The sequence below is a fragment of the Macrobrachium nipponense genome, chromosome 12 (genome assembly GCF_015104395.2).
Source record: "Macrobrachium nipponense isolate FS-2020 chromosome 12, ASM1510439v2, whole genome shotgun sequence".
Taxonomy (NCBI): Eukaryota; Metazoa; Arthropoda; class Malacostraca; order Decapoda; family Palaemonidae; genus Macrobrachium; species Macrobrachium nipponense.
In genome coordinates, this window is record NC_087205.1 from 86,550,961 (window position 1) to 86,608,460 (window position 57,500).

The 57,500-nt window shown below is 36.7% G+C and overlaps 6 non-coding genes across 6 annotated transcripts; all 6 read left to right on the plus strand.

The window, feature by feature from the left end:
- Positions 1 to 20,167: 20,167 nt before the first annotated feature.
- Positions 20,168 to 20,239, plus strand: Trnad-guc (transfer RNA aspartic acid (anticodon GUC)). The gene has a single exon. It is a non-coding gene; the product is annotated as a tRNA-Asp (tRNA).
- A 1,383-nt stretch (positions 20,240 to 21,622) lies between these two features.
- Trnad-guc (transfer RNA aspartic acid (anticodon GUC)) lies at positions 21,623 to 21,694 on the plus strand. Its single transcript has one exon. It is a non-coding gene; the product is annotated as a tRNA-Asp (tRNA).
- A 1,508-nt stretch (positions 21,695 to 23,202) lies between these two features.
- Trnad-guc (transfer RNA aspartic acid (anticodon GUC)) lies at positions 23,203 to 23,274 on the plus strand. Its single transcript has one exon. It is a non-coding gene; the product is annotated as a tRNA-Asp (tRNA).
- A 4,399-nt stretch (positions 23,275 to 27,673) lies between these two features.
- Positions 27,674 to 27,745, plus strand: Trnad-guc (transfer RNA aspartic acid (anticodon GUC)). Its single transcript has one exon. It is a non-coding gene; the product is annotated as a tRNA-Asp (tRNA).
- Positions 27,746 to 29,627: 1,882 nt separating this feature from the next.
- Positions 29,628 to 29,699, plus strand: Trnad-guc (transfer RNA aspartic acid (anticodon GUC)). Its single transcript has one exon. It is a non-coding gene; the product is annotated as a tRNA-Asp (tRNA).
- Positions 29,700 to 32,911: 3,212 nt separating this feature from the next.
- Positions 32,912 to 32,983, plus strand: Trnad-guc (transfer RNA aspartic acid (anticodon GUC)). The gene has a single exon. It is a non-coding gene; the product is annotated as a tRNA-Asp (tRNA).
- The last annotated feature ends 24,517 nt before the right edge of the window (positions 32,984 to 57,500 follow it).

Here is a 57,500-nt window from a genome sequence, read left to right on the forward strand (position 1 = left end):
ATTACTTAATGAAAATTCACTGGACTTCATCAACATTAATTTTACATCTAATTCGCTCATGGATAATTCCAATAAGCTGTACATATTTAACGTGAATGCCATAATGACGCAAGATTATATATATATATATATATATATATATATATATGTTATATATATATATATATATATATATATATATATATATATATATATATATATATATATATATATATACATATACGTATATGTGTATGTGCATACCTGAGAAATAGGTCACCGTATGTAAAACAATGCAGTAGCCATCTTTTTAGATCCTGTCGAACACGAGAAAGATGCTCGAGCAGATGGAAAATAATTTTTTATCTCTATACATATATAGAAACTATTAATTTTGGTATTGGGAAAAAATTACCTCGGCAATCAATTTCCAAAAATGAAAGAAAAGCAGAAATGTCGACTAATTACAAAAGAAACTAGGTTAAAATCGAAATACAAAATAATAATCTGGGTGTCAATCAGTGGCGCTAAAGAAAAATAGACAACTATAATTAATATAATATGCACACTTGCCGTGTTGCACGAATAAATTTAAATTCCATATGTTTTGCAAAGATATAAAAAAAAGGTTAACATTCACCGTTTCCAAAACGCACGGGACTTTAATTAACAGAGAACTAATTTCGTGCATAAAAACCCAACAGCCGATTGAAGGTTGAAGGAAAGCTGTGGCCTTGAATTTCTTATTGCATCTTTGCAGCTGTTTAAGAAAATTTTATGTGTACATGTGCGCTAATGTTGTAGCCTTGAATTTCTTATTGCGTCTTTGTAGCCCTTTAAGAAAATTTCATATGTGTATACGTGCCGCTAATGTTTTCCTGTAACACGGTACGGTAAGTATGCGAGTATTACTAAGCTAATCACAGGCTGTAGTCTGAGAGCACTTATTCGTGAGTATTTGCTCGTCCATGCGAGTCCATATTCGTGAGTACTTACCTGCAGGTACATATCAATTCATGCGTGTTACAAAGTTGAGTACCTTTAAGTGAATATTTACATGTTAATCTATAGCCTTAATTCGTGAGTGTTTTTACGAAAGTACGTTATTCCATGCCTGTTATCAGTAATGCCGGTATTTAAGCGCGTGTACATTAACTCATCCCTGTAATTGGTGACCACCAGTGTTTGAGTAACTGCCTGTAAAACAAATGTATCTACGTCTTGAGTGGCCGTGAAGCTGTTATAAGATGAGAAATGCATTTAATTATTGAGTACTGGCCCTATATGACTGCATGATAATATTTCGCGAAGGTCAGTTACGACATGATTTACATGAATGCACACCCGCAAATCCACGTGTTACAGCCCAAAACGTTTCTGTGAAAGACAGGGGGCCACCATCCTAATAACCAAGGACCCCCAACCACAGCAGAACTGGTAAAAGCAGCAAAGGAGCAGCAGAACCAGAAGCAGCAAAAGCAGAAGCAGCAGAAGCAGCGAAAGCAGCGGCGGTGGCCGTGGTATTTGCGGAAGGCATCTTCTGAAGAATATGAAGAGACCCATCCGAATGAAAGCTCATTGATCACGGACAGTAATTAGGGGAGCTATGATTAAAGGGTTAATGACATGGCGATAATGGGATTTGCAACAAAGGGTTAAAGGGATGACCATAATGTCCTTGGAGAGGCCGCCCTGATGGAACCAGATAGAATACGAGTAGAAAAGAGAGAGAGAGAGAGAGAGAGAGAGAGGCGAGGAGCGACAGAGCGAGGTAATATGAAGAAAGACGAAACTCAAGGCCTAGACGCGTTTGATATATCATTACCGGAGGATCTTTGTGTACATCGACACAAAGGGAGATACGCATCTTCGAGTAGCTTTTCCAACAGACCCGAGGAACACTCGCATTCGTCTTCACACAAGAGTACGAAGCGGAGACAAAGAGATAATCAGCAAAGAGAGGAGGGGAAGGACAAGAGTTATTATTCAGACTAACAAGACAAAGGTCATTAAACATAAAAATGGACACAGAAAGCATTTATGAACAGGATATATGAAACTAAAGGTTTTTATTTATTTATTTATTTTTATTTACGAGAGGGCAAATGGGCATGCAGCCCGAAATTTGGAATCAGTCCCTAATTAACTTAATATTTTAAAGTAAATTAAAAAGAAAATAAATTTCACTTGAATCACAGAAAACCATTATACTATATTTTAAGCGTGATTTTGGCTGCTGATGACGATGACGATGATGATGATGATGATGATTATTCAAGATGAGCACAATTCGGACCTAACAAGTCTAAGACAACATCTTTATGTAATGACAGATATATTATATTATATATATATATATATATATATATATATATATATATATATATATATATAATATACTATAATAAACACACATATACATACATACATATATATAATATATATATGTGTGTGTGTGCGCGTGTACGTATGTGTGTGTGTGTGTGTACGTATGTGTGTGTGTGTAATCTCTTCAGTATGCCGTACGGTAAGTAAAGTAATGGCCCAGTCATTTATAACGGTGCAATTTTATTCTCAAAACCGAAACCGCGTTATAGTCACCAAAGAATCAATTTTTTTTTTTTTTGTTTTTTTTTTTTTTTTTTTTTTTTTTGAGAATTGCGTTTAAACAAATTCAGAGTACAGGAATGCCAAACCAGGTTTTTCTTTGCCATATGAGGTTTCTCCTTACAGGGGCTGGCGCCAAAAGGCAATGCTACAATCAAACGCCTGCCCCATTGGATTTTCAGGGAACTTATGTGTCGACGAGGTGTCTATTTTTCTGGTGCTTACCATATGTAATGACCAGATACAACGTTGCTCTTCTTTGCAGTTTTAATGGAGTTATCACGGAGGAATACAAAATCTACTTCTCGAAAAGTAATATACAGGCCCTCAATTCTAAAAAAAAAAAAATGATTTAGGTTTGAAATTATGAAATTGCCATTACCTACAATTTCCTTAATTCATATTTTCACGATTTACAAATGTTGTCCTTGATAACATGAGGTATCACAGTTTTTGTAATGTTTTTCAATAACGTGTAAACTGCTATCAGGTTCTTCAAGAATGCTTGAAATTACTACGGGTTTACTTTAGATAACTGATCCAGTTAACTTGCAATAAATAAATAAATAAATAGGATAAATGCTAGTCATTTGATTGCCTGAAGAGAATTTCAGTTGAAACCATAAATGAAAGTTAGAGTATTTTTTCTAAAACATACTTAACATACTTTTGTGTAAAACTTAAACTGGTGTCCAAAGTAAAATTCTTTGTACATTCTGATGAAGTATGATCCATGTAAGCATGCATATATTAAATGTCGTGTCAACATCGTCACAGGTAAAAAACTGTAAAGTGAAAGCACCTATGCATAAATGTATATGTAACAATATACACTCGTCAATACGAAAGCAAGCAAGTACATATATGACTTCCGCCATGTGTACTAAAAAAAAAGAAAAAAAAAACGGAAGACACTTTCATCCAAACTTCCGATCACAGTCGGATAAAAAAATGCAGATACGAAAAGATGGAGAGGATAAAAATCAGACAGGACCCACCACACCCTTTCCGACAATAAAACTACGGCACGAACTTCCTGAAGACAAGAGAAAAAAATGAATATTCACACTGGGTGGTGGGAAAGATCAACTAAATCATCTCTGGCTGCAGTGGGACGATCCAGCGCAACAGTTTCTGAAGCAGCTGTTTTGCACAAGGCGCAATTTCATCGGACGCAGTTTATGAGGAAATAATGCCACAAGAAGCAGTGTACCCAGATGAAGTTATTATGAAGAAGTTGTCTCATAAAAAATGAATATTCATAAAAAAAAGAAAGTTATCGCAGACAGTTTCAGGGTTAGCAACTTCACAAAGAGCAATTCCATCACAAGCCATTTCCAGGAGCTGTAATTAACCAAGAGGCAATTTCAACAGAGGCAGCCTCCCGGGAGAAGCAATTAAAAACTATGCAATTCCCGGATCACCAGTTTCAGCAGCAGCGACCAACGAGAGAGAACAACCCCTAGAGAAGTTATTGGAATTGGAATATGCGGTTTAGGCCAGAGGCCAAGCACTGGGCCCTACGAGGACATTCAGCGCTGAAAGGAAAATTGTGTGCAAAGGAAGTTTTCGTAAGTTTTCGTGGTGTAACAGGATGAAAACCTCGTAGTTGCGCTATGAAACAACTGTTGGGAGAGGGTGGAGAGTAAGATTGAAGGAAGAGAATATGAACGGAGGTACAGTAAAAGGAATGAAAGAGGTTGCAGCTAGGGGACGATGGGACACTGCAAAGAACCTTAAGTAATGCACTGTATGCATTACAGTACACCGCGTGAGGTGCACTAACGGCATTACCCCCTTACGGGATTGAGAATTTATGTCATCATGAAAGCTCTAAATGACTAATTAATACTAACCTAGGACAGACTAGGTGGCAGAAGAAGCAACAACCGCAACATGACGGTCGGTGGACGGTCAAACCTGGCATTCGTCGGGTTGCACGAGATCACCACCGGAAGTGCGATCGGCGTTCCTCCTCCTTCCTTCCTTGCGCGCATCCCAGAACAATAGACACTATGAGAATTAACATAACCTTACTGTCAATCTCTGTTTCAGCGCTGAATGGCCCCAGTACTTGGGATAATGCCAAAAGTATATAAAATAAATAAATAAATTGATCATCATTATTAGAGTGCATTAAGAATATATTTTCATGGTGTTTGAGGTTGGTTAAATCTATTTTGTGAAATTATAATTACAACTCACACAATATCAAAACAGATAAGAGCTGAAATCTAACAAATTCTGAGCATATTTGTTGTAAAATATTTACGTGAATTTATTCATTAAAAAAAAGTTACTGCATCTTCGATTTCAATAAATTCACGATAATATTTTTCAACAAATGTGCTCAGAATTTGTTAGATTTTAGCTCTTATCTCTTTTAATATTTTTGAGTTGTAATTATAATTTCACATAATAAAATTTACCAACCTCAAACATTATGAAAATATATTCTTAATGTACTCTAATAATGATGATCAATTTATTTATTTTATAGATTTTTGGCATTATGCCAAGCACTGGGGCCATTCAGCGCTGAAACAGAAATTGACAGTAAAAGGTTTGAAAGGTGCAACAGGAGGAAAACCAAGCAGTTGCACTATGAAACAATTGTTAGGAGAGGGTGGACAGTAAAATGGAAGAAAGAGAATATGAACGGGGGTAAAGTAAAGGGAATGAAAGTAGTTGCAGCTAGGGGCCGAAGGATAATAATGATCAAGGTTAAAACAAAGTTGACGGTAATAAAGATATGCCTTTCTTCGCCTGCTCATCTATTTAGGTTACCATCATACAGTTATTTTTTTTTTTTAATTGTCAGTTCATCATACATAACCTTTATAAAGTATTGTGATCGAGTTTCTACATCTCACTTCACTTGGCAGAGGCGCAAGAATGCTTGCGTTTCCCAGAGGAGGAGCCAATGGCAAGCGCTCATGATCTTATAAGAAGTCATTTGCCCTCGTAAAGGTGTACAGACAACCCACAGGTGACAAAGAATGAGCCTTGTAAGACAGATGTCACGGAACGGCATCATTGCTTGATTTGCACTTTAGAAGGAGAAAGAAGGAGTGAGGAGGAGATAAAGGAAGACGAGACGAAGATGAAGTATGAGAAGCAAAGAAATGAGAACGCAGGCGAACTAGTATCCTAATGAGGTTAACGCTAATTAAACATTTTTAACACGACACCAAAACCGAAAACGTCTTTGATGGAGGAGAGGAAAATGTTGACGACGAGTGAGGACATATTGCATCCTAGCAGTGTAGAGGACACCACATCAAAGGAGAAGTCGCTTAATCTTCCTTGGTGATATAACAGCACCTGACCAGGTGAACTCGGAGCCTTTCTGGGTTCGAGGGAGAAGAGAGCTGACGGAAAGCCAGCTCCGCTAAACAACAAAGCAAGAAGAAACGCATCGTTGTAATTACACGAGACAAAGGACAAAAAGAACAGAATAAAGAAAAAAAAAAGGCTAGGGTGGAGTGAACGCTTGTGGAAAAGTAAAAACGAAAGATGATGAAGCCATAAATCTTGAAATTAATGACATTAAACAAGCCATCCCCATGACAAACGCACGCCTGTGTGATTTGAAGGCAGTTTTTACGGGGCACATCCTGAGCCGAAAGCTTCCCTTCCACACATCGATGGGATTGTTAGCGCGAAACAAGCTGACACCCATATGCGCCCTCTCTCTCTCTCTCTCTCTCTCTCTCTCTCTCTCTCTCTCTCTCGCTGTTTTTGACATACTGCCTGTCTGGTCTCTAGTGTGACTGTCACACTGAAGTGTCAGAATTATTTTCATTACTTGGCATTTCCTAATTGAATCGGTTTTTCAGTTTCCTAATATAATCATCCTGAGGGTTTTTTAAAATATATGCCCTAAAATCTGAGTAAAACAACCATTCGAACTAATACGAGCGATTTAAAAGGCCTCACTTATCCCAAGATTTTAGCACGATCCACTTATATATCTATTTCAAGCTCAAAGAGGTTCAAGATTCCTTAAAATAGAATAGAATAGATTATAGAATTTACGCCAAAGGCCTAGCGCTGGGATTTATGAGATTATTCAGCGCTGAAACGTAAATTGATAGTAAAAAGCTTTGAAAGAGATGTAACAGGAGGGAAACCTCGCAGCTGCACTATGAATCAATTGTTAATAGAGGGTGAAAAGTACGATGAAAGAAAGATAATATCAACGGAGGTACAGCAAAAGAATGAAAGGGGTTGCAGCTGGGGCTAAGGGACGCTGTGATGAACCTTTAAGTAATGCCTACGATACACCGCATGAGGTGCACTGACGGAACAAAGCCCCCTACGGGAATTCAAGATCCCACTATTCAATAATTTTCTTTAAATAGTTAGGTCCTGGCACCAGCCATTTCCTAAGACCGAAGATGACTAGTTGCAAAAAGTACCATAAGAAAATCGTCAGTATGACCCAAGACCTTTATTAAGGAACGGCACCCGTTGCTACTAAGCCTATTCGATCTGAAATATGGCAGTGATATACACGTTTTTACTCTCTCTCTCTCTCTCTCTCTCTCTCTCTCTCGCTTTTTTTCTTCAGAGATTCTGCTGCCTTCTTGCTTCACCTAGTTCGTGACATAATTCTTTTCTCACCACACCTTCTGCTGTCATGTGGATTCTCAAATACCTACATATGTCAAACAGTTCTATATTCCCATTGTCAAACAGTTCTATTTTCCATTACCCTTCCTGTCTTGCCACTGCTGATATTACTTGAAAATTTCTCCTTGAACATATACCATCTCAAATTCGATCATCACCTTGAATAGCTTCTGTCACATATCTTCCACTATCACTGGATCAGCTACACATACATCAACCCCTCTATACACCTTTCACGACGAAACTTTGTACCCTACAGTTTTGCTCCTACATCTAGCTGTCCCTCCAATGAGTTCTCTCATCACTCTTACGAATATATACATAAATGAAATAAATACGATGCTATAAACCCCGGCAACCACTCCCTTATCTAATACATTTTAATAAGTTTTATTTTCAGTTTAAAAATGGTTCTGAACAAATACCTTCACAAGAGAGTCATCATCTGGAATTTCTACCTATATAGCCAGAATTCCTCTTAGATTTCTCCAGTAAAATCTTTTCCTTAATCCACATTTCCGCTACTATTTTCTTTCTCCCTCGCAACCAATCTTTGCCATTGCCTTTATTTTATATATTTTTCACCAGAAGCATCTCTCTCTCTCTCTCTCTCTCTCTCTCTCTCTCTCTCCCTACCGTGCCAAACTGTCACAATGCGTCACGCCTTTTGATCTCTCTTCGTATATTCTTTTTTCTTTTCGTTTCACGTATTCTCATCATCCTTCCTCCTTGCTACTTCTCGTTTTATTTCCGGCGAAATGACACCCTTGCATGACTGCAAGAAAGGAAGAAGAGGATACAAATAAGCGAGAAAAAATATAATGACTCCAATGCAAAGACAAGGGAACAACTGCAGTGAGCTGAAGAACAGTATCGAGAGACACATAAATAGGTGCTTGCGAGCTGCCGTGAGGGGAGAGGAGGGAGATGGAAAAAATGCTTTAATAACGCCGCAAAAGGTAAAGGAAAAGACCGCGTCTATTTAGGGAAGATGGAGGAGGAGGAGGAGGAGGAGGAGGAGGAGGAAGCAAACACAGAAAGCTGGGCACGAGTAAAAGGGGGGAGATTTAAATAAAAAAAATAAAAAAATAAAAACAGAAAGAAAGAATGGAGGAGGACAGTTGCGGAAGAGAAAATGGAAAGAGAGCAAGAATAAAAAGGGGGCGCAGAAGAGGTTGAAGGGTTCAAATGAAGGGGATAAGAAATAACGCAAAAGGAGGAGAAAAGCAGAAGAGGGGAGACGGTATGGCATCAAAATTAGATATCTTATATTGAAAAATCTTTAATTTAAAAAAATTAATATCAGTACCTGAAGATTAAGGTGTTCTAAAGGTAAATAAAAAAAAGAAAAAATTAAAGAGTCGTCATCTGACCTTACTTCCATAATTCAAGAATGCAAACCAGAGAGAGAGAGAGAGAGAGAGAGAGAGAGAGAGAGATCCGTAGATTCGACTCGAGGTTACATAGCTCACGAATTCTCTTGCTCTAAAAGATATCTTGATGTCAATGCGTGACCCAGTTTCTGCTTATCGATAATTTACTTTGTTTCGAGGGTGTACTTGAGCACACGAGTTCGGAAATCATGTCTCGAACGGGCCGCCAGTAAGGTCTTGCTCCACGTGTTATTTTATTGAAAACTCTGAACGTTCTCCTCAAGGGCTGATCAGAGCGATGTGTGAATTAAAATATCGAGAGCAAGGAGGTATACTCCAGTTCTGGAACATCCGAGACGAAAGTAACAGGAAGAAATGGCCAAGTGGCACAGCTGTTACTGTAGTAGATTCACATCGGCCGCGCATTTGATGTCTAGGCCAGTCCCTTACGAAGCTCCTGATTGGCTGTTGATAAGCCAATCACAGGGCTGGAAACTCTCAGTCTCTCTCGAGAGTTCAAATGGGTAGGATCTATGTTCCACCTCTCCTGAGGGATACGTCTTTCAAAAGTATCCCTCAGTAGAGGTGGAACATGCATCCTGCCCATGTGAACTCTCGAGAGAGACAGAAAGTTTCCAGCCCTGTCATTGGCTTATCAACAGCCAATCAGGAGCGTCGTAAGGGACTGGCCTAGACATCAAATGCACGGTTGATGTGACTCTACTATAGTAAAAGTAGTGCTTCATTTTGTACATTAATTAGTCGAATAGTTTCTATTTTCTATGATTCTGTTGCCAGTATCACCACCAAGCTTTCTGACTGGCACCTCTATCACTCGAATCACAGTCATTCTTTACAGCTGTAAGTCACTGCAAAATTTCTATGAGACCAGGAATTGTACTAATACAATGCTGAGAAAAATGTCCTAAATAGGATTGAATCAATACAATTCTGAGAAAAATGTCCTAATACAATTCTGAGAAAAATTTCTTAATACAATTCTGAGAAAAATGTCATAAATAACCAGGATTGTATTAATACAATTCTGAGAAACATTTCCAAATACTCTTCTGAGAAAAATTTCTGAATACAATTAAATGAGAAAAATTTTTTCTTATATAACCAAGATTGTATTAATACAATTCTGGAACAATTTCCTAATACAATTCTGAGAAAAATTTCTTAATACAATTCTGAGAAAAATTTCTTAACACAGTTCTGAGAAAAATTTCCTATTTCTGAGAAAAATGTCCTAAATAACCAGGATTGTATTAATACAATTCTGAGAAAAATGTCCAAATACTCTTCTGAGAAAAATTTCTTAATACAATTCTGAGAAAATTTTCCTAAATAACCAGGATTGTATTAATATAATTCTAAGAACAATTTCATATTACAATTCTGAGAAAAATTATCATTGGAAATGACACCATATTACAGTTACAATGAGACCAGCATTATACCAAAACCATACTCTAACTAACAATTCTAGAGAAAAATTCCCTGGAAATGGCTGCAAATTAAATTCGGAATTTATCCCCACAAAACAGATTGTGACTCCTGAGCATTACTGAGGAGGAAATTAGAGTTGTGGCAATTTTACCAAATCTATAACGCTACTCCCACCCACATGCTGATTGTTTGTTTGTTTGTATGTATATATATATTTATATATATAAATATTGTTATATATACGTTGCATTTATATATATACATAGTTATATATACACTGCATGGAACCAGTGATTATTCAGCAACGGGACCACCGGCTTTACGTGACTTCCGAACCACGTCGAGAGTGAACTTCCGTCACCAGAAATACACATCTCTGACCCCTCAATGGAATGCCCGGAAATTGAACTCGCGGCCACCGAGGTGGCAGGACAAGTCCAAACCGACCACGCCACTGAGGTGCTCCCCACATGCTTTTGCATTTAAGAACAGAATATTAAGACTTTATGAAAATAATATATACAAAATTTTGAAGTTCATCAAGTAATTCTACTTCCTAGTGTATGTTAGTTTTCACAAACCAAGCAACTGACCACCAAGGCAAAGATGAATGGCTATGACTGCGCAGCAAACAAAGGAGAAGGTTTCCTCTTGAGAGAAACAGTTGACTTTAAATGAACAAAACACGACCGAATTCTCAAGTACCTGAAATGTTTGTTATGTTGCATTCTGAAGAAGCGTTTCTGTATCCTTTATATTTCACGGACCATAACTACAAAATCAATAGAATCTTATAATGACCCCTTAATTTACGGACACCATAACAGTAAGGATTATATATGTAAATAAATGTTATAAGAGAACTTTCCTGATTATACAAATACATCCATACACAAAAACACATATATATAACAATATGTATATTAAATGTATATATATAAATTATATATATATATAGATAGATATATATAAATTATATAGAATCTATATATATATATATAAATTATATATATAATATAGTATGACATATTATGGATATATTATATAATATATGTTATATATATATATATAATATAGTCTAGTATATATATATATAGATGATAGTATATACCTATATACATATATATATATATATATCATATATATATATATATATATATATATATATATATATATATATATATATATATATATATATATATATATATATATATATATATATATGTGTGTGGTGTGTGTGTGTGTGTGTGTGTATATATATATAGTGTCGTGTTATATATATATATTTATATGTATTTATAATCCATAATATTTATTCTTTTACTGCAGCCTTCAGAATGAGACTAGTTTCAGAATGAGACTAGTAGTCTTCAAACGTCGGTAAAAAATAAAGATGCTTCTATGTATCAGTCTGTTTCCACTGAATTCATATCTTCATATATCTGACTGATTAGCTGTCCTGCCTGTATCCTTTATATATATAACATACACACACAATATATATATATATGTATATATATATATATATATATATATATATATATATATATATATATATATATATATATACAGATATTTGTATATACAATGAGAGATAAATATTTTGACTTTAATTTTTCAATGAATCCAACGACGTTTTACATTACTCTCAACGATATTAATATATTACACAGCAATTCCCGACATTTTAAACCAACCTGCGTTTTTTTTTTTATTCAAATCTCGTAAGCTCCCTCGTTACGGCACGAGGCGACTTTTACATTTTCACATCCATGTTTCAAACGCGTTCCGTCCATCAATGTCACCTACTAACTTTTATATGACTGGATCTGCGCGCCTTTGATGCATTTTAGATTTTCATTTCGGGTCAAAAGTGCGAGAAAATGAAATAATATGAAACGGACCGCGACTGTTAATTATCAATCTTGCATTTTCATTTCATTCCCGTATTCTTTCGCGCAACTCGCTCTTCTTTTCGTTCGCTCTCGAATGAAAGTCGAATTTTATCTCGTCAGTAATTAGACAACACGTCGCCAGGAACTGCGACAAGCAGTACGAACAAGCTCTTCCCTATTCACGAAGCCTTCAGTCACACATTTCGCACAGACCTTTAATTATTTATTAATATATAAATGTCATCAATTCGCGTTCTCAAACTTCTTCCTTTCCGGGCACAGAACTCCCCTAAAGGAACAAGCCGCACAGACAAGAAAAGAATGTGAAATATTACTCAAAATAATTTTTCCTCTGAGAATTTGCGTTAAATTTAAGAACAATGACCTAAAATAGTGGTTGGTTCAGGTTCCTCGTCCAGAAAGAATAAAGAGACATCAGCAGTCGGCCAGACTTATAAACTAAATGTATAATGTTGTTCGAATATATATACTATATATATACATATATATATATATATATATACACACATGAAATGTGGAATAACTGATACTTGCAGATGCTACGGCACTCGTTAGGAACAGTGGAGAGGGACTGCAGGTACTAGTAAAAGAGTTATGAAAAGTTTGCAAAAAAAGAAATTCGAGAGTAAATTGGAGCAGGAGCATAGTAATGAGGATAAATGGGAACCAGGAAGATAGAGCAATGAATTAGCATGTTGGAAGAATAGAAGCGGTCGGTTCATGCAAGTATTCAGGAGTAAATATAATGAATTATGGTAGAATGAGAGAAATGCTGGGTATCAGCATGGGTGAGACTAGACCAGTAGCAGGTAGCTTGCAAGGAGTAAGTACAGACTTGAATCATGTAACAACGCCAATTTGAGAATAAACTGAGCGATTGTTGAGCCAACTCTCCCTTATGAAAGGGAAGTGCAAATGTTGAATGCAAATGAAAATAAAAGCTTATTGCTTTTGAGGAAGACTGTATTGATAATATATCATATATATATATACTATATATATATATATTGTATATATATATATATATGTATATATTATAGATATATATATATATATATATATATATATATATATATATATATGTATATATTATATATATATATTCATTATAGGGTAGAAATGTGGAGATATTTAGAAGTGACAACGACGAATCAGAGTAACTAGAGAAAGTCTGATCACGTGGAAGGTGTAGTCAATGATAGACTGGTGAATAAAGTATAACGCATAAGTCCCAGGTGGAGGGGGAAAAAAAAAAAGAGAGGAAGACCTACAGAGGATTAGATAGATTTCGTGAGATGCTGGAAAGGAAGGAAGCAATATCAAGGAGCGTGAGCGTTCGTACAAGATAAGGGTTACAGGCTGTGGAAAAAAAAGGAAATAGTACTATAGTAGATTCACATCAACCGTGCATTTGATGTCTAGGCCAGTCCCTTACAACGCTCCTGATTGGCTGTTGATAAGCCAATGACAAGGCTGGAAACTCTCAGTCTCTCTCGAGAGTTCACATAGGCAGGATGTATGTTCTACCTATCCTGAGGGAAACTAATGAAAGACGTATCCCTCAGGAGAGGTGGAACATAGATCCTACCCATGTGAACTCTCTCGAGAGAATGAGAGTTTCAAGCCCTGTCATTGGCTTATCAACAGCCAATTATGAGCGTCGTAAGGGGCTGGCCAAGACATCAAATGCACGGCTGATGTGAATCTACTATAGCAAAGTAGTTCTAAGGTAGCGAACTAATATCATATATATATATATATATATTATTTATCTTCAGCTTTCCCCATCCTTATATTGGGTCGCTATTTGTTGTTAGTCTTCTCCATCTTCTGCGACCATGCACCATTACCTCACTTGCGTTCGTCTCCCGCATGTCCCTGTTAGCCGTGCCATTGCAATCGTCTCTGTTGCAGCTTCTTTGATACTTCTGGAACTTTCACCGTCCCTCTTATGAAGTCATTCCTTCCCCTGTCCCTCCTTTTCACTCCGCACATCCAACGTCACATTCTCATTTCTGCCACTTCCATCCTTCTCTCCTGTGCTTTCTTTAAGGGCCATGCTTCACAACTGTAATCAATATATAATATCATATATATATATATATATATATATATATATATATATATATATAATTATATATATATATATAATATAGATCTATATATACAATATATATATATTATATACTTATATATATGTAAAAAAAATTATATTAAAAATAATATATATTTAACACCAACAAAAAGTTAGTCAAGGGAATGAAATGTCATACCCACATCGGTGGAGCTAAATCAAGACCGTGAAATGCCATGGTACTGAGACAATGCTACAACTCAGGGTTTGATATGAAAGGTTATATGGCCACCAACCACCTAATTTTAGCCTTTGAGGTGACTCATCGTTCAAATAATAACAATACAAATACCCTAATCAGTCATGGTATACTTTTTCAACAGGCTGGCCGATGAGTCTCCAAACTATACTTGGCATATGGTTACAAAAGTGATTTTGTTACCTTCCTTTCAGTTTTTCTTATATATGTAAATATACATACGTACAGGCATGCTAAAATTAGGTGCCTTGTGCCATGGGAGGGGGCCGGGGTGTTGGTGACCATATAACCAGTGATATCAAACGTTGCGTTGTACCATAGCATTTCAACGTCTGAATTTAGATCCACCAATGGAGGTATTACATTCAGTCCCCTTTGCTAATTTTGTTTTTTTGTTTTTATCTTGTTGTTATTATTACTTATTTATATGCATGTGCATATATAATAAATATATATATCATATATATATATATATATATATATATATATATAATATATATATATATATATATATATACACATATGAGTGAGTGTAATTAAAGAATATATATAGATATATATATATATATATACCAAACAAATATGTGAATGGTCTTAAAGGAATAAATATATATATATATATATATATATATATATATATATATATTAAATATATGGAAGTTCTTAAAGAATAAATATAGTACAATTATCAAGAAGGTGTGTAAGTACAGAAGAACGCGCTTACAAAATCGGATGTTGAAACACCAATCTCCGGGAGCCACATGGGTGGCAATAGATGTGTTTATTCCAAGGAAGTCAGGTATGTACATAATGACTGGGGCTTCGAGCAAAAGACCAAGCCTTTTTGGTATGCTGGGAACCCACGGGACGGATGGGGGAGTGACCCACTTCATGAATAGGAGGGGTGGGGGGGATGCGATGAAATTTCACTACTTATGCATTTGTATGTATAAGCGAATGTATACATAAATTCACAAACATAAAGAGTAAAAAACTGAAGAAAATGGTTTCTCGTGTGGTTGCTAAAACAATTCAATTCCGAATAAAGAATGTTAAAAGGGACAAAAATAGCTGCTCCGCAGTATAATACACGATTCATTTAACAAAAAATGTTCCAAAAGATTTTTATGTTCAATTTGCAATTGCATATATTCATCAGTGATCAATTACGCGCAGATTCGTTTTTCTTCCAAATAATCTGATGAGAAGTCGTTAGCTTTTTATCAACAGTCTTGGAAATATATTCGACTGATTGACCTATAGCATAAACAAAATGATTAACTAGGTGGCTGTGAAAACAATATCAACCCACACTGACGATTTAGAAGTTAAATTTTTCTTGACTTACAGAGGAAATCGCGCGTTAAATCACTGCTATGGAACGAAAAAGGACTTTTGAAAATCAAAATGGATTGCATATAAAAGAAAGGGAGATTTATTCAAGGGAGATTTATTCACAAATTGACTGAAAAAAATATAAAGGAAGCCGATAAGAGGAACTATATCAAGGGTAGGCAATGAGATTTAAGCGTAATATACACTTGCTGCGTACCTGCAACAAACTCCACACTCTTCACTGCGCATTTCTATCTATACAGAGACCACGGATTACGACCGGACCGCATAGCTTGCTTCTCAGTGTAGTCATACGTTCATTTCTGTCCAATTTTACTACGCTGTGGCTTCTTTCATTATGCACTGAATCAAGAGATATTCTATGAGGAATCCGTTTCGCATATAATAAGTCTATATATGTGCTTAACATATATGAAACCATAAAAAATTTTCTATCTAACTGCCAAGAGTATTGTCATACTTTGTTAACAAGTATAGTCTTCTTCTATCATTAGCAAAAAAATAAGTGAATTAAAAGTAAATTTTTTTTTCACTTCATCAGTTTGTAATTTTGCAAGGAATACTCCATCATCCTTTTAATGCTATAACGAAAGTTCACGAATGGGCAAGCGAACCTGCGCTACACAATTTTGCGCTCATATTTTGAAACACGACGGTGCAACCTTTATCTTTCCACGTTGATTTGCACCGATTATATACGAAGCGCAAATACGCAACAAGTGTATAACCACCTGAAAAGACCCAAGATACAAACAGCTGAACACGGTTATTCGTTCTTGTTGAATACTAGAGTTCTAGAATTTCAATTCTTCTTCTAAAGAAGAAAAGAGAGAGAGAGAGAGAGAGAGAGAGAGAGAGAGAGAGCAAGCTTTTAGGAGTGGTGAGAGGAATGTGAGGGAAACTAAGGAGAGAGAGAGAGAGAGAGAGAAGAAGAGAGAGAGAGAGAGACAGACAGACAGACAAACAGAATTTACAGGTGGTCTCTTAGGAAAGGAGAGAGAAATTTACAGGTGGTCTTTCAGGAGAGAGAGAGAGAGAGAGAGAGAGAAATTTACTGTGGTCTTTTAGGAGTGGGGAGAGGGAGACCTAAGGAAAGGGAGTCACTCCAGTCGTGACTTGGAGTGCAGCTCTTCTTCGCGAGTGTAATTAGCGAAAGATGATTGGGGGGTTGGGGGGGGAAGCGTATTTCCTAAGACCATTTGTTGTGTGTTAAATACCCCAGTTCTGCTTATAGGCCGTGTTTACCTCGACCCTTTAGGAAAAAATATATATACTAAATGAAAGTAGCCACCCTGAACACGATAAAAAAAAATGGTATTTCTTACCAAGAACTACCCAACTCACACTCAAAATGAAGCATTTAAGCATGTAAATGTGGCCTCAATTGAAGCATTTCGATGTATTGTATCATTTCCCTTTTAGAAAAATGTAAATTTCTTTTTTTTTAACGACCAATACTTCTTCCGATTTCGTAAGACTTTAGACTTTTCTCTTTAGTATCCCTATCACTGACTTTTATTTATTTTTTACTTTTCTCTTCAGTATCCCTATCACTGACTTTTATTTATTTTTTACTTTTCTCTTCAGTATCCCTATCACTGATTTTATTTTTTTATTTTTTATTTTTCTCTTCAGTATCCCTATCACTAATTTTTATTTATTGTTTTTTACCTTTTCTTTCTTCATTCAGTATCCCTATCACTGACTTTTATTTACTTTTGACTTTTCTCTTTAGTATCCCTATCACTGACTTCTTTACTTTTGACTTTTCTCTTTAGTATCCCTATCACTGACTTGTATTGCTTTTGACTTTTCTCCTTAGTATCCCCATAACTGACTTTTATTGCTTTCGACTTTTCGCTTTAGTATCCCCATTTCTGACTTGTATTACTTTTGAACTTTCTCTTTAATATCCCTATTACTCACAACGCACAGAATGAGCACAATTTTCTTTACGAATCTCTAATGTAAAATGAAATTAACTCAAAACCAAAATTTAATTCCACTTCGTTACGTCCTGGCATTTCCTCATATCGTAACAAATTTTCCCCCGATATATAGCGTTGCATCAATAAGAAACTTATCTACTCTACCAAAGCAAAACTGATGTAGAATGAAAATACCCACCTTCTGTAAAAAAAAAAAAAAAAAAATTGGAAAGTTAAATTTCTTATACATGTAAATTGACCGAATTCTTTAAATCTAGTAACAGCTTGAAATAACCGATACCATTCTTCTGGAAGTTCCCTTCCATCTTCCAAAGATGACATCCTTGGGCGAAAACAAACAGGTTAGCGAAATGTCATGATTAAATGAATCTGGCAAACAACAATAGCCCATAAAAGGTGGTTGCCATGACTGTATATGTATACATAATGAATATTATATATATATATATATATTTATATTAAGATATATACATATACATTGATATAATTATTATATATAATATATATTAGCCATATTAATCTATATATCACTATCTAAGATATATATATAATATATTATATATCTATTATAATATATATTATTAATTATATCTATATGATATCTATATCTATATATATTATATAAGAAAGAACTGTTAGAGAGGGAATGTGGAAGGTGTTTGTTGAGGATGAGGTTGAAACGCATTTCAAATGAGAGAAAGTAAAGTGGTTGTTTTTACATTATCGATGATTGACAGTGCATTTTGTTTTTGTTTAACATGTGACTGAACATCTTCATGGAATGGGTTACGCGAGGTGTTTGAAGAATAATGATAAATATGGAATAAAATAACGGGGTTATGGATAGAATGTCCAGAACTTAAAATAACGAAAGACAGTCCTCCAGATGTTCAAAATGACCGCAGTTGCGATAATGACTACCAAAGTAAAAAAAAATAACGAAGAGAATTTGTTCTTGGTTTCTAGACACTATACCTGAAATTATTAACTGTCCTGTAGTAAGGCATTCTAACCCAAATAAGCTGAAATGATAACGCATATACTATATATCAGCACATTCTCAGTTTCTAATGAACATAAAAAATTTGCTTGAACGAATCTTCTTTCAACTTAGTGTGAGGTGTGTGTACGAGAGAGAGAGAGAGAGAGAGAGAGAGAGAGAGAGAGAGAGAGAGAGAGAGAGAGAGAGAGAGAGAGAGAGAGATAATCTTTATCTCTGTTATGGCTACCAGGCCGTACGAGACACAAGAACCACCTGAACCCTAATGGCACTAAGGTTCGAACCCCAGTGCCCAACATTCTTTTCTTTTTTCTTATTTCATCTTTTGCAATAAAACAAAAATGTACCACACGTCCTGCCGCCATGACATAAGGCTATTATCAGAATGCTCAAGTATTATTTAGTACCAAAAAGTAAGGTCTCCTTTAGTGATGCCACAATGCTCTGACGTGGCACTATTCAGGCACACGTAGGTGGACCGAAATAGAAACGCGCTGAGCTTGCCAACACACTCTAAGATACCCGGGGCATGGGCATGGGCTGAAGATAACTTGGGGCAAAGCACTACGCTTAATATCGTTTGTTCGTTTGTCGTACATTTGTTGTCAAAGTAATAACCAAGTTCACGTTTCGTTTCACTCAAAATAAATTGCTTAAAAAATTCCATATATTTAAGTATACGAATCTTCCGTTTCTCAAAGGTTATGTGCTACGTCTACATTTATTTTTCATTTTCTCTTCTTTTTAAAATAAATATCGAGTTAATTTGTTTCACTCAAAATAAATTTCTTAGAAATTCCATATATTTAAGTATATGAATGATCGACTTCTTGAATGTTATGTGCTACGTCTACGTTTATTTTTTTATTTTCTCTCGTTTTATGATAATTATCGAGTTAACGTTTTGTTTCATTCGAAATAAATTTCTTAAAAATTCCATATATTTAAGTATATAAATTATCGACTTCTCAAATGTTATGTGCTACGTATACGTTTATTTTTCATTTTTCTCGTGTTTTTATAATAATTCGCTACTATTTGCTTCAATGACTTACCTTCGATACGCTCTTAAAGGTTCACAGGTTACTGCAACGAAGCCTTAATTAGGATACCACACTCCACTGCCTCCGTATCCTTCATCGCTCAGTAAAACGCTGCAATTAAGTGTACGTTAATGTATTGCGTTAATTCCACTCCTTAAAGCAATTATGGGCTTAGTCGCGTTACTTGTAGAGTTGATGGTCACTACCGGTGATAAAAACTTGACTGGAGAATAAAATAAAAAAGCAAAGAGGTATCTTTTCCCACATTTCTGAAAAGATAACGCTTCCTTGTTCCGAATTTCGGTTTGGCAATAAAGAAATGTTAAATATCTTACAGAAATTGGACACAATCCATATTAAAATAAATGATATACGCAAAGTGAATATACTTAATTTAATCGATAAAAAGAAGGTCTCAGGAGTACCTTGTTCAGACTCTTGAGTAATACTAACCTCTGTAAGAGTACACATATCAAAGTGGTATTACAAGCTTCAAAATATATATAATATTCTTAAGCATCTATTCCTCGGTAGTATAGTGGTTAGTATCCCCGCCTGTCACGCGGGAGGCCGGGGTTCGATTCCCCGCCGGGGAGGCAGTACTTTTCAAGACAAGGAGTCCAAAAAAGGTGCTTAAACCCTTAGAAGTAATATGGCAACATAAAGGCGGGATGAGATGGCAAATACCAACTCTATACACGTTAGATAACGTCCAGAAACTCTGATAAAGTCACCTTCAAGCTCTCTACCTATGTACGACCAGTGGTGAGAGAAGTTGGCCCCGGGATGGACGACGACAAAGTCCCGATCCATGGGACATTACGTGTTGCCGCTAGGGTCAGACGAGGGCACCCGCATTAAGCGCTTGCAAACAGAGGTCAACGGTTTGAACGATATTTTACACAATAAAATGGTATATAGATTCCTGTTAAGTTTTATAAGCACGATTATTATAATTTGATCAGTCTCAAATCAAGTTAAATTTTCATGCAATAAAATTCCTGCACGAAAGAAAAAGAATATAACCAAAAGAGGTTTAGATAACACTTTCTGAAAAGGAATCAGAGATATTATCAATGTCTCCCATAGAAAATCATTAGAATGACATCGGGCAATATTTTGAAAGTTACGACAATTTTCCTTCGACACATAATTGCTTCGCTCCAAAGCTGATGATAATCCTTTAGCTTCAATAATCGTTCACTAATGTTCGACAGACTCTTTACTATGTATCTTTCATTATGAGATGTATAATAAAAAATAATATAATTCACTCCTTTTACTTTGATCAGTGTTTTCAGGTATATACTGTCTCACATTTTTCCACCTTTCCAGTGGATTTCGCTTTACGTAAAACCAGCGTATCCAGAGGTACCTGAATATCGGTCTCTTCTCTCTGAGATATGAGCATTACTATTAACTAAAAAAAAAAAAACACTTATAGTACTATTATATATGTAAAGATATATGCAATTATGACCGATCTATAGACATGTTTTCTTATTCAGTCTTTGCATCGTAGGCATGCCATGGATTGGGGACTTCCGGAGTTCCTCAACGCTGATCTCTGAGTCTGGTGAACAGGCTTACACTTTTTTGAACATTTGTTCAAGTGTATTTTCCCTACCATATTTTCCACGATTTTCATCAAACGGCAACAAAAAATTTTAAAAGTCTGAGGCCATATACAACTGCTTATGTACTTCAACAGAATTAGGCACAGTATTTCAATTTTAACAGCTTTTGATATACGTAATTAGAACCTGTAAGGGCTCCCCAGTGTTCTAAAAGAGATCAATGTTGGTCCAGAAACTTAGCCGTATCTTTACTTTAGATAGTTTCAATAAGTTGGTCTTTATGAGTACTTTTAAGCATTCCAGGTTTGCAACTGGGCGTCCTACAAAAATTTTGAAACACGTTATAGCCCCTGACATTTAATCAGTGTAAATCTAAACTGCATCATTTTCTTACCTTATTATTCCTCGGTAGTATAGTGGTTAGTATCCCCGCCTGTCACGCGGGAGGCCGGGGTTCGATTCCCCGCCGGGGAGGTGATAATCTTTTGACATAACAGCGTCCAAGATGTCATAAAATAAAAATCTACCTTACGTCTTAAAACATGTACAACATATTGAACATGAACCTGTGCAGACATACGCTTAACCCTTACAGCTTAAAAAAATGCAAGGAAATTAGTCAATATATAAACATGAAACTCCACAAACTGATAAAAATTGTAATTAAAAGTACCATCTACTACTATGAGATTCAGGGTCTCTGTAACACGGTTTTTTGGACTTTGCTCCTTGTCAAAGCATCGGATGTAGCTGAAAGTTGAAATATGTATATTTTACAACCACACACAAATTTTGTCAGCATTATCAATAACCTAAACCCGATAGTTTTGATTTTTATAGAGTAAAAATGATCTAGCCAACGCATAGCCAATGATTCCGAGCCAAGAGTCGAAAAACATTCTTTACATAAGCAAGGTAAACATCTTTTGACGAAATGTTGCCCCGCCCATCCACCAGACAGAAACTCCATCAGCTCTGAAACCCAAAGACTTTATGAATGGCGGAACAATACATAGATGTGGGTGGGGTATCAGTGCTAGCATAGTAATACTACTGTAGCAGTAGTGCCGCAACAGTGAATTAAACGTTTAGACCAACTGCTGGGATCCAATATACGGTACCGGCTATTTTTTTTCAGTAAATAGGTAGATAGCCAATAAAGAAAAATTGCTTGACATTGGATATAGCAGTTATCAAATCAAGCTTGTCTACTATGTTTTTAAAAATTACCAACTATTCCCTACATCTTGTCAATCTGATTGTGACCTATAAAGTAGACTGTAATTTTTTAAGAAACCTATTTTGGGAGTTAGACTAATAATCGAAGTGTTTTTGTATTTATTAACATATTTTGTTGGTTTGTTCATTATGACAATTATCAGTGGAGAGGTTCCAGAGTTCATAAAGGTGTACTGCTTTGCTTGTATTTAAATTTGTATGTCATTGGTGCCAGAGGTTTAGCCTTCGTTACGTATAGCCAATCATCCATCGAGAAAGAGGGAAGAAATGCTGTCATAAGTTACGTAACGAGTGCGTTCGAAACCTTTTCTCTGAGTAAGTTGGCCCGTCTTCAAAAAAAGTCCCTTTTACATTATAAGTACCAAATTTATTCAACCTACGTAATGCAGAATACAGTCAAAATTTATGTGTCGATATAATATGTATTCTGAATAAGCGTTATATTTATGAAATGCATAGATAAAAAGTTATTGCGAAAAAACCGTGTTACAGAGGCCCTGAATCTCATAGTAAACTTTTACAGATAAACTATTCACCTTTCAGTCTGAACTGATAATATAAGAAAGGGTAGGACAGTTATTCTTGACCCTAGACGTTATTTATCATCCAGAAAATCAAACAAAAGCGCCATCATTCGGCAATCTTGTATAGGGCCAATGGTGAGGGCGCTGGCCCCGGGCTGGACGACAGCAAAAGCGGTTCTACTGATATTCAACAATTGTAAAATAGTTGTATCTTACCAATCCTCGGTAGTATAGTGGTTAGTATCCCCGCCTGTCACGCGGGAGGCCGGGGTTCGATTCCCCGCCGGGGAGGCTTTTAAATTTATTCTCCCATGTATGACACTTTAAAATAAATGGTTTTACTGCCATGAATGGTTTGATAGACCAGCTGAGTAAAGAAAAAATAAGGCACTAAAGATTTCAATACATGCAAGTTGCCAAGATCAGTGGGTTACCAAAGGTTGTAGTTAGTTGGTACTCTTTAACTTACAGCAAGTTGCCATGATCAGTGGGTTACCAAAGGTTGTAAGTTAGTTGGTACTCTAACTTACAGCAAGTTGCCATGATCAGTGGGTTACCAAAGGTTGTAGTTAGTTGGTACTCTTTAACTTACAGCAAGTTGCCATGATCAGTGGGTTACCAAAGGTTGTAGTTAGTTGGTACTCTTTAACTTACAGCAAGTTGCCAAGATCAGTGGGTTACCAAAGGTTGTAGTTAGTTGGTACTCTTTAACTTACAGCAAGTTGCCATGATCAGTGGGTTACCAAAGGTTAGTTAGTTGGTACCCTTTTAATTTAAAGACTATCCAGCAGATACTGAAAGCTTTGAGTAGTAAATAAAACTCTTCTGAAAGTTTTGAGTAGTAAAAGAAACTATTGTGAAAATGGAACCCCCACTGATTTTTCTGATGAGACAACAATCAGCCACCATCAACAAAGTAATCCATCCAACAACTCAGCATTCAATGTCTGCGCATATCCTGGTCATTTTCCACTAAGGAGAGATAGTTTCATTTGTGTTCCCTGTTTCCCTCCTTACTTTTATATCTCCAATGGCAGATCCTAAGATGCTTATTGGTCATGTAGGAAACAACTGGAAAAGTTTCATATACAGATAAAAGGGTAAATAAAATACATCTTTTAGGCAGCTCTGTGGTTAATATCCTCGAAAATAAGACAAGATACCAGGATGTGATTTCTCCCCATGAACGCAATCAATCTTAGAAACAGTTTATGTGATACACTGATTCAATACATTGATTCACAGGTAAAACAAGAAGGCACAAACAGCAAAATACAAATACTGCAGTTCTACACCCCTCTTCCCTGTTGCAAACCAGGAAATTAATGGCCATGGGCAATACATTTTCGAGAGATAAATAGGACGGCTCTTCGTTCCATTTGATTTCTACCACCTAAATGGTTATGGAGGCAAATTTTCGTCAACATTCCATAACCCGTTATTTGAACATGATTGTTTTAAATCCTGTCACTAAAACGTTTAACCACCAAATCAACCGATCTTGAAAGGAACCAAAGACTGAATAAATATGGGATGATAACCTTAATTCATAGTGCTAACGATAGTATTACAGTATATACAGTAATTTCTGGTAACCTTTTGCTGATAAGAGGGTCTATTTTTAACTCTTATCTTAATTTAAGTAATACATCTCTGAATTAAAGCATTTCAATGACTGTTGGATACTTGTACGTAGGGCATTTGCAGAAACCAAGAACGAATCATATGTCTGTTTTACCTTTCAACTTTCAAGGTAAAATTATATGAAAAAAAATTTCTTTTCATCACATAAGTAACTATACTCGGTTTTTTTCCATCTGTCCACCAGCGTGTGGTGTTTGCGTATGGTAACACTGCGTCCCGAGCTTTAGATAGTTACATTTAGCTTACATTCAACAATAATAACAATATCCTATTTCGAATATTAACGGTGTAATTCGCATACAGTAAATTATTAAAATACTTTTCAGTTGCAAATATCCTTTTATTTACCTAAAACTTACACAGCGTAATTATCTAAAGCCCGGGACCCAGTGTTACCATACGCAAACACCACAGGCGGGTGGACAGATGGAAAAAAACAGACACTGAAAACAAACTGACTGGCAAGTCACTCTCCTGGAAAGAAATTTGATCTATCATATTAAGGATAATATGCTTAAATACCACTAAAAAAAATTACATTTTTCATTAAAATTGGGTAAATGCAACTAAAACATACACAATTACCTACAGCTTATGAAGATACACATCACTATGCTTTACCCAAGCCATTATTTTCTACAAGTTCTACCTTATCATTATAGTCTTGAAAAACCAAGTAAATCACTAATAACAAAAACTGTTCTAATGTTGAAACGAAAACTAAAATTTACCTTACAATTACGTAAACAAACTATCTGACAAGCTGAATTCAGCGTTCTAAGGCTAACTAGACTTAGTGCCAACTCCAGGTCTCTACTTCAGGAGCACTAACCAGGTCAGTAAGTTTCTACTTTTATTTTGAGCAATAGTGATGGTTTAAGGCTTGCTCCTAGTATTAAGTAGGTTTTGTTTGACGAAACTGGTCAAGTTTATTGTCTGGGGTATCAAGACTTTTAATGTGCTGTTGTACCCCATTTACCAGGAAACATATTTTTATGTCAATTTCAAGTTGTTTGAATCAGGGGATTTTAGGAACTAAGTCTGATTTGCACTTTGGTTAATCAAATACATTTAGACATGGGTTGGGAATCGGGTTCAGGTGACTGTTTCTTCCTGGGATGTGAAAGCTTGGTATGCGCTCCAAACTGTGATTAACTAGTTCCTTCGAGTGATGTAAGGTGGAAAATTCTACAATTGATCTTAAAACATCAGGAGATACTTTCGCAACCTCGTAGACATTGTACTGAGGTCACAAAAAACATGTTTACCACCATTGATATTATACAGTGTTAGCTCTCCTGACTAAAACAAGGTTTTCTATTTCATACACTGCTGAACTCTAGAAGGCGATGAGAGGACAAAGGTTTGATTAGTATAACAATGCAAAGGCTGAAATACGCGGATAAATAATAATCAATACCATTTGCAAGTGGTTCTGTTTCTGTGAGACACTTGACAGATAAGAATCAACTATCCTAAATACTTCTTGAAAGGTGGTACGTGTTTTAAACTAAGATTCTAACTCCCACACATGCGGCTTCAGATTTTCCCGTCATCTAACTCTTGATAGGAATTGTAGGGCTCTGGAAGGACCTGTTTCTAAAGGAGAAAATTCTGTTGGAATTGTACTAGATCGTTATATTATTGTAACTTTCAAGTCTGCATTAGTAGTCTAATATTGGCAGTTTCTGACTAGTTTCTCTGCTCTTTTCCAGTTTCTTCCAGAACTTGTGATGCAATACACTAAAATTATTTTTTATTTTCATACCTGTGTGTGTGTGTGTGTGTGTGTGTGTGTGTGTGTGTGTGTGTGTATGCTTTGGTTAAGACTGCTGCAAAAATATCTGTTCAATTCTGATAGTTTCCAAGTCTATTTTCCAGATTCAGTCTCTGTACTGGAGGCCTCTCTTGGTCTAGGAGTTCCCGAAAAGCTGACGCCTGTCTTGGTCACAGAGTTCCCTTAATGCTGATTTCTTTTGGTCAAAATGAACCTCTGCTACCTTTAATCTCTTGGTCAAAATGAACCTCTGCTACCTTTAATCTCTTGGTCAATATGAACTCTTCTACCTTTAATCTCTTGGTCAAATTGAACCTCTTCTACCTTTAATCTCTTGGTCAAAATGAACCTCTGCTACCTTTAATCTCTTGGTCAAAATAAACCTCTGCTACCTTTAATCTCTTGGTCAAAATGAACCTCTGCTACCTTTAATCTCTTGGTCAAAATGAACCTCTTCTACCTTTAATCTCTTGGTCAAAATGAACCTCTTCTACCTTTAATCTCTTGGTCAAAATGAACCTCTTCTACCTTTAATCTCTTGGTCAAAATGAACCTCTTCTACCTTTAATCTCTTGGTCAAAATGAACCTCTTCTACCTTTAATCTCTTGGTCAAAATGAACCTCTCTACCTAATCCTTGTCAAAATGACCTTCGGTCTACCTTTAATCTCTTGGTCAAATGAACCTCTTCTACCTTTAATCTCTTGGCAAAATGAACCTCCCTTCTTACCTTTAACTCTTGGTCCAAAATGAACCTCTTCTTACCTTTAAATCTCTTTGGGTCCAAATTGGAACCTCTTCTACCTTTAAAATCTCTTGTCGAAATGACCTCTTCTACCTTTAATCCTCTTGGTCAAAATGAACCTCTTCCTACCTTAAACTGCTTGGTCAAAATGAACCTCTGCTACCTTTATTCTCTTGGTCAAAATGAATTTCTGCTACCTTTAATCTCTTGGTCAAAATGAACCTCTGCTACGTTTATTTTTATTGAATATTTTTCCTTTGTGGCAATATATGCTCACTAATACAGCCATTATACGACTGCATAAGGCTACCTACTTCCGGAGAATTTTTTTTCTGTCAGAACTTCTGAAACAGTTTCTCCTCTGAATAGGCCTAGGCATAACATGACAGTTAAAAGGGCTTTCTATTTCCTTGGTAAGGAAATAAGCTCAGCACCTTGGCTCTTAAGTGGCAAGTCAAGCTGTTTACCGGCTGTATGAAACGGTTTCCCGTGAATCTGAAAGACATAAAATCACCTACTGTCTATTCCTCGGTAGTATAGTGGTTAGTATCCCCGCCTGTCACGCGGGAGGCCGGGGTTCGATTCCCCGCCGGGGAGGTAGTCAGTTTTACTGACTCAATGACAAGGTTGCTGTGACGTGTTTAAGTGACATCCGCACCGTATTCCGATGACCGCACTTACTCACATCTGCCAACGATAATTGTGATATATCACCTCATAAATGAGAGGTCAGGGAAAAAATATGATTCATAGTAGCAAATATTATTAAATTAAAGAGAAACCACTGCTATGAAGAGTCTGAGTCTGTGGAGTACAAATTGATATAGTACGGTTGTCAAAAGTTATCCTAGGTATGAATGTTAAATTTTTATACCATTTAGAAGGCAAAACTGTAACCGGTAATAACATTACATTACGTGACCAAAAAAAAAGTTTCTGATTCATGTCATCACACATTCCCTCCAGCTCCGCCACCAACCGACCTCTCTCTCTCTCTCTCTCCCCAGTGTCAATAACCTAGATGTAGTGACGCCAGTTGTAGCAGCCATAAATCAAATCAATCAAATATCTCTCTCTAATTCCAATGTCTCCTCTATATGTCCCATCAACTATACCATTCGCTCCTATAAAGTATGGTATACCGTCTCGTCCCGGTTGGTTTGGAAGATTAACGAGATCCACATCAAGTTTCTCACTCCATTTAGCAACCTACTTTACTTACAGGTCGCCTTAGGCCTTAGGGCAAGGTCCCAATCAACCACGAAAGCTTCTGAGGTTGCGCTATTTATCCTCTTGAAAGGACATCTTTTACCCAAGAAGTTTCATAAATATGTTGACAGTATTAGAGACACTTGTACTTTCCAAATTACATGTACTATAGTAGATTCACACCAACCGTGCATCTGATGTCTAGGCCAGTCCGTTACGACGCTCCTGATTGGCTGTTGATCAGCCAATCACAGGGCTGGACACTCTCAGTCTCTCCCGACAGTTCACATAGGCAGGATGTATGTTCCACCTCTCCTGAGGGATACATCTTTCAAAGGTATCCCTCATTAGAGGTGGAACATAATCCTGCCTATGTGAACTCTCTCAAAAGACTGAGAGTTTCCAGCCCTGTGATTGGCTTATCAACAGCCAATCAGGAGCGTCGTAAGGGACTGGCCCATGCATCAGATGCACGGTTGGTGTGAATCTACTATAGCACCTCAAAACTTTTATAATATCCACTAAGGGAATCAAACCTAACTTTCGGCGTGGCAAGTGGAAATTATAACCACTGTACTGCCATACAGTAGCGTAAAATTAAGGAATAATGAAATTATTTACACCTCCCCTCACTACAAACACGCCTGCTGCCTTACTCAAGTCTGAAGGTTGGCCACACCAGCGTTTGACACAACTATGCTCCTGTACATACTGAACAGAATCATCGTCCCTACTACTCCCTTCAAAAGATCACTTTCTTGGTTACTTCTTTGTTTGCTGTTGATAAACTTCTTTTGTACCAGCGAGCGCCTTTGCTCGTTTGAAAACCCCCGTTTACAAACACTTTCGATGAGTCCTTCAATAGAACAGAAGAGAATAAGGAATCTAGGCCCAAGACCAAGCGCTGGGACCTATGAGGTCATTCAGCGCGGGAAGGAAATTGACAGTAAAAAGGTCTGAAAAGTGTATCATGAGGAAAACCTCGCAGCAGTTGCACAATGAAACTGTTGTTAAGAGAGGATGGAAATTGAGATGGAAGAAAGAGAATATGAACCGAGATGCAATAAAGGGAATGAAAGGGGTTGCTTCTAGGGGCCGAAGGGACGCTGCAATGAACCTCAAGTAACGCCTACAGTGCACTGCATGAGGTGCACTAACGGCACTACTATTTTCCCCTCGCTTATATGGGACTAACTGTCAAAGTACATTAAGATTGTGATCTTTTTTTAAGGCAAGGTCCTTTTAATTCCTATTTTTGGTATTAACATATTCCTCGGTAGTATAGTGGTTAGTATCCCCGCCTGTCACGCGGGAGGCCGGGGTTCGATTCCCCGCCGGGGAGGAACAACTATTTTGATAATCTCATCTCATGGACAGAGGCAAATCCATGAGAAAACACGACTCAATAATTACCAAACATCCTCCTATAGAAAGAATGTCTCATTGAGTGACGAGACCCAACCACTTGAGCAAATGGGATCGTGGAACGACTTGAGATACAAAGCCTCGAAACTGAAGAAAAACTATAGCCCAGTAGTTCTTAACATTTTTATTACTACGCCCCCTCTAAGATCTGGTCCTTTCTGTCACGCTCCCCTTGCATGTATGAGTAAAATTCCCTCCCAGAATTAAAGGAAAATAAAAAAAATAAAAAAAATGAGAGAGAAGGGGTTTCCAGGGATAGGAAGGGAGGTCAATAATTACAAAACATTGTCAGCCCAGCGAGCCTAACTAGAGTAGTAGACTATAGGAAAGTAGCTATAACGTTATAAGGCGATACTTTTGCATTTTTTCATCAACTTCTGAATGAATATTAGTTTCTCGCTCTTGTTAAGAGAATAACGAATATAATTAGAGAATTTGTTTTCATTTTTTCCTAGGGCTCGCACCTTCCCTGGAAATTGCTGACTCTCCTTAAGGGGCCCGCCCCCAGGTTTAAGAACCACTGCTATAGCCCAACTCTCCAGTTCATAATGCGGAGATAATGAGTTTAAATAAATAAGATCTGGGGCATTCATCCGTCCATATAAGAAACTGGGCAAAGCGACTATTAACTCTCTAGATACGCAAACGATCAGCTCTCTCGAAAATAATGTCTGCAAAACTGAAACATGTGAAAAAATGCGCCAAAGTTTCTTAGGCGCAATCGAGTTTTCTGCACAGTGTATAATGCTGTATGAGCCGAGGGCCATGAAACTTTCAGCCTCGGCCAGGCGGTGGCCTGTCCTATAGCGTTGCCAGACGCACGACCATAGCTAACTTAAACCTTCAAATCAAATAAAAAGTGCTGAAGCTAGAGGACTGTAATTTGGTATGTTTGATAATAGGAGAGTAGATGATCAACATACCCGTTGGCAGCCCTCTAGCCTCAGTAGTTTTTAAGATCTGAGGGCGTAGAGATAAAATTCGTGATGGACAGACAGCCATCTTAAAAGTGTTCTTTTAGAGAAAACAAAAATGGGACAAGTTGCAGTAATAGTGATTCCTGTCGAAATGAATTATGACAGTTGCTCACGAGCTTAAGACTCTTAATCTCTGCACAAGGGGTTTATCAATGCTAACAGATTATTAACAAGGAATATTGTCTAACAAAAAAGATAAAAGGCCTGCTTGGGATAGAGTATGGCTCAGATGTTAAGTCGAGTATTACTGAGATCCTGTCATGTATAACTGAGATCTATTAAGATATATTGCTGAGACTTGCCTCTCTGTAACCTTTGATTACAACGAACGCAGCTCCATGGACTGACAGGAATTCATAGAACCCTTACGCTAAATGGTTTCTGAAATGAATGCTGCCAAGCCACAAAACTGGGGCACTTTCATCCATGCAGTGCTTAGGATGATGAAAGTGAAGTGTTTTTTGGAGGATGAAGAAAATTATGGCTTTTGGAGGCTGATGAAAGTGAAGTGTTTTTTGGAGAATGAAGAAAATAAATATTTTTTAGGAGGCTGATGAAAATGAAGTTTTTTTGGAGACTGTTGAAAATGAATTTTTTTTTGGAGACTGATGAAAATGTTTGGAGACTGATGAAAATGATTTTTTTTTTGGAGGCTGATGAAAACGAAGTTTGTTGGAGGCTGATGAGAATGAGTTTTTATTTTGGAGGCTGATGAAAATGAAGTATTTTTTGGAGGCCGATGAAAATGAAGTTTTTTGGAGACTGATGAAAATGAAGTTATTTTTGGAGGCTGATGAAAATGAAGATTTTGGAGGTTGATGAAAATGAAGTTCTTTTTTTTTTTAGAAGCTGATGAGAATGAAGTTTGTTGGAGGCTGATGAGAATGAGGTTTTTCTTTGGAGGCTGATGAGAATGAGGATTTTTTTGGAGGCTGATGAAAATGAAGTGTTTTGGAGGCTGATGAAAATGAAGTAGGAGTCGGAGAACCTGGAAAGCAAGGTAAAGAGATCTAGAAAATAAACGAAACCGAGCACAAGGATCTAAAATGGGAACTGGATGAATACCCAACAGCTGCACCGAGAAGTGCTGGAGAGCAAGACTGAAGAAACGGAGCAGGAACGGGGGTAAAGTAAACAGCTGAGAAGTGGAAGCAGCTAGGACCCGAAGCGAAGCTGCAAACACCTTCTAGTAAAGCCTACAGTGCATCAACGTGGGGTACATTGACGTCACTGACCCCCACCAGTGATAATGATGATGACAAAAATCGAAATCAGTTTGCAAAGACTGAGATGAACAAACAAAGAAGACTGGATGTCAAGGCCGTGAGTCAGATCTCGTCAAACCATCTGAAATATCACGAAACACCGTCATAAAACATTCTTCAAAAACTGCTCAGAGAAGATGGGCACATGTACAGTACAGAAGGTCATCGACGACCAGTAGATTATAGACTTTGCAGGATTCAGTAGGGAGTTACCAGAAAGATGATTACCTGACGAAACTCTCTTCTCCAAACAAAACCAAGAGACAAGCAACCTGATAAATTACATTCACCAACTTACTTCTTTTTTATTCAATTGATTATTAATACCTTGAATAAATTTTAGAAAAATTTTGAGTAAAAAAAACTATGAAACTATAAGACATTCCTTAAATTGCTCTTGTTCAACAATCAAAAAGCACGCAGAGTAAAATGTAGAAAAAAAAGTGCAAGGAACAATAACATGGAAAACAGTGAAGAGAACAATAAGCAAATAAAAAAGTGCACAGAACAATCATAAGCACAAAAAAATGCACAGAGAACAATAATAAGCACAAGTAGCAACAAAATGCACAGAGCGCATCTTGTACAAAAGGCCCATTACAGGTGGAAACAATGAGGCAGTTGGTGGCAACGGATTCTTGTATTCTTAAGTCATAATCTCTCTCTCTCTCAGTGCCAGAGCAACAATGCATGGCAAGAACAATAATGGATGGGACAAGAAAGCACTATAAAAAAATTTAGGGATTATAACATATAACACAGTATATTAAGAGCGACTTAATATACCTCATCTTAGTCGTCTTCAAATACCTAAATTCTTTAAGCGATTAGATTGCCTTTCAGTTATTAATATTAATAAAACTGTAATCTTCTTTCAAACCGTTTATTCCTCGGTAGTATAGTGGTTAGTATCCCCGCCTGTCACGCGGGAGGCCGGGGTTCGATTCCCCGCCGGGGAGGAGCAAATATTTTCTTGAGACTTGGAGTACTGAAATAAAAATGTCAAGAAATACTGCTGATCTACAGAAATGTCCATTAAATCTCAGTACAGCACGGGGACCTGGGAAACTGGAAATCAGTAATTAACTGATCATCTCATTGACGAATTACGAAATGCATGGAACCGGGGGTTAGTCAGCAACGGGACCAACGGCTTTACGTGACTTCCGAACCACGTCGAGAGTGAACTTTTATCACCAGAACTACACATCCCTAACTCCTCAATGGAATGCCCGAGAATCGAACTCGCGGCAACCGCGTACAGAATGCTTGAACCAAAACATTCACTCACATACATTGCCTTATCCTAACATCCAGCATTTCGCTTTGGCCAAAATATCTTGAAACATTTTCCACTTTACTAAGGAACTTCCTACCTCACAAAATTCACTCTTACAATTCCTTGTATACAACACTCGCTCATATATTTCCTAATTTTTACGGCATATTCGCCTATATATACATTTTTCCTTTTACATTCACCAATACTGTTCCTTCCTCACAACATTCACTCATGCAAACATGTACCATATATGTATGGCTAAGTACTCCTTTCATCTTCATTCAAGCGCCAACAAAGTTTCAAAACATTCACTTTCCATACAAGGTGTGTTACGCATCACCAGAATAATTGACAACACGATTTCATATCTAAACGATAATGCCTTATCAAGCAGCATTCAGGGTTTTCTTTCATTTCCCGGTAGCATAATCATGATACAATTAATCGACGCGATGTTTAAAAGTGGAAAGTTGTAAACAGAATTTTGGTCAAGTAAGCTTTGTATAAAGTTGTAATACCATTTAAGGCGAGTCACAGAGTTCAGATAAGGTCAATGTAATGCAGTTAAATCACAGCTAAAAATATGGCGAAGACTAACAAGCATTACACAATGGATGGTAAGCACAAACTGCCCTAAATCCAGAAGAGGTTTTATTGCAGTTGTAACAAGTTTCAAATCTACAGGTAAATTTACTGGCAATCTGCTATCTTACTTTAAATGCAAGCTACATTTATCAGTAAAACTGGATTTTACTTTCAACGCCAGGTACATTTATCAGTGAAATTGGGTCTTTCTTTCAATGCAAGTTACATCTATTAGTGAAATTGGATCTTACTTTCAATGCAAGCTACATTCATCAGTGACATTGAGTAATACTTTAAATGCAAGGTACATTTATCAATCAAATTGGATTTTACTATTCGATGCAAGCTACAATTATCAGTGAGATTGGGTCTTCCTTTCAATGCAAGCTACATTTACTATTGAAACTGGATCTTACATTCACAACAGCTACATTTATCAGTGAAATTGGGACTTTCTTCCAAAGCAAGTTACATTTATCAGTTAAATTGGCTCTTACTTTCAATGCAAGCTACATTCATCAGTGAAATCGGGTCTTACTTTAAATGCAGGTTACATTTATCAGTCAAATTAGATCTTACTTTCAATGCAAGCTACAATTATCAGTGAAATTGGGTCTTTCTTTCAATGCAAGTTACATTTATCAGTGAAATTGGATCTTACTTTCAATACAAGCTACATTTATCAGTGACATTGAGTAATACTTTAAATGCAAGGTACATTTATCAGTCGAATTGGATCTTACTTTCAATGCAAGCTACATTTATCAGTGACATTGAGTAATACTTTAAATGCAAGGTACATTTATCAGTCGAATTGGATCTTACTTTCAATGCAAGCTACATTTATCAGTGACTTTGAGTAATACTTTAAATGCAAGGTACATTTATCAGTCGAATTGGATCTTACTTTTAATGCAAGCTACAATTATCTGTCAAATTGGGTCTTTCTTCAAATGCAAATTACATTTATCAGTGAAACTGGATATTACTTTCAATGCAAGCTACATTTACCAGTGAAACTGGATCTTACTTTCAATGCAAGCTACATTTACCAGTGAAACTGGATCTTACTTTCAATGCAAGCTACATTTACCAGTGAAACTGGATCTTACTTTCGATACAAGATACAATTATCAGTGAGACTGGGTCTTTCTTTCAATGCAAGCAACATTTACCAGTGAAATTGGATCTTATTTTCAACGCCAGCTAAATTTATAAGTGAACTTGGGTCTCTCTTTCAATGCAAGCTACATTTATCAGTCAAATTGTATCTTACTTTCAATGCGAGCTATATTCATCAGTCAAACTGGATCGTACTTTCAACGCAAGCTACATTCATCAGTGAAATTGTTACCTGTCTAAAACAACATTTAAGAATCTTTTTACAAACACCAAGTCTGCCCGTAACTTTCTCCTCATGGATAGCTTAACGATTCGTAAGCAAATGTAAATTACTATCCGTTTGGATCATCTATGTTGCTACTGGAAGTATCTTCCAAATTAACTGAAAAGGAAATACAAGCTATTTCCGTTACAGCTACCCAAACATTTCAAAAGCAAACGTCAAAAAAGAAAAAAAAAACACATAAAAAGTCTGTATTCTGCTTCAGCCGGGAACTAAAAAAAAAAAAGGTAAAATGACAATATAGACTACTTAACTAACATTCAAAAGGCATAACAATTAAATAACATACATCCTGTACTGTGTTTTTCTTCCCGATCATAATAGTTTTTTCAATGTACGCTGAAACATGTCCACCACTTAACTACATTCGCAAGAGTTTATTATGGTAATAAATGCTTCAACCTTTACATAAAACGGATAAAACTGAATGGAAGTTAATATGCATATACAGTTCATGCATACATATTTATTTATAAAAAAAAAAAAGCCACACACACACAGATTGGTATACATACTATAAGCGCACACATGCTCCTGACATTTCTAGTGAAATGAGACCCGCAGAGCCTACCCAGAATTCTATAACTCCTCTCCAGCCTCGCCAGTATTAGCATCATTAAGTACGGGGAACCTACCATCTTCTGTACACCATATTATCAGAGTGTTCATCTCAACCCGCCCACCTTAACCTCACCCATCAGTGAGCCTCCCCACGGCCACTTCAACGGTGAGCCCTCCTCTCCTACCCTTTCCCAGGGCGCCTCCCCCTACCCCCACCTTCTCCCCTCTCCTCTCTACCCACCTGAGATCCTGTAATGCCTCATTAAGTAACCAATCGAAGTGAAAATTTATGCATAAAAAACCCATTCATATAATAATCTCTCATGTCAGTCTTGGCTTAGAAAAATTCCGAGACTCGGTGGGTTACGTTGGTGGGTGAGGGATGGGGTGGCAATATTTACCTTATTGACAATATAGTAATATGACTATTTCTTTATATATATATATATATATATAATATATATATATATATATATTATATATATATATATAAAGATATATATTTCTATTGTACATGTGTGTATAAAGGAAGAAATGCACGCAGAAAAACTATAATATTCTTTCGAATTTAGCCGCATACTTCAAATTTCATATAATTTCAAAATAACCCCACAATACGAATACCACAGCGTCAATAGTTCGAATATAACTCATGAAAACATAAGAAAAAACTGATAAATAAAAATACTGGACAATTTTCACGCAATGATGCCAGAGACAATACACACCAAATGTTCTCCACGGAAGAGTATAGATTAGGGTGATTAGAACAGTTTCCTAGTGACTGGATACGTACTTTAGTATCAGTCCTCCAAGGCCTACCGTATATTTCAATTCAACAAACTGAGTAACTTGTTTGGTTACGTTTCCCGATTTCCGACAGTTCAGGATCTTCAGACAGGCCGTTTTCTTTCATTGGGGGAGACTCCTGAGAAAGCATAGCTAAAAGTCACTGCAATATACATCCTTACAATGTGGAATCAAAGAGGACCTCCGAGCAGAAAAATTATACACCAGCCTCTTCATATGCCACCGCATTTAGTACACATATTTATATATTACTACAATCCTCAACGTACTCTAGAGCTTCCTAGATATTAAGGAAGGACCTTCGGTTCCAACAGCTGTCTTGCACCAACTAACCAACGTACCGTCCTCCATTCTCTCCACGTGACCAATCCACTCAGGAGATTACCATCCTTTTACTATCTCTTTAACATTATACCACGTCGTATCCCTATATCTCTACCCCCTCAGAGCTTTGGTTCTTAACATGCAGTATGCAAGGTAAGTCTTTTAATGACGCCTGAAGGTTTTCTTTCATTCATATCCAAAACCCTTAATCAACTCCCATGAAGGAGAGTTTGTTCAACAACTCTTTTATGCACAATTCCCACTTTTGCTCCCAGAAAGTTTCCTCTTTCGAAGCCTTTTGTAGAGATCTTGCAAATCCCTTTGCTTCACATATTCCAAGATTCCCTTTCTCTCGTTATATCCGTTTTACATTTCCTCCCAAATACCTTATAGGAATCAATCATACTTTTCTACTAGTATCCACAAAGAGATTTGTTTCACCGTTTTATTGCCTTACTCTCGATGATGTTCAAATTCAACGTTTTCCTCTTAAAATACACTTTAATCTTTTACCAGTCACTGCGGCTTTTCCAATATCGCAAACTCACAGTTGAAGTGACATCGAATCTTCCTAAAAGGCAGCAAAAGTGATCAAGAAAAAAATGGCAATGTATCAAAGTGACAGGTTGAAATTCATTCACGAAACCTGCCCGTTCTAGTTTCCTTGGCGTGCAGGGCAAATGCAAACTGAAAGAACTTTTCTTCTAACAATCCGCAAGGAAAAGGTTGAAGCGATAATAATTATCGTCAGATCCAACTCTTTTATGGCGTTGTTTTCCTCAAACGGCGCATTAAATCTTTTAGATGGAACGGCGAGATAACCGGCATATTATAAATTCGTTGCGTGTTAAGTTGACGCAGGAAGCGTCTATCACGGACAACATTTTACTGTTAGCGAAGGAAATTATGCATCATTAAGCAATAAAAATCTCGCAGGGATGTAATGATATTCCGGAGGAGGACGAGACTCGGAGTGACTTAGCGTGAAAATATAAAATGATTTTGTTAAGTGGTTCCATCAGATGTCATAGCATAAATACTTATGACAGGTTACGATATGCAGCCGGAAAGACCGCTGCTGACCTGCGCTGCACTAAAACTATTTTCTAGGAGTGTGAGATAGGTTATATGATGTACGAAAACAACATTTAAAAACATTTATTCACATGCATGCTGTGCCTGCACATATAAAAAATATCTTTAAACACAAACTGTATGCATTTGCAATTCACAACTTGAAGGATATATGCTGTAACTTTTTGTCATGATTTCTCTCTTGAAAGAATAGCTTAATATAGCGTAGTATGCAGGTCTCTCTCTCTCTCTCTCTCTCTCTCTCTCTCTCTCTCTCTCACTACGCTAATGCAGGTCTCTCTCTCTCTCTCTCTCTCTCTCACTACGCTAATGCAGGTCTCTCTCTCTCTCTCTCTCTCTCTCTCTCTCTCTCTCTCTCTCTCTCTCTCTCTCTACGCTAATGCAGGTCTGTCTCTCTCTCTCTCTCTCTCTCTCTCTCTGCTCGCAGGCGTCTCTCTCTCTCTCTCTCTCGCTCTCTTCTCTCTCTCTCTCTCTCACTACGCTAATGCAGTCTGTCTCTCTCTCTCTCTCTCTCTCTCTCTCTCACTACGCTAATGCAGGTCTGTCTCTCTCTCTCTCTCTCTCTCTCTCACTACGCTAATGCAGGTCTGTCTCTCTCTCTCTCTCTCTCTCTCTCTCTCTCTCATTTAAACGTACTGTGCTGGAAGTGATGCAGTGTTCCTAACATGAAGTTTAATGTAATATAAGTACGAATATTCTCAAAGTAATTAACTACACAAGTTTCCATAATTGACATGAATGGAATAGATCGGAGTATACAATTTAGGTCAAAGGCCAAGCGCTGGGATCTATGAGGCTGAAAGGGAAAATCATAGTAAAAGGATCTGAGAGGTGTAACAGGAAGAAAACCTCTCAGTTACAATATGAATCAATGGTGGAAAGTCAGAGTGAAGAAAGAGACTATGAACGGAGGTGCAATAAAATGAATAAAAGGAATGAAAGGAGTTGCAGCTAGGGGCCGAGGGGACGATGCAAAGAATCTTAATTTCTAAGTCCTGTTTACAACGGCATGTGTTGTTTCCGTTCAAGTTGTGATGGCAATATTCTAGAAGTATAGCTGTATCGAATATAAGCAAGTTTAAGCGTCTGTTTGATATTCTTTTGAACTGATAGTCACATTACGGAAACCGCTTTCACATGAAAAAGTATCCATATATATATATATATATATATATATATATTATATATATATATATATATATATATATATATATATATATATATTAAATAAAGGTTTCACTTTCCTTCATGGCTTCCACCTTTATTTATATATTTATCTCATTCCCAAACTTTCTTGATTCAGTTATACATATACATACACACACCCATACATACACACATACACCACACACACACACCACCCACACACACACACACCACATATATATATATATATATATAATATATAATATTATATATATAGATATATATATATAATATATATATATTGGGAAGATCATCATATTTCGCAGCTGACGAACTGTATAGTCAAAAAAAAATATAAATATAATAAATTCAACCTTTATTCTCAAATAAAACGAAATACCAGCAGTAGCAAAACTGCTATGTGGCAGAAAAGAAGTCAGGAATGGGGTGGGAGCTAAATTTTATGCTTGATTCCAGTCCTTTGATGATGCTTAAATCACAGTTACTTGAATTCTCTCTCTCTCTCTCTCTTTAATTAGCGTGACTAAAAGTCTTCGTTTTCCGATTCATATTTTGCCACCAGCTCTCAAGCCCTGCGCTAAGCATCTCGGACCACACCAACGTTTGTTCAACACCGCCTAAGACCCACAGAACGCTTCGCTCACGATGTCACAACTTAAGGACACCTGACCCTCATCATGGAGAAAAAAAAAATAATAACCTAAAAAAAAAAAAAAAAAAAAAAAAAAAAAAAAAAAAAAAAAAAAGGAGCCGGACACAGCGCAATCCAGCATGCATTTAAAAATGATTTTAACATCCGCCATTCCGTTGCTTTTACGGCCAGGAAGCCGCGCATACGTGGAGCACGAATGTAAATAAAAATGCGCTTCTATCATCGCCGCCGTCGCCTTCCCAACCCGAAAAAATCCGGGAAGAGGCCGATCATTTTCGGAAAGCGTCTCCCCTCTGGCGGACCACACACGACCAAGCCGATCGCCGTCCGCGGCGGTCGACTTTGTTTCGGGAAACTTTCTTTCTCTCTCTCTCTCTCTCGTCTTCTTCCTCGTTTCTTCAAAGGGGCCCCTCCATGCTTAATGCGGGTGAATGGGCCTGGGAATATGGAAGACGAACCAGAGAGAAATAGGAGAAGGAGTAGTGTCGTGGGGTAGGAAAAGAAAACAGAGGGGGAGGGAGAGAGAGAAGAACGTGGGGAATGAAGGAGAGAGAGAAAAGGGGTAGGAGGGGGGGAGGGGGGAGAGAGGGTGTAATGCCTCTAATGACTTTATCCTTGGAGGGCATTTGCATAGGATCGTTTGCCCCTACGTAATGACGAAGGCTGGTACAAGCATCCCGGACGGGAATTAATGCTTATCATTTGTCTCAAAGATAAATACCTACAGCGGCTCGCGCAGAGGTGATGAAGGGAGGAAGGCAGAGGGGGAGTTTCGTTTCACAGTTAAAAAGATGAAAGACGAAATTAAGAAAATCATTATAAGCTATTTACTACGTAATTTGCTTTGAGCATAAATCAGTGAGCGACCCACATAATACTTCCAAGTCACTTTATGAACTTCACAGGACACCTGTTTAACCATTTACCTGCACGCCGGGATTCTTTCCCATTAATACGCTCACATCAATTTTATATGTTCCTATATATATATGTGTAATATATATAATATATATATATAATATATATATATATATATATATATATAATATGTATATATATATATATATATATATATATAATATATATATAGTATATATGTGTGTGTGTGTGTATGCATACATACATGCATACATATAGACAAACATATATATATATATATATATATATATATATATATTATATATATATATATATATATGTGTGTACTGTATATATATTGCTTTTGAAGCTTTATTCTCGAATTGGAAAAATATTTCAGATAAAGAGTTATTGTCATAACACGATTCATTTCCAAACAGCAATTGATTATCTTCCCCACTCCAGTATTTACTGCAACTTAACTTCACAAGATTCCGTCAGCATTAACTTTGCATCTATTCGTTCGTAGTTTCACATCTTTAACAGGAAGGCCACAGCGACTCAAGACATTTCATTAAATATTATTTGGTCTGTGGACCTTGGCAAATGCTTTTGATGACTGACAGCACTCAGTTGTGAGATGAGATGACCTATCCTCATATATCAATTGTGATTTTGCTAGTATAATTAAAAGGGGATTACCTAAACCAGCCAACATGAACACGTCCGAGATATGAAATCTTCCGATTTCTCTAACTTGCATACCATCCAGCATTACGTTTTTAGTTTTCTGTAAAAGAAAACTTAAGATGGCTATTTGTCTGTTTGTCCGCACTTTTTCTCTCCGCCCTCAGATCATAAAAACCACAGAGGCTAAAGGGCTGCAAATTGGTGTGTTGATCATCCACCCTCCAATCATCAAGCATAACAAATAGGAGCCCTCAAGCCTCATTTTTCTTTATTTAATGTTAAAGTTAGCCATAATTGCGCGTCTGGAACAGCTACAGGTTGCAACAACACAGACCACCACCGGCCAGTGGTTGAGTGTTTCATGGTCCGTGGCTGAGAGTTTCTGAGTTTCCTATACAGCATTATAATATGTTTTACGGAAAACTCGATTCCGTCGAAGAAACTTACTTGTCTTCATATGGTTCCAATGTTTAATCTACCTACAAAAATTGGGTGGAGTGTTCATTAGCCATTCGGTTCTTCTTTCCAATTATAAATCCGTTTGTCTGACTTCCTCACCGTTGTTCAGAGATTTGCTTTAATCAAATGACCTCTTGCTCTTCTTCCTCTTCCGGAGTGGTGCTCTCTCTCTCTCTCTCTCTCTCTCTCTCTCTCTCTCTCTCTCTCTCTCTCTCTCTCTTTAATTACTATTATTTCTGGCATTGCTCCTTTGAGGTCCTTCTAAAAGGCAAAATCCGATTACACGTCAAGCCACCTCTTTTCATTACCAAGGCTTGGAATTCTCTTACTGTGTGCTTCCCTGTACATCATAACCTTCCACCTTACGTGGATTTAGCCCCACAGTATACAGGGCATAAGGTGTCCCTTCCCGCCGGTCTTTGCAAATCGTTAAAACGACTGACACGACCTGCCTGTTCGTCTCTGTAAATCACTTTCTTAAGGTATCGCAAAGACATAATCAACTAAGAGGATATCAATCGCTCCTACGAAACTAGGTCATCCAGGTCATCCGGAGTCTCTCTCACTTTAAATACATGCTTAACTAAGGAGTTATTAGTCGCCGAGCGTACCTATACGATCTTTCGTCTCATCCACCCGTCCAGGGACGTTAGGTCCCCCAAACATAAGGAGGAGGATGGGGCGTTGTGTCAATCGCGACTCCTTCGATGCATCTCCCAAGGATAGTTAAATTCTGGGTCATTTCCATGGAAGCACGACGCTCGAGGACACCTAATGAAAGCCTAATGGAGTCTTAAAAAGCCTCCACCTTCTATCCATCTCGCTGATGGGTTTATCCTTCGGAGTCCCCGCTACCTATCAACCATAATCTTACGTTGGCGAAGGGGATGCCTGGGAACGCACCTGCATTTTTCATTCTTTCATACCGAGGACTCTCTCTCTCTCTCTCTCTCTCTCTCTCTCTCTCTCTCTCTCTCTCTCTCTCGTGCTTATGTTCACGCGCGCTCACACACTACCACAAAAACAATAAACAAACTAAAAAACATATTTAAAATAAAAACCAGGTCTCAAAAGAATATGTAAGGACAGTACATGACGCGAATATCATCAAATATATTTTGCGCACCTTTAATTATTTCAAATGTGGAAATGGATTTGCAGTTTCTGAAACCATATCAGTGGAGGAGCAAACGATCAACGGAGACTCTTGTGAGTATGTGGGTGTTTTATGTATAAAAACTGAGCATGTAAGCAACAGGAAGGCGGTACGACTGAGCGCAAGGTCTCCCCGCTTTGCTTAGGTTTGCTTTACACACACACACACACACACAAACATATCTATATATATACATACATATAATATATATGTTATATATAGAATATATATATATATATATATATTTAATATATATATATAATATATATATAATATATTTATGTATATACTTATATAAAATATATATATATATATATATATATATATATATATATATATATATATATATATATATATATGAGTCATATAGTGTTTAGCAGACGATATCTGGGACACAGCATAAGAACCAAAATCTGCTGGGGACAAGAAAAATTGCCTGGGGGCTATCGGCCACAGCACTACAGACTTCCCCCCCCACCCCCCCCCTCCCCCCCCCCCCAACCTCTCCCAACCCAACCCTTCTCCACCGGAGCATTGAGTGCCTTGGCTGAGTGGTACAGCTCCCTCCTCACGTTTGCTAGGTCCATGATGTGATTACTAACCTAGTACCCACAAGTCCACCCAATTGGAGTCAATAAAAAGGACGTGGTGATAGGAACCTCGCAACCCCCTCCCCTACAACCCCCAGACCAGCAGAGAAGCTGAATAACAGTACCCTTTAGCAACAACCGGTCTAAAGAAGTATATAACTTCATGTAATCATGTACATACCAATCATAATCTTGACTACCGAAAAGAACCTAAAACTTTACAACTTGGATGGCTCAATGTGGAATAACACCATCGGCTTGCAACTAAATACCAAATTTAATATCACTCGGTTTGGTCTAACATCACTGAGGAATCTCCAAGGAAGGATTTGGATTCCTTATCCAAGAATATCAAAAGATTAGAGGGTTTTGGTCAGGGGCGAACTTCAGCAAGTGATCGTATGTGGTCGCAATACAGAAGTCATAAACGTCCGGCATCAAGAGGATCCGAAAATATCTCTATAAGCAATGCTTGTAATAAAAGTCGATACACGAGAGAGAGAGAGAGAGAGAGAGAGGAGAGAGAGAAGAGAGAGAGAGAGAGAGGTGAGGAGAGGAGAGGGGTGCGCTCCTTTTCTGTGGAAGTCTCAAACAAGGAAAATACATAAATTTCTGTCCCGATTAGTGGACAGTATTTTACCTTGAACACGCTAAGATAAATAGCACGATTAGTTGAACTAGTTAACCGTTACAGCTGATGCTACTTTCAAGGGAAATCTTCAAAATTTAATTGAATGGTATCCGAGAATTCTTGAGCAGGCATAACAACTACCTTTTATGACAAATCTTATTCATGGAGGTATAATACTGTACGATGTAAAAATTTCAGTACTTTTGACACTGCCAGCCAGTCTGACGAAATTACATTATAGGAAGCTTATGAAGCTAACAACGACTTACATATTTCCTCAGTAACAGATCTAGGGCTCCCTTTTCTTCCTAGTTTTATTTCTTGTCTACATCAGGACTGGGACAGTTATGGTTATTAGGCCGTTCGCCTCGTAAACCTACGTCTTTGGCAAGACAATGAACAGAATATTGACAAAGTAACAATAATCCCCAGGGCAGATTAAAAGGTGTTCCAATTACAGTAGGCCTCATCCATCTCCCATTACTGCTCGATCGTGGGTATCGATCTAAACGTCAAACTTTGAGCGTTCGTGTCTCGTACATGAAACAGTCCGTATAACCTTTCGAATCCCAAATACACAATTCTCGAAAAGACAAAAATGCTTTTACAATAGGAATACCCTCCATGCCACGAATCGTATCTATGAGCAGGAGCAAATAAGAGCGCAGCTTTTATTAAAGAACAAATCACATCAGACATAACGACCTAGAGAGATCTACTTCTCTGGGAAGGAATTATCTTGTAATCGAATACTGCGGAAGAAAAAAGTATAAAAATACTTCGAACGGTTTGCAGTTAGGAATAGGATTTTGTACATTTCTTTTGGCAAGGTGGGAGGATAAGAGAAAAGGGGTGAGGGAGAGAGGTGGGAGGAGGGGGGGCAACCAGAGGGAGGGAGAGAGAGGGAGGAGACGGAAAGGATTTTCATTGTAACTGTTGGTGGCATTTATGAAGGCAGGAATTATTTTTTCCGGAGCGGTGATTGCAAGTTGGAATTTTTCAATTAATGGGCCATATATGTGCATGCCTATGATGACTATGATGCGAGAGAAAGAGAGGTACGTTTAGAGGTATGTCATAATCTCTCTCTCTCTCTCTCTCTCTCTCTCTCTCTCTCTCTCTCTCTCTTTCCTTCTCTCCGATTGCAGTTGGCAATCAATGGGCCATGATGAATTATTAGACATTAGAGCCATTGCCCTCGCTCGCTTCTATATTGGTATGTACAATATTGAAACAATTTTAGAGTTGCGTTGGTGGCACCCCCACTGGGGGTCTTACCACCGCCACTCATGAGAGAGAGAGAGAGAGAGAGAGAGAGAGAGAATGAATCAAGTGATCTAATACAAACCATATACACAGAAAAAAAACGCACATTTATTTAAGCTGTTTAATATAAATTATTTTGTGGCCCATATCTATACTACACTTATCTAAGAACTAAAAGACAATACACTTATACCCTCAACAAGGAGGAGTAAATCCATTTAATTGTAAAAAAATAAAAAAGACGCTTCGTATTTTTGTATAATTGTATCTCCAGCCTGTGTTACTTTCAAGATTGATAGTGAATTCGAGTTTGTCTTATTGTAAAGATTGTCTTGTGCTAGCACAAGCTGTTGCTCCTTTGATAACAATGTATTGCAATAAGGTTCAAATTTATCAGTATATACAGAGAAATACATGGGCTACAAGGCACAACTTCTAATAGGCTGAAACCAGCATAACGAATTGTATGTTGCCCAATTACTTCTCTCTTCTATGTAGAATCTGCGGGAAATTTTCTACTGTACTGATATTGGTGGTAGCAGACTACTTACACCTTTCAGCAGACATCTGGAAGTATAAAAAATAATGCATTGTAAAGGCAGTTCTTATTCAGATGTCAGAATATCAATTAAGGGCATTAATGATGAAACTAAGACAGCCTTCTTGTCACAATACTGTCTTGGCTTCCCCTTCAGGTTTCTAGCATAGAGGGTATATATCTAGAGGCGCTATCTGTATACCAGTACTACGTAGTTCGGTGGTCTTCCACCAGGCCGGCGCTGCAGAGCCTAGCGGCCATCTTTAAAGGTCTGGTAACCACGTAAATTAAACAGTGGCTTAATGAGGTTGTGAATTCTTTTATCCTGAACGTTTAAAGAGTAAGTGTTTAGTGAATGTTTCGCTAGTGTTTTAGATTTGGTGAATGTTTAGTAAGTGTGTTCTGAATGTTTATGAGTAAGTGTTTAGTGAATATTTGGTGTTTAGGGTTTAGTGAATGTTTTGTGTTAGTGAATTTTTAGTTTTTAAGTATTCAGCTAATGTTTACTGTGTAAGTGTTAGTAAGTGTTTAGTGAAAATTTAGTATGTAAGTATTCAGTGAATGTTTAGTATGTAAGTATTCAGTAAATGTTAGTGTTTAGTGAATGTTTAGTGAATTGTAGTGTTAAGCGTGTAACTATTCAATGAATGTTTAATGTATAGATATTCAATGAGTGTTTAGGGTTTAGTGAATGTTTCGTGAATGTCAGCATTTAGTGAATGTTAAGTGTGCAGGTGTTTAATGAGTGCCTGGTGAATGCTCAGTGACTACTTAGTGTTTAATTAGTGTTTAGGGGTTTAATAAGCATTTACGGTTTAGTGAATATTTAGTGTTTAATGAGTTCAGGGTTTAGCGAGTGTTTAGTGTACAGCGAGGGCTTAATGAATGCCTAGTGCTTAGTGAAAACTTAGTGAATGTTTAGTGTTAGTGTGAAATGATTGTTTAGGATTAAGTGAGGGTTTAGTGAATGTTTACCGAGGTTTTGGGGGTACAGTTGATATTTAGTGAGTGTTTAGTTTTTATTAGTGTTTAGTGAGCAGTGAGTGCCTAGTGAGTAATGAGTATTCAGCGAGTGTTTAGCCTTACTGAGTTTGAGTGTATAGTGTTTGTGAGCGCTTAGTGAGTGCGAGTGTATTGTTTAAGTTAAGTGTTAATGATTGCACATTACTGTAAAGTCAGTGTTTAGAGACTGTATTCAAAGCAAGTCCAGTAATTTACAGGAACCATTTTTGCTAGACATTGCTTAGATCCAAGAGTTCATGCTTAGGCCTAGACCACAATAGTTGGAGTACTTAGGCCAACCTGTTTTTGTAATGTAATTTTTCTCTGGGAAATTGGGTCAAGTAATAATAATAATAATAAAATAATAATAATAATAATAATAATAATAATAATAATAGCCACTCCATGTTATTGACGCTCTATGCTCTAAAACTGCTAGAAGATAACATCTTTATCTTTGTGGACATGGTAACACCTCCGCTTAGTGACGGCTGTATTGCCAATGCAGCATTTCTTGTGCTCAAGGGATTCACATTTCCCAGACTTCACATGCAAGTTTGTGGCTTAACACTTCTGAGAGACATTACCTCGTGGGGATCTTTCAGTCAATTATCAAAAGAGGGTTTCAAGGAAGGTTCCTTGAATATACTTCCCAGTGTCACGAGATGGATAGCGCGAGGTCACAAGGGTCCAGACAGCGAACTGTTGTGACACGTCTGTGTGACACGTCTGTTATTTTGACAAACAACTCTTGATACACCTTTGCGTGTTATGCTTTGCTTGTTTCTCAGGAACTGGCTATCATTATCAAGCACAGTTTTGACAAAGACTAAAATTATACGTTCAAAGACGCAACTGAGGATTCAAACGACTTAACAATAATGCAATTTACATTCCATGAAATGTCCAAGACAACATACAATCTCATGAAGAGACGACAAGGATTACCTTCTAAACTGATACAAAGCAACTTTCATAGATTCGCGCAGGGAACAAAAACTTTAAACCTCGAATATTGATAAGGAATCAGTTAATAAAGATATAATAATTTCCATCATCATTATAATAACCACTACTATTATAAATTAGTTTTAAGACACCAGTGAGTCACATCTCTAAGTTCGCAGTGCTAACACGACGATATACAAACCTTTATCGTCGATGCAACTGGCACAGAATATCTACACAAAATGCAAAGCAAAACGTTCTTACGCATACAAATACCTTCAAGCTTTCCAAACTGCATCTTATTAAGAACAGGTTTGAAGGCGTGCTCTTCGCTGCGCTGGAACACGGCGCTGCCCGTCAAGTCTCCCCAACCTTCCCGATCCTTTATCTAACCAGCTCCAACCCGGGGCGGACAAACAAGAAAGATACAATCGGATTTTATCATCATAGATGGTGCCTAAACGCCAAGTTACCCTAATCAATCAATGACTCTTCATCACTTTCCGTACTTGTGCCCTGACGCTGCGAGTTCATAAAATCGGTTCTAAGCCATGAAATATATCTGTGAGTTTGGTAAACTTCAATAATGAGGTTCCAGTCAACAACAGTTGAAGTAATTCTATTTGCCAAAATAAACTAATTTAAGTGACAAAATACACCCGACAATGCAAGGAAATACACTGAGGTTTGTTGACAAATCAGCCGTTAAAGATTAATTAGGCAGTAAGGTCTTATTTTTTCCTAATCTGGTGCCAAAAATAGTTGGGGAAAGTGATATAAGGGAAGTATCAGTGTTTTGAAATGGTTTGGTCATGCCAAATAAAAGAGATGTTGATGAAAAGCTTTTGTAAATCATGAGAGCTAAGGATGTAGAGGAAAGACCCTAAAAGAGTTGTATAAAAGGTAATGGAACCCACGAAGCACAAGATTCCGTGCAAGATGGAGGTGAAAGGCACAGTGTGTGTGTAAGGGGAGGGGGGGAGTTGAATGTTACTGATGAGTAATCTATGTATGGCGAGTGAAACTACCAATGATGCGAAGTTTTCTACACATGGCTCATCGATTAGTCTTCACAGAATGAATGTTTCACTTTGTGCAGTAATTTTGTTCTTTCTCTTGGAGTCGTTCGTCGTTAGGTGAACGCTTTAACGCTGAAATAAACGCAACACATACATTATATATATATATATTATATATATATATACATATATATACTATATATATATGTATATATATATATATATATCATATATATATATATATATATATAAATACACACAACTGTTACTGACTCTGTGTCTTCCCATTTTCAAATATCACGTCTCAAAATTAGTGTTCTCGATTTCGTCTCCATAAATGTGTGTGTGAGAGAGAGAGAGAGAGAGAAGAGAGAAACGCGAATAACTAAGAAAAATAAAATCAATATTATTGCATTTCTAGCTAAAGAAAACCTATCGATTTAATTTTCCTAGATAGCACAGGTCAGCTTTAATTATAAGCCATTCAATTGATAATTATTGCAATAGGGGTATAATTACAACGGTCTTTTACAGCCTTAATAAATCCTACGGCAAGCAACAATACCTTTAATCGCAAACTCTAATTGCTATGCCTAATTCCTCGATAGTGCAGTAATCTAAATTTTCTCCTGTCACGATAAATAAGAATTTATTTGTACATCACAAAAACATTTACTACAAAAAATTCTAAAATGTAAACGAGGTCAAGATTCTCTCTCTCTCTCTCTCTCTCTCTCTCTCTCTCTCTCTCTCTCTCTCTCTCTCTCTCTCTCTCCGAATCAAACAAGACAGAAATAAAAGGTTTCCAGTATAATTACGTGGATGTCATAATATGTACTATATTTAATACTCTGCCCATTATATGCATGATTACTTTGACAGAAGTTTAACGTCCGGCACTATCAGTATAAGAATTTTTATCTCTGAAATCAAGCTATATGCAAAAGCCCTTAGTCTGATTAAGACTTCTAGAAAATTACAATTTACCGATCATATACAAGAACACACATACATATATACATACCTACATATACATAAATATACTAAGATATATATCATATATATATTATAATATATATATATATATATATATATATATATTATTACCAAAACATTCACATACTGTGACCATGTCTTGGTGATAAGACGAAAGTACTTAACATCTCCAGTGTTTCAATTTTCCTTCGTGGCTGTAACTTTGTTAATGTAATCATGACGTTTTTAATTTTTCGTGATTTAAAATCAAACATACATATATACATAAGATATATACATATATATATACACACACACATATATTTATATTTATATATACGTATATATTATATGTGTATATATATGTATATATATATATATATATATATATATATATATATATATATATAATATATTTGAGATATTTATTCAGGAAAAGTTACAAGCTCTCTAGGACTAATAATCCTGATCGTCTGGTATTCTAGAAAGCTTGTAAATTTTCCTAGATAAATATCTCCGACATATGCCATCCGGTTTAAAATTGATAATTAATTGTATTAATGCACATAACTGCGTAAGTGATATACAGAGAGAGAGAGAGAGAGAGAGAGAGAGAGAGAGAGAGAGAGTGCCATGCGCGTTCGTGTTTAATTCAATGTACCCCGAAAATGTGTTGAAATAACACAAAAGTCCACGGTAACCTTTTTTTTTTATTGTTCCTGTGGCCTTAGTCTAATATATATATATATATATATATATATATATATATATATATATATATACGTATATATATATATATATATATACACATATACATTTGTATATATAATATACTATAATAATATATGTATATATACTTGTGTGCGCGTGTGTGTGTGCAGCCTATCATTCCTGATCTACCACAGACGCCAAGTCGTGTAGTATTCTACTTCCAGGTACTCCTCACGAAAAAGAGGAGGAGGAGGAGGAGGAGGAGGGGTCCAATACGTGGCATCAGTGTCATGCATTCGCCTTGGGATCAAAACTGACCCCTTGTGCATGACGGGTGTCACTTCATTCTCTCTCTCTCTCTCTCTCTCTCTCTCTCACTCTCTCGTAATGAGTGAGAGAGGAGGAGGTATAAAAATGGAGTAAGAGAGTAAAAGTTTGCCTGACTTCACTCCTCTCCCATGGGCATATCTATGGATCAATGAAGGCCAACTGAGACACACACACATACACACTTACACACACACACACACACACATATAAAAGATGATCAGGTTTCCCCATCAAACCCAAGTTCGACTAAGTGCATGATTCCCAGCTCTCCCCCTCCACACCACATAAAAAAAAAAAAAGAACAGAAGGTATTATCCCATTTTACGCCTTCTCTTTTTTTTCTCCTTTTTTTTTTTACTCTGCCTCATTTCCATTTTTTCTGTTCCGCGAATGCATGACTCCCGAGTATATGAAGAGGTGCTTTTGTGCTTTGCGTGTTGCGCTTATTCTAGCGGGGCCATTGGTCACGTGCCCCCATAACTGTATTGGGGTTATGAGGCAGCTCGGCGAAAGGTCATCTTGGGTAAGACTTGCTTCTGTCACATCGGGGAAGCTTACGGCCTCTGCTAAAAGCATTCTGTGTGCGCGGCGTCACTCACTACCACAAGAGGGGGGGGGGGTGGGGGGGGGGCGGTCTCAGAAGGGGAAGGCAACGCAATGTTCTTTTTTATCTGTTGCCCAGGTAAACATAGCAAGTCAGCTAAGACGTGGAAGATCATTGAATAACTGGATGAGGATATTAAGCAGGGACGTTTGGCAATAACTGGCTTGGACCTCAAATTAAATAAATACAAATAAATAAATAAATACTAACTATATAAATAAACAAATAAATAAGTATAATTTATATATGTGTAATATATAGATATATAGATAATATCTATATATATATATATATATATATATATATATACTATATATTTCTGTATAACTACATACATTTATCCACACAATACGTATACATATATACATATTATGTATATATGATATATAGATATCTGTATAACTACACACATTATCCACACAATACATATACATATATATATTATGTATATAAATGCATATATGCACATATGTGTATGTGTATATATATATATATATATCATATAGATATAATATATATATATATATATATATATATATATTATACTTGTACCCCTTGATTATTTTACAAGTTATCTTGCAGAAGGCTTTATATATATATATATATATATATATATATATATATATATATATATATATATAGAGAGAGAAGAGAGAACGAGAGAGAGAGAGAGAGAGAGATAATGTTGTACGCCTGTGTGCATTTTACACGTTACCGTTACTTAGCTGAGGGACAATAAACAACAACGGCCCAAAAAAATGGCTAGCGACCCCCTCTGACGGAAGTACCCAAAGCACACATATTGATGAGGGCAGTTGTGGTAAAAGAGTAGTAATTTTGCCTTCAAGATTAGAGGGTTTCGATGGCAAGGGAGAGAGAATTTCAAATTAAAAGAGATGCGGGGGGAGTAGTTCGGCTCGTGCTCGGGATGTGTCTGATACACGAATCCGGAAGATGATGACAGGTCATAAGGATATAGGGCGGAGAAAGAGAGAAAGAGAGAGAGAGAGGGACGGAGTGAGAGAGTCCAACCCACACAAAGTGCGGACACACACATTATACATATATACAGTCAGAACGCGAGACCGGGAGAGTCTATACAGTCCCAAAGGGAGTCAGATTACGTACAGACCTGTCAGATTTAATTGGCTGACAAAGAGATTAATGAAGAGATATGGATCATGAAAGCTTGTAAATGAAAGGTTTTTATTTGAAAGGCTTCAAATCAGTGAGGAGAAGGGAGGGTGGGTGGGTGGGGGGTTCGTCTAGGGAAGGGGAAAGAAATCAATGCTTAACACAAGGGGAACCTGTAAGACAAAAAACATCACACTCACAGATCAAGATAAAAGGGAGAGAGAGAGAAAAAAAAAGTGTCTGGGATTGCATCGACTGATGTTGTTGGTCAATAAAGACGGTCTGCAATAGGACAAACACAAGTGAGGACAGAGTTTTGAAGGATACTGTCTCTCTTTTATCATGAATAATTTTGAAAGCCTCCCTCTCTCATACAGACAAAGGATATTTGTTTAAAATACTGTAACAGTTCTATCATGATCATCTATTAGCATCTATTATCATATATATATATATATAGTATAGTATATAAATATATAAATATTATATATAGAGAGAGAGAGAGCTATATAGAGAGAGAGACTGTTACAGTATTTTAAATTAACTATATAATAAACAAGACAAATTGGTTGAAAGAGATCATAAATGTTTATCAGACCAGCGAGAACAAACACGTGAATTCCAGAAACTGGAAAAAGAAATATACCGAAAAAAATATAACCCGATTGAAGTCAAAAGTTAAATCATTTCAGTGTAAGTCGATCATAAACGCAATCCATCTTAAAAGAACCGAGTGATCAGAATTTGGAAATGAAATTCACTTACTTCGTTAGGAAGTACGGATGGCTGACGAAGAGATGTACTAGAAAAAAAAAAGTTCATGGAAACAAATGTTAAAACAATAGGGTTTATGGTTTAAGAAAATATAAATCAAGAGAGGAGTTAAAATGGTATGCAATCAATTTAATAAAACAAATAAAATGTTTGCGCTGGAAAAGTGTCTTATGATGAGTAAGACGAAAAGAAAGAGTAAAACGTAAACAAAAGTAACGATACCAGAAGCAGGTCAAAATAAAGTAATTTCTTTCCAAAGATTCAGGCCGCCATATTTATTCTTTATCACATTACCCAACTTTTACCTCACTGAGTTTTGCTCTTTCGCTTAAGGCAACTGAATTTGGAATGTCCCCTATTCGAGAACTTTCTTGAAGATTTGTGATTAGATGTCACTTTTACTGCTTGTGGTTTATTGAAATTTATGGGAGAATCCGGCTTCTGTCTTTTAACCAGGTAACTTAAAAATCTCACGCAGGTGTTGGTAAAAACAATAGGAATGAAATGGAATAGAGAGTTTAGGCAAAAGTCCAGGCACTGGTACCTATGAGGTCATTCAGCGCTGGAAAGGAAACTGACAGTAAAAGGTTTGAAAGGTGCAATAGGAGGAAAACCTCGCAGTTGCACTATGAAATAATTGTTAGGAGAAGGTGGATAGCGAGATGGAAGAAAGATAATACGAATGGTAGAGTAAAAGGAATGAAAGGGGGTTGCAGCTAAGGGCCGAAGGGACACTGTAAAGAACCTTTAGTAATCCCTACAGTGCACCCCGTGAGGTTCAATGACGGCACTAGCCCCTGCGGGAGTAAAAAATAGGTCAAAAATAATAATTCGGAAAATGACAAATCTGAACGGAATAGTGAAAAGTACCGAAACGTCTTAAAAGGGAAAAGGCATAAATGTTGCATCTATTAAATACATAAACTGGTAATGGTAAATGTACGTTTTCGAAAACAAAGAGGTTCCTCTACAATACTGTACATGCTTGTATCATAAGTAAAAAAAAATTTAAAAATAACTTGTAAACCTGACATACTAATAAATTCCGAAATATCAACAACATTATAAGTAGCTTCAAAATTAGACATCCTGTACAAGTAACTATCACGACCTAAAATAAAAAAAATATATATAAATAAAAAAAAAGGCACTTCTAATTCAAGTACCTCAACGAAAAGGGCAAAAGTCAATCACGTAAAGCTCGGTAAGTGATAAAATGAAATATGAAAACTTGAATCTTGACCATATACGTATATGTGACATTCTGAAGTGGCACGGAGCTGCTGCCTATCTACTTGAATGCTACCGTTTCCTAATTCCTTGGAAAAGCTGATTCCCTGGTTCGAGGACATCATAAATGCTTATCAGACAGTGAGAACAAACACGTGAATTCCAGGAACTGGAAAAAGAAATATACTGGAAAAACATAGGTACTCCGATTGAAGTCAAAAGTTAAATCAATTCAGTGTTCCTGGTAAGTCGGTTTTCAGTTTTACGTGCCAAAGAATTATCAAGGCATCCCGGTCATAAACGCAATTCATCTTCAAGGATCCGAGTTATCAGAATTTAGTCATGAAATTCGCTTACTGCATTACGATGAAAGGAAGGTTGACGGAGAGATGTACTAAAAAAAAAGAAATAAAACCAACGTTGTATGGAAATAAATATCAAAGAGGTAGGGTTTAGGGTTTAGAAGAAAAAAATATATATATCAAAGGATGAGCTAAAATGGTAAGTAATTGTTTTAATTAAACAGATACAAAGTTTGCGCTGGAAAAGTGTCACATAATCATTTTCTCACGCCTGCGCACTACAATGAGAACGAGATGTCAGTAGTTATTCGTGAAGATAATATTCCTATTTATATATACTTATCTAAGAAAAATGGTATGCAGTTTTTGTTCTTTATTCACATACGCTCACAACCTCGTATTCATAAAGAAAATGTACATACACATGCAAGAGAATTATAGTAAAGCTGCTCCATGGGCTGGGTACATGGTTAAGGATGGATAAAGATGTTTGTGATTTTCAAGGGTAATACAATATAGGTCACGGTACTGAGGAACTGACATAGCTACAAATCTTTGAAATCTTTTATACAAAACCCGAGTTTAACGTAAAAACTGAGAATAAGGATTAGTTGGGTTGAGACAATACATAAAATCGAGAGAAGAGAGGAGAGAGAGAGAGAGAGAGAGGAGAGACGGAGAGAGACGAGAGAGAGAGGAGGAGAAGGAGGAGAGAGAGAGCTAGTTAAAAAGCAGGCACTAAAAAGAATAAATATCAATATATTACAGTTTTAAATAAGATCAATTTTATCTCACAGATTAACCATAAAAAACTGTAAGGGAGGGTAAAAAATACAATTAAGTATATTAATATATAATGGACGATTAAAAAAAATTAAGAGCATAACTACGAAAAGGAAAGGTCGTATAAGAGACAAATAAATATATAAATAAAAACCCTCTTATAAAAAGGGACAGACAATCTCACGGCGTCGATCAATTGCAATCTAATGCAAGGCAGGCAGTTAACGACGGGGTTGGGGTTAAAGGCCCCTAATCCGTACCTCGAATCCTAGGCACGACACAAGTGTCCCCGGAGTGTCACGACCGGTGATTAGGCCTCCGAACGCTCCAATTATCCCGAGTGGACCACTAATTCCAATCAATTTTCTTTTATTGTCATAATACTCATTTCATCCACCTTCCTCGTCGTCGTCGTCGTCGTGCGCAAGTTTTCTGGATGTGGATCCGCCCACTTCCATCCCTCGGGGGTCCCCAAAGGGGAGAACTTGAAAAATCCCTCGCTGCATGGTCCAATTTTCTCGCTCGAAAAAAGATTGTATAATTCAATCTGCGTCCCTTGGGTGGTGTAAGTGTAGGCGAGATTCACGCAAACGCAGCTCCGAATTGGGGGTTGCTTTTTTCAGTCCTCTGCATTTAGACAAATGCCATGCAACCAATTATACTACATGGAAAGTAGCGTCGGGGAGAGCTGTGAAATTCGTTTCGTTCTCTCTCTCTCTCTCTCTCCAACCACCACATACGCATGTCAAAAACATACGCACATAGAAACACACCTACATAATATATATATTAATATGTACAGTATATATATATAAATATATAGTATATATATATAGTATATATATCTATATATAAATATATATATACATATATATATATATAAATATATATATGAGTATATATATATATATATATATAGATATATATACATATATATAGATATATATATATATATCATATATATTAATATATAATAATATAATATATATATATAATATATAATATATATTATATATATAAATACTATTATATATAATTATACACACATTATATATTATATATAGGATAAAATACTATAGATATAAATATATATATATATATATATTAAAATATATTATATTAATACATATATTATATATAAATATATAAATAGTATATATATATAATATATAGATACTATAATTATATGATATATAATACATATATAGTATATAGATATATCCGATATATATCTATATATAGATTATATTATATATATATATATATATATGTACTATATAGATATATAGTATTATATATTATATATATATATATATATATATATAGCTATATCTAGCGTATTACAGTAATTCTTAAAAATAAACTATGTTCAAGAATATTTATTAATAAAAATCAAGCAAAGCATATACGACAGTATCTAACGATTTCAGACTGTTTAAACAGTATGGCATCGTTCACTCCTAGTGACCTTACTGCTTTCATGTATTTTCTGTTCCGAACGTGCTTGACTTCTGCTTTTCCGCCGTTATTGATTGTTTGGGGAATTGTCTGGGGGCAAGAGCTAAGATCTGTCTTAAAAACTTGTTCATTTAATA